Source organism: Haliotis asinina, chromosome 3 (assembly GCF_037392515.1).
Source record: "Haliotis asinina isolate JCU_RB_2024 chromosome 3, JCU_Hal_asi_v2, whole genome shotgun sequence".
Classification (NCBI taxonomy): domain Eukaryota; kingdom Metazoa; phylum Mollusca; class Gastropoda; order Lepetellida; family Haliotidae; genus Haliotis; species Haliotis asinina.
In genome coordinates this window covers 16,519,748-16,591,836 of record NC_090282.1, presented here as the reverse complement: position 1 = coordinate 16,591,836, position 72,089 = coordinate 16,519,748, and the positions used below count along the sequence as shown (strand labels likewise).

General features: G+C 40.3%; 3 protein-coding genes across 3 annotated transcripts; all 3 read right to left on the bottom strand.

Moving 5' to 3' along the window:
• Positions 1-27,460: 27,460 nt before the first annotated feature.
• LOC137277149 (protocadherin-like protein) lies at positions 27,461-37,378 on the bottom strand. The gene is made up of 13 exons (XM_067808819.1): positions 37,322-37,378; positions 35,952-36,141; positions 34,937-35,101; positions 34,322-34,468; positions 33,861-33,986; positions 33,422-33,592; positions 32,095-32,288; positions 30,736-31,414; positions 30,233-30,407; positions 29,442-29,465; positions 28,902-28,964; positions 28,590-28,636; positions 27,461-27,525 (listed from the first exon to the last, which is right to left on the bottom strand). Exons 1-13 carry the CDS (start codon positions 37,376-37,378, stop codon positions 27,461-27,463), a joined length of 2,103 nt encoding a protein of 700 aa, XP_067664920.1.
• Positions 37,379-42,320: 4,942 nt separating this feature from the next.
• Positions 42,321-50,848, bottom strand: LOC137276806 (cadherin-7-like). The gene is made up of 12 exons (XM_067808451.1): positions 50,777-50,848; positions 47,982-48,168; positions 47,260-47,427; positions 46,885-47,034; positions 46,241-46,369; positions 45,806-45,979; positions 45,315-45,511; positions 44,783-45,066; positions 43,468-43,965; positions 43,026-43,049; positions 42,754-42,806; positions 42,321-42,634 (listed from the first exon to the last, which is right to left on the bottom strand). Exons 1-12 carry the CDS (start codon positions 50,846-50,848, stop codon positions 42,321-42,323), a joined length of 2,250 nt encoding a protein of 749 aa, XP_067664552.1.
• Positions 50,849-54,581: 3,733 nt separating this feature from the next.
• On the bottom strand, positions 54,582-70,155 carry LOC137278734 (protocadherin-like protein). The gene is made up of 14 exons (XM_067811249.1): positions 70,090-70,155; positions 68,857-69,049; positions 67,855-68,031; positions 67,108-67,254; positions 66,385-66,513; positions 65,427-65,603; positions 64,783-64,985; positions 63,273-63,556; positions 60,653-61,231; positions 60,281-60,319; positions 60,085-60,131; positions 59,594-59,879; positions 57,823-57,880; positions 54,582-54,665 (listed from the first exon to the last, which is right to left on the bottom strand). The coding sequence occupies exons 1-14, from the start codon at positions 70,153-70,155 to the stop codon at positions 54,582-54,584; spliced, it is 2,469 nt and encodes an 822-aa protein (XP_067667350.1).
• Positions 70,156-72,089: the final 1,934 nt, after the last annotated feature.

Genomic DNA, 72,089 nt, shown 5'->3' with positions numbered 1-72,089 from the left:
TCAAACACATTTTTACTCAATCAACATCTACACACTCTAGAATATCAAAATATTTCAGGTTTTCTGATCATGTGTGTAAAGCCCCGGACATTCTCAAATATAAAAGTGAAGGTTCCCTGGTATCTCTCATATTACAATTTCTAATTCCTGTTTCGACGTATTGTTCAATGGGACGCTGAGAGGTTTGGATCCGGATTACACGCCTCACGTAAATTAAAAGTCATTACTCAATGATGACATTATGTTTTCCCTTAACGTCACTGGCGGGGCTGTTTTCTGTCACTCTACTTTAATTGTGCGATAAGTACCTGTGTAATCTAATGAACCAAATAATATAGTGCACAGCGTGTGGAATGCATGGCTTATGGCTCTTTCTCAAGGGCTGCTAGGATGTTGGGAAGTTCAATGTATTGTCTGCATTGACGGGCATACTCTGGCAGATCCAGTTCTTTCTAGGGTTTACTTAGTCCTCTATCAGTTCCGGTGATCCATAAGACGTTAACATTGAAATACAACCTCAAGGATCCTTTGGGCATCTTGGTAGATGCGCCTTGACAAACAGGATATAACGTCACTCAAGACATATTATAGTTCCTGGAAGAGACTTATCTTTTCAAAACCATACAGCAGGGTCAGTGGTTTAACATTTCTGAATGCTGTTGTAATGGCATTATATGTTTAAAGATGTGCAAAGTGTTAGTTTTGTATGGCAAAGGTACAGTTCGTAGGCTATAGTAGGCTGAATATATTAAGATTATACCACATCCTTCATGCATAGAAATAAGGTGTTTTCTTATACGTGATGTCGTCCGAAACATAATATTGTCTTGACGAAAATGTATTACGATTATGGTTTACATAATTATTTAGAATACATGTAACATTCAGCAGAGAGGTCCTGGCAGAGACATTAGTTGGCCACCACGAATAAGGGCCATTTTTTGTACAACATTGCACTCAATGGAGCTTGGTTCAAGGTTGTTTGAGGGTAGTTAATATTTGCTGGCTACGCACATACGCCACAAACCAAATGCATTTACGGTTGAAAGCATTTGATTTGGAGAAACGTATCAAAAATCTAGGTATCCAAAAGGTCCAATATGGATATTGTGATAGCCTCGCTATTATAGCAATTGTGATTATCTCACTGCAATACCTCAAAACAATTTCTTAATTCACCGGAAAGATCTTCCCAAAGCGGGGTCAATCCTGGTTATGAGCAACACTCGAGAAATATATACGCGCAGATTATTCAGCCATAATTGTGTAACTTTGATGCACAAATTGTGCTTCTTTTCTTTTAAACTGACACTGCTACGTGGTGAGTCCCACGCTAGAAGTGAAGTGTTAACAGGGAAGGGAGACCATAAAACAACAAAGACTGTTTGCTCTAATTTACAGTTCTATTCCAAAATTAACTGAGTTCACAAACCAGTACAGTGTCACAATGACATCACAAAGTCGGAGGCAGTGTTACACAATAGCAGTGATAACGGCAATAAAACCGCTGATGTGAATATTCATCTTTCAGAAACTCTGTGTAGTATCTTCCGGAACTCGGCATAAATATAGCCCACCACCGCCCCTCTGTTGAACATCACATGTAGAATGCATACCGCGCAGGAAAATGTCATACAATAAACATAAATGTCGCACACAAAACAATCACAATTTGTGTATCACGTATGACAGTATTTTGAGAAGACATATCATCCTGCTCCTGACTGTGACCGGAGTAACATGGACATGATACGTGTCGCCAGGTGTATCTAGCCAAAGTTGCTGCGAGTGAGTAAACCGTATGCATGATTCACACAGAGCCAGTTCATTGTGTTTTCAGGCCCAATGACTGTTTTCAGTAACTGACACGTGCCAAGTACTGAAAAAAGAAAGCTCTCCTAGTGCCACTCATGCCCTAAATATTCGACGGGGAATCTCCAAACGAGACTGTAATAATCCTGCACTTGGAGATATTGACATGTCTCACGAATGCCCTTTCTCATAGCCGTCTTTAACCTAATATATTTACAATACATTTTAGCACTCTGTGACAGGCCTCACTCACGTATGTATAGTGACGAAATGCTGCTAATACCTAATTGTGATGATATCTTGTTTTCCTCAAAGGTGTGAGGGGCGAAGGGGAATCCTTTTGTTTAAAGCGTTCGCTTCTCAAGGCCCTGGTGCGATTCTCCTAATGGATACGAGATGTGAAGCACATTTCTGGTGTCCCCAACCACGGCATTGCTGGAATATTGCTGAAGGGATATTGCGTCCACTCACTAAAAGGTATACGTATACTTCCCCACCGGTGAAACACGTCACACATCCACGAAAAAGCGCGTAATTCTTCCACGAACCTATAGTACAAGTTGTACCAAGGAATTTAATTGTATCGGAAATAGTTTGTGCTGCAGATGCGTCAGTTTTGGAAATGCAATCCACATCTACTTGCCTGCCATATACCTTTGTGGAGTTTCTACTGAGGTTATTCTTTTGAGTGCCATTTTTATGGGTAATGTTTCTGTGTTATTTGACGTTTTCAGACTTTTGATTACTTCTGGCTGGGGCAGAATATTTTTTTCAATTCTGTTTCCTCTTTCGTCTCCATCCACGCCAATATCACGCACTACGCCCACTCTGAAAATCCTCCAGCAGGTTTCCCACCTTGTGGGTCCGTGGTAGGCGCATGCTTCAACAAGCTCCAAAATGAATTTGGTGGGACGCTGCTGACGATGCTTTGGTCATTTGACCTGCAATTATGTGATTGTCATACAGTTAACGAGCAGTCTTATCAGCCACAAGCGGTAAAAATCCTGTCTTCAGCACCATCGCCTCAAGGGAAAAACCTGGACGGCGAAATAATAAAATTGTTGCTGGTTTGTGACTTTAGAAATATTCTGGTGTATTCTGGTACAACTGCTGTCTGAGAACTTCACTTTTACTGAGGCATCACTTCCTTTTCATTTGTTTGTCAATTCCAAATTCACGAACGGTCGGTCTTGATTTAATATGTGAGTGGTGAATGTTTCTGGTTTGGCTAAGCATTTAACATATTTATGAACCTCCACTCACCAGTCGATGTCTAGTCACTCAGAGAAAACTCTTGATTGTGTGCAGTCCCAAAGGAAAGTAATGTCTCCAACGAATGGCAGGATTCCTTGGCATTTGTAGTCTATTATGAACATGACTGGAATAGGCAGTTGGTTCCTTGGGGATACTTCGAGTCCTATCGTGTCACTACATATCATCACATGTTGCCAAAACAGTCAATGCCAATGTAGACCGGGAGCAGTCAGGTGCACCTGCAAATGATTAACAATCACTCATCATGCATGCCCATTTCATAATGATATAAATTATTAGTCGTTTGGATCCAGAGACACGCTTGTAATGAGACAGTTCAGCAAGGTACATCGACAGACCTGCCTTTTATTTTCCTCGGCGATGCTCGAGTCGCACAATCTGAAGGAAAAGAATGTTATGTGCTTGATGTAAAAACACGAGTTAACATGGACATACTTATCGCAGGGTACACTAGTAGTCACTCACTATTTATTAATGGTTGTATGAGGTTTGCTTCATTTAAACCCATTGGGTTTGGAACACTAGAATGCTCATAACATAATGATTTAGTTACAGTGAAAAACATAGAAGGGAACGTTAAGGCTTTTTTGCTGTTGTTTTCTATTTAGTCTTTGGTGATCAGTGGATGTAAGTGGGATGGGGGTAGAGTGGAGTGCAGAGTAGAGTAGAATGGAAAGGAATGGAACGGAGAGGAGGTGTTAACAGTGCCCCAAGTATACTACAGCGTACCAACTTCCAGAAAACCCAACTTGAGACGCGTCTCAAACGTTTCCCTTTGCCTTGAAGCCACTTGCACGAGCAGAGTGCTTTAAGCAACTAGGACCACGATTAGAACAGACGGGATTCAAACTGATTCGTTGTTAAAGAAATATATATTTTTTGTCTCTTGTGTTATCTATAATCTATATCAATATAGCATGTATTATCAACCGTTACTAATGACGACAATTATAGCATCGGTATAAAATGTAAAAGAAAAATGGTTTTAGTTTAATTGAACTGGTTGTGTTATAACCGATACCCAAAGTGTTAATTACTACACACAATAGATATCTGATTATTTCTTACTTTTCCCCGAGTTCTTGTATTAAGACAACAGGAATATTATCCCGCCAAATATGTAGATAACGCAGGGTGTAGTAAACCTCTATCACCCGAACCTAAGGTTAAGGGGCGTTTCCCTGTACAGCCACTAGTAAACATAACCGATTGTGACACATTAATCTGACAGAAAATGGACACATATCTATGTTAAGTTTGAGTGACTAAGGAAAATCGACTTTATTGACTAGATCGGTGTGGGGCTGTGTTGATTGAACTTGTTCATATCTCCTAAATGACCTTTTTGTGCAACCTAAACTTATTAAACACTGTTCTAAGTTTTTTGTAATCTTCAAACGCAGACTATATGCAATTACATACGTAAACAAATAAAAAAAACGTATATTCCAAGGCGAAACGTAAGAGACCTAATGACAGGCGTTATGTATATATCACATTCCTTACGGTAAAGAACACGTTAATAAGGGCAGAATAGCAAGTCAGCTAAATACTTTGACAACTTACAAGGCCTTCTGACAATAATTTATGTTTGTTAGACCTGTTACTTAACGCCGGTGTCCTTTAACTCCAACGCAACTTACTGAGAAAGAAAGAGAATGGAACAGCTTCACAACTTCAGACAGTGATATATGTTTCCTGGACATACTGCCTACTGTGGAAGCCTTTCCCACCAATGAATCTTTTGTCTCAGTGACGACGACATTAAATGGTTTCCCTGGATTTAGTAGCGCTTTTAACTGCTGCCTATTGACGAACCTAATTGTATGGAGTAGGGTCGAAACGGAGATAAAATACGTTAAGGTCGAACTATATAACCGACATGGATATCACGTGCTTGTGTTGGTGCTGGTGTGCTTTAGTTGTCTGCATAGTTCGCATCTGCATGTTGATTGATTCATTGATTTTACTGAATGCGTGCGTGCGTGAGGGGGTGGGGGGGGGGGGGGGGGGGAGTGGGTGAGATTGAATATGGATTTACGTCAATTTCAGCAATATCCATGCCAAGGGTCAGACAGAAAAGGGTCTCACACGTTCCCCGTGTCGGGGATGGAACCTTGATCTTTCGTGTGATGAACAAACGCTTTATCCATATGCCACCACACGCTCCAACAGAAACAATGCAACCTAGTCAGCTGACAAGGAACAGCCTGATTCTACACCGTACATCACAGGTTGTAGAGTCTGTTACGATCCATTACTGGACTCTACATCCGTTACCAGGTTACGGACATTCGCCCAGGGACACTACCGTCAAAGTGACGTCATCAAAGACAAATCTACCTTGAATGATAGCTTTACGAACATCCAAACGACCAACTCAAACAGATCAGGAAATAGGTATGGTGATAAATGTAAGTTAAAATGGCAGGTGTCAAGATTAGTTCGCGATTAGATGGAACGTCGTGTATACTGATGCAGGAGTCGGTATTGCACTCGTCAGTCAGAAAAACAACACGTATTTCCTGGGAAAAACAATTTTTCATTGGCTAAGTGAACGGGATGTGTAGGGTGGTTTGAAATGGTGTTTATAAAGCCCTGTGTGTCAGTGCGTGTATGCGTACTAGTCCTCAGAAAAGTGCAAGGAAAGGAAAGGTCACAAATCCTGTCATGTAAATCGTTTGGGTAATTTTAACAGCTGTCCATCCCTCACATTATTCGTGCATGTAACGTTAAACAGTTTTGATAGTGAAGACGGTATTCAGTGTACGGCAGAACAGCATATCCTATGACAAAGCACTAAATGGTACCAATAAAACCAAGTGTGCATACAAGCACAGGCAAACTATGTTTATGTTGCATTTGACCACTTTCTAGATGGCACCGTGTAATCACAGGCAAACTGTAGCGCAAAATGGGTTGCGCAGCATAGAGAAAATGACCTGTATTCCTGCTTGCGAGCAAACCGAGCAAAGGTTGGCAACGTACTTTCCTTGCTGGGTTCGAAAAGTTTTTTTTACGTGAACGACCTGAATACCACGAGTGGCGCTTAAATGTTGAATAAAAACATATTTCACGTGAGTAATTGTTAAACATCGGGTAGGAAATCTGGGAGCACAACCAGGTGAGGAAATGGGAGTGTACCTTTGATGGTGGCGATATTTTATTTTGACATGAAATATATTTTTCGAACCGAAGCGATGGATGTACGTTGCCAACTTTGCACGCTTCGCTCACATACATGAAGACTAGTCATATTCTCTATGCTGCGCGGCCTCATTTGCGCTGCAGTTTGCCTGCGATACAAGCGTCGAAAGACTGATTACACAACAGTCTCGTTTCCTGTTGGCTTGGTTCTGTCCCTCTGGCTGAAAAGTAGGCCATTCCCTGGACAGGTTAATGAAACTTGTGTTTTGGTGTGAAGAATTTTTTAATGAAAATAGGTTTTGCTGATTACCGTAATCGATCATCAGCTGTTACAATATACGACAGAATCAGGATGAAGATATTAATGCCCAGTCAGAGTGATGTAAAGGAAAACAAGTGTTACGAGTGTGTATTTTGTTATTAATTCAGTAATAATTATTATAAGATCACAGCATTTCGTGTTTTGAATTATAGTTGTGATGGGTCACATTTCGTATAACCGATGATCCGCAATTTTAGGATTTTGGCAGCAGGATTGTCCAGGAATTATCTGCCACTGACTTCCTATTCTTCTGGGAGTTTATTCTGGGGCATTCTACGGTGTTGGTGATGGCAGTAAGTGCTCGTACTTTCGGGAACCGACTGAAAATGTATATAAATGCTAGCTGCCGTGTTGTGAGCGACACACGTTTACATTTATTCACTGGAGTTTACATCGGCAACAAATCCGTCAACGCCCGAAACTGCTGTCAGGGACGCATCTTTACGTTATTAGATACGAATGGAGCACGGTTGTCACAAGACTCTGTAGGCGAGATTGTGTCCAAGGAGTTGTGTGTGTGTGTGTGTGTGTGTTTGTTGTTTTGGTTTTTTTTGTTTGGTGTTTTTTTTTATTGTTATGACTTTTTTGGGGGGAGGGGTGGGGGGTGGTTGAAGAGTTGGGGGTGGGAAGCAATCTAGCTCCAAATTAATAAACATAAAATACTCAATTAAAGCAAAAATGCTGTTTTGAATTCTCTTAGATAATTTGTAGATTCGTTGATGATGTCCAGAACTTTTCAGACATTCGGTTTATCTATCTATGAGAAAATACATGTTAAAAACGTTTCACTTTTTGAGAGCACCCGTTATATCTGTTTTTCATATGTTGGTCTGAGACAGAGATTCGCAAGCGTACGTCCAGCTTTGTTGGCTCTTGATGATAAAAACGTTCAGATTCCTGAAAATACCAATTTAGTTATACATTGCAAATATACTCTTGAAACAGTTGGGGAACTTGAACTTGGATAGAGAGTATAAGCGTTAACAAACTCTTCAGAGACAGATATCTTACGGACGCACCACCATTTCTCTCTATCACTACCCCTAAATACAACGCATGGGATGCACGGGCACAAAGCTGTAGACCCATACACGTGCATGGGGTGTCATTTTGACGACTTTCAAGAAGGTAGATTAAACAAGGTGGACCATTAGGTTGGACAACCATCTTACATCACACAATTGTTAGTGTTGTTTCTAGTCGTATTTTGTTTGAAAATTAAAACCGTACACATGCAAATTTCACATCACACACCAATCATTATGCAAGAGCGGTTACAGAACCAGCACTACGACCGTATGCAAGTGCGAGTGGTGATGCCCTGACGTTTCACAAAACATTAATTATTTTCATACGAACTGTATTTGACTCCGACGTATCTCCCGACGTTTTCAGTCGTATGTTAGAAATGAAGTTCCCCTCCTTTTTTGAAGACCACACGATGATTAGTTGAAGGTGGCATCTGTGTGCGGATCCGCAATATGTGACACTCGTGTAGGTGTGTGTGTGCCAAATGGTTTGAATTAAAGCATCGTCGACCCACACATGCTAAACACGTATTAAGAAGCAAAGGAACATGGAAACACAAAATCCCTATACCTGTTTTGTCGATGTTTGACATTCCTCGTATTCCTTGGCGAGTAAAGAAGAATTGAAAATCATTTGCCAATTGGCAAGTATTTAGTTTTCGAGTGATGATTAAACATGCCAAAGATAATTCATGTGACGATAGGACTGAAAGTGCAGTAATATAAGGAGGTCGTATCTGTTCAGCGAATCCCAGTTGATTAAATTTAGTATGCTGAAGCCACTGAAATTGGTCAGGTCAGTTCAGCTTCCGCGTCTAACTGAGTGGGCCGTAGTGTGGTTCCCCTACATCTGATAAGTTTTTTGTAGAGACACATACTACATGTGACCCTAATCTTTCACCTGCAATTTCCGTCGTTTGTTCTTGTACTTGTGCACACGCACAGACAGTTCCCTTTGTGCAAGAGGCCACTGTTCGTTTCGTTTAGAATCATATACAAGGTGAAACATATACATCACTGAAACATCCAAAGGTGAATCGTCAAGGTAGTTATCTACTTTCTTCTCCAGAGTTTGATCTAATGATGGATGTGAATACACACATAAAATGATAAAACATACATAATAATTTAATATAGGGTTTGTCACACCTTTGTGTGACGCGCCGAGTTTCAACGTGGTGTTCGTGGGAGTGGAAGCTTTGGCTGAAGAAACTGTGTTTCAAATATAAATGCAGTGACTCCATTACCTTTTCTGTGTCTACAATTAAACCAACAGTGCCACTGATGTCCATTGTCTTATATATGTTTTATACTTACACAGAAGGAGTGTTACCTTTCTTCAGAAGGTTAATTTCTAGCTGATTTCTTGAAAAATGCTTGTGGCTCTGGGGAATTTCAGAGAACTCAAAGAATGTAATCAAACCTGAGATTTCGTGACTGTGACTGTGTCTAAGCGAAACAAATTCTCATTTGGATAAATGAACTGAGATATGCCATATTAAAAGCAAATATTTTCTCTCCTGGGTCAGATGGCTTGTGCTCTCAGATGTGCCCAATAGTGCTCCGAGATTCTCTAGATACTAGTATTTGTTGAAGATCTATAAATGTTCCTGAATGTTGCAGACAACATGCCAACATTGCTCCAGTGCTAAAGCTAGGGAATGCCTTCTAAATTCTAATCTATATAAAACCATGGAATAGTCTCAAATCGACTAAATACAGTGCATTTCCATATAATGATAAATGATCTTTGTATAGAAATACTATTAAATGATGACACACAGACGATGGTTAATTTGAAGTTAATTATTTGAATTGATTCAGTGTACTTAGACATCATTACCGTGGTCCCAAGTGGGTTATAAAGTTTCCAAGTTCAAACCTTTGCGAGAATGATAACTATATGTAACATTCCATCTAGGATTGAGCTTGCACTTGTTGAACCGAAAATATAGCTTGAACACAATTTAAATTACTTGGTAAACTGTTTTAGAGGCATTTTAGAAGTTGCTGAGCTATGGATTCTTATGCTTGAAAACGGTATAAGAATCCATTCCGAAACGTCGCCATTGTGAAAATGAAGAAGTTGATAATCCCAAACACTTGTTCCTTCACCTTTAAATTATTTGGGTTTTTCATCCATCTGTGAGCAAATATAGTAACGTTATAAATTTGCTGAAAATGCAATTTACTCCAAACAATTTGGAAGCTGATATTTCATTTATATTATTGCTACGTGTGACACTATGGATATTAATTCCACTGTAAAGCACATATTCTCGCACATGTTGTCGGAAGTCGTGTGATACACCTGCCTGCCTGCCTGCCTCAAACTGTCAACCGGAGTCGTATGATACACCTGCCTGACTGCTTCAAACTGTCAACCGGAGTCGTATGATACACCTGTCTGACTGCCTCAAACTGTCAACCGGTGTCGTATGATACACCTGCCTGACTGCCTCAAACTGATAGGAGATTGATAATCCGACGTGCCATTGAGATCCACAGATAGAGTGAAAAAGAAATCCCCTTTTAGCAGCTGAGTTTGATCTCGGCACTATACAGATGTTTTAGCACACACACACACACACACACACACACACACACACACACACACACACACACACACACACACACACACACACACACACACATACACTCAAGCACGCTCACACACACAGTCAAATGTGCAGTTAGTACAGTTTCAACTCTCCTTGTTCAATGCTCAGAAATGATTCGCTTGAACCCATGTCTCAAGTAATTTCTCAAACTGAACCTAAGCACAGCTATTATTTACCAAATGTTTGTTAATGATTGTCTCGAGCATGTCAGATGGAAGGACTCTTTCGATCTGAATATTCAGAGACAAAACAACAACACAGCACAGCTGACTGGTGTTGAAGGTGTATATATGGTGATGATGTGAAACAGATATTTCCTGCAGTTCTGTGAATTATGTTGTTCTCGTGTTACAGATCTCCTTTCAGTCCACAACTAGCTAGGATGTGTAAGAGGAGTTAAAACGAGAGTGCCTCTTGCCAGAGTACAGATTACTGTATATTAAAACTTCTAACTTGCTGGCTTGAATAGCAGAGTAGAGGAAATTTACACACAGCCGCGACAGGAATCGTTATGTTATGTTAATCAATATTTATTTTTAAGCAGCTAATCAAATGTTATGTTTTAGCAATTTTAAAACTATCTCGTTTATTGGCATTTTAGGGGGTTAAAAATACAATATCGACATATTTATGAATATTAAAAAACGAAAAAGAAGATATCTTCCACCATGTTTGCACATATTGCACAAAATGTTTGATAAACAGAAATGAGCAAGATTGTTTAAAGTATTTCGCTTAGGACTTTCGTTTATACCATGTACAATGAACTTGTGAGATGTTTGAAATAGTTATTACATATATACATACATACATACATACACATACATACATACATACACATACATACATACACATACATACACATATACATACATACATACATACACATACATACATACATACATACATACACATACATACATACATACATACATACATACATACATACATACATACACACACACACACACATACATACATACATACATACATACATACATACATACATACATACACACACACACACACACATACATACATACATACATACATACATACATACATACATACATACATACATACATACATACATACACACACACACATACATACATACATACATACACACACATACATACATACATACATACATACACACACACACACACACATACATACATACATACATACATACATACATACACATACATACATGCATACATACATACATACATACATACATACATACATACATACATACATACACACACACACACATACATACATACATACATACATACATACATACACACACATACATACATACATACATACATACATACATACATACACATACATACATACATACACACATACACATACATACATACATACACATACATACACATACATACATACATACATACATACACATACATACATACACATACATACATACATACATACATACATACATACATACATACACATACATACATACATACATACATACATACACACACATACATACATACATACATACATACATACACATACATACATACATACATACATACATACATACATACATACATACATACATACATACATACATACATACATACATACATACACACACATACATACATACACATACATACACATACATACATACATACATGCATACATACATACACATACATACATACATACATACATACATACACATACATACATACACATACATACATACATACATACATACACACACACATACATACATACATACATACATACATACATACATACATACATACATACATACATACATACATACATACATACATACATACATACATACATACATACATATATATATATATATATATATATCACTGTAAACTATTGTCAGGGTTAGGGTTAGGGTGTAGAATTTCGGGATAAGTGCCCGCGATCCTGCACATGAGTGATCGACTGGGTGTCTGATTCGGCACGCTTTTGCCTATTCGCATGACGGCTGATTAGAAGAGCATTGAACTGGGCGCTGTGTTACATGATAATCTTGGCGTTAAGAGAATAGTAAGTCGTAGTTAAAGTGTAGGCGCTACGATTGCTCTCTGGTAAGAGGTGAAGAACCTCTGATGGCCGGAACATGTTGTCTTTTGTGGAACCACAGAAGGGACAGGGTCACGTTGTCGTCTTCCTAGAAGCAAGGTAAACGTTCAAAATTAGCAAATATTGACAATGCCACCATGCCGCGACGCGACATTTCGGCCATTTGTCTTTCTCTGAATTAAAGCTCATATTTTCATCAAAGTTGGGCAATGCAACAACGCGACCGTTTTCGAGGTCGCATTGCCACCCAGTACTAAAGTGAGCGACACCGAGCCCCCTGATTTGATTCCAAAGGAGTTCGTTGAAACGCAGTAAGTTTAAGATCCACATGACAACATGGATATGACACATAAGGCTGAAACATGATAGGTACGTAAATGTCGAACAACAAGTAATTCTAGTGTTGTATTAATAATATGAACTCTACATCAAATGCCAAACTTGTATGTGGAGAAACAGATCTTGGGGATTTTGTTGCAGCTTTGTCAGGGTCCTTGCCGAAAGTAGTGAACTTGAACATTCATTGCACTTAATTCAAAGTATGTTATATTATGATGAAGTAACTGTTAAAGAAGAATATTATATACTAGTATATAGACAAAGTATAGTGTGCATACCATACTCCATCAACGGTACTAAACACAAGCACATGCACGGGCAGGTCACTTGTCACTTGTAAGAAAACTGCACAAGCCCAAATAGGTAACCGCATCATGTATAGTCAGCGATGCTTCAAAGCGGGAAATCGCCTTCGCGTATCATCCATAAAACATTTTGAAAGTATTACGGAGGAATGTAATATAATTCGAAGAGCACATTTTCGTGAGAACCTCTTTCAAATTAGTCTAGACAGAGATGTCTCACTCTCATCTAAGTCATTTGATAGATCAAGTGTGTTAAAAAATAATGGATAAGAGGGGCTATTGATATACTTACTCTATGTCCTCCATCGTCCAGTGTCTGATTTTTAGTCTTAAGTACTAAAGGCCGCATCGTCCTTTTGTTCATAAAAGTAATCGGAACACATGCTCACATGACTGCTTTAAAACATACATCCATCAATACAATCGGTTAATTATACACATCCGATCGAAAGTTTAGAATCGCTGTGTAAATACAGCCACTACTTCAGGCAACTGTTCTAAACTGAAAATCACACCTAAAGACAGAGGAATTACTAACTCGTCTCTGTTCATTCCATCATGGTTCATAAATCTTAGTTTTAGTGGATCGTGAATCTTGTTGTAATATTGTCTTAAACGGTGAATGAATAAATCACAAGCAGTGGCACCAGAAAGTCATTCTTCAAATTAGCCATTCAAATTTATGGAAGTGTTCTGACCTTATTTCAAAGCCATTTCTCAACGTACATCGATCGTATCATGAACGTAAAACGGTTTGATCAGTAAGTCATCAGAACCGAGTTCTGTTGGTGGGTCTTACTCTTGATAAATATCAATGCACCAATGCAATTAATCTAAGTCTAAGGCTTAATAACAACCCCCACATCCGCAATATCCATCATTCACGGACTGTTAATGAGTGAGAAAGTCATTTGGGTTTTACGCAGCTTTTACCAATATTCCAGCAACATAACGGCGGTGGACACCTGGAATGGGTTTCATACATTGTGCCAATGTGTGGAATCGAACTCGGGATTTCGACGTGATGCTTTAACCACTAGGCTACATCACCGCACCTAAGGACTGGTCATTGCATGCCAACCTGACTGACGTTCTTGTATGATCCACGGCAACGCTATGATGTTTAAAGTGACAAAATAATGTTTCAAGCGGCTGTTTCAAAAGAGCCTCTATCGAAGATTGTATAACAACCTCTACCCTTGCCACTGTCAACGCTTGCTGACTGATCAATTAATGCTCATTTATGTCGCACTCTTACAAAGCAACAACATGTTTTGAAAAAAAAATCTTTGACTTCACCATTTCAACAAAAAACACCTTCCAACATCCCACAACCTTCCATTTGTGATGTCCAATATTCTCTGATCAGTGAAAGGTAATCTATTTCGTACGTTTGTTTACGGTAACACAATTACATTGTCGGGTGTTTTGTAAGACAGATTTCCCACAAACGTTAGGTTGTATACGTGTTTGTCTCGTGGCAGTAACCCAAATTTAATGCCATTTCGTGAATCGCGTACAGTAACAAAGACGATAAGACGCTAGTTTAGCCATTAGACAAGTTGAGCTTCTGTTATTGCTCGTGGTAATTGTAACTTCCGTAAACTAACGAGTCCGATCCATTTTTAGCAGTTGCAAATTTGCGTCCATCAGTGAACATATATGCTGCACCAATAGTTTAATAAGCAAAAACAATAGTTATTAGTTTCATTTTCTGACAGTGAATATTCCCATCGGTATATTTTGATGCTTATGTGCGCTGAATGTAAGAAGCTTCTGGCGTTTGTCCTGAAGACTATTTGGGATGAGTCAGAGGTAGTAGATATAACATCCCGGACCACAGAGAACGCAGTAAGGTGTATATACATAGTGCAGTGCAGAGTGATGCTTGAATGGAAAGTCCCTGACTGACAGCTACAAACATCGTCTGACAGCTACAAACACCTCGACCTGATCGTCAATTAGTTCAGGTGCTAACCCAATTATCTCTACAGTATGGTTGCGAGCGCTGTGGATGATAAGGCGAAATGCAATGTAGACTGGCAGACTGACATTAAAGATTTCACCTCACTTAACAGAAAAGTTATGTTCCTCTTCAGGGGTATGAGTACCGAGGGAACAAAACCAGCGGAAAATCCTGACTGCTCGTTATCTCTTTCGATCTTTGTGAATACAGTTACAAGTTTCTTGTGTAAAGTGAACTAAGACGGGTTTTGTTTGTTGTTTAAAGCCACAAACAGTCCAATATATACTTGAGACAAATAGTTAGAGATATCTGTAAATTTTGAAATTCTGAATAATGATCTATTTATTCATTGACACACTGATAAAATATCAATCCTAAAAATACACCAGTGATGATAACCTCCATATAACCATATATATTCTTATCACAGTTAGTTAGTTTACATTAGTTTGTATCATTGCTTTTAGTCACGCCCATGCTTCGATCAAAGGTGAACATGTGAAGTGCGGGCCCGTAAATGCAGCAACACCGCATGTGCGCAATCTGAATGAAGAACAGTAGGTCACTGACATCCCAGACACGCTTCTAAGAGGTTGTAGCAACTCTATTTTGGACCGCCATGTGTCTCACTCCATAGAACTGTCTCAGTCCATAGAACTTGTTTGGTACATTATGGAGAGATCCTCCGGTGCAAATTATCGATACACACCGTCAATGGAGAATGAACATAATACCTGAACGTCAGATTTAACGTCTGATACACTCAGTGTAGAGAAGAGCCACGGATGTTACGGCAGTCGCCAAATGTTACACCAAGTAATTATTGTTATTGTGCTCAATTATTGTGATCAGTTATTGTGCTTATGCCGTTTCATAAGGATTGTATGCCAGTAATACTGTCTTGAACTTAAATGCAGCTGTTAACGTCATGCGACCATAGCAATGGACAATACAACGTGAGACGTTTATGTACGTATGTTTACGTACGTTATGTTGAGGTTTGGATACGTTCCTCTGCTGTGGTTAATGGCAACATATGAATAGTATGAAAAATATGTGACGCGATACATGTTCCGATGAGCATATAAATTCCAGTGATTGATATCGCACTCATCGGTGCATACCGTTGGGAAACCATTTATATGTAATCAACCCAGTGACTGAATCCGTGACATATAGTAGTCGTCCAATGACAAGCCTAGGCTGCTGAGAACGTTTATCCTCAGTCAAGAATGCACAAGCTTATTACAGTACGTTTAGAGGTTTTACTGGATATACTCAAAATATATTGTGATACTGACTGTGTGAAATGTAGCTCGTGCTGATCTACATGGAAAATGAGATATCAGACCAACTTGCGATGTCTGGATTCCAATATCCCAAGGCATCGATATTGGGATTCAGATCAAGCGATTCCGTTAAAAGTTTACCAAAATCTTTCACCTCAAGCTGGCGGCAGTTCTTACATGCTGGGACTGCTGGCCGACAAATGAACACAGTTAGTTGTTCTAGAAACTCGAGTTCTTGAACACTGTGGATGAACTGACTAATGTCATTACTAAAGAGCCCCCCCTTGTGTATACGCACTGAGATGAAAATACTCCCGAGACAGCGAAACAGTAATTAAACTGTGCAGTAATTAAGAAAGAAAGCTCATTTTAAATGCTAACATTATTGGGCCTAAACATATTACCTCGTGGTTCAAATCAGCAGAAAATATTACATTCGTAACCCCATCGAGATGATTATATAAATATCTGTCACCCACACAGAAGGTACTGAATTTTAAACCATTTGTATTTCATCCTATCATTTTTGCTGGAATGAATTCGAACTTATCTGATATGAAGTAGTGACTAGTGACGTTTTCTTTTAAAGAATAAAGGGTATCACGAAGTAGATTGGTTATTGTTTATAGTCATGTGATATGTATGCGCAATTGAATATTTAATGGTCCTATTCACATACAGTCCAGAAAGCTACAGGTTGTTGTGGTCGCTTTTCAGACTTCAAATACATTCAAATAAAAGACATTAGTTTCGGGGGAAGTAATTGTGCTTCAGTACGCCTGACATCCCCCTCTCCACGAGCAAGTGTTTTTACCCTGAAAAAGATTTTGTCGGTGAGCTATAAACATGTCTGTGCTAAAAGTAGTTGTTTTCCCACCACGCCTAATGATGTTCTCTGTTTCGGTGACGATAACACAGCTTGACTGGTTGATTTTGACAGTATATGATGATGGCTTGGAGTAGATATTTGCTGCAGAACTGTGAATGTTGCCATTCTCGTGTTACAGAGCTGTTTATCCACCGAAGGCTTGATGTGTTGGAGGAAACATCGTGCGAACTGCCCCTCATTTGAGTACAGAATAAATAAAACCGCACGCCTTGATGGTTTGCACCACAGAGAAGAGGAAACTTGCATACAGCCGGAACATAAAGAGTAATGTCATGGTTCTTTTGGTTTTATGCAACCAATTACACTGACATATATTGAATCTAAAGAGGGAGATTGTCCGTTGTCGAGTTTACAAAACAAGAAACATCGTCAAAGAATGAAAGGACCACGATGTTTTCACGCGACCATTTCTAGCAATTGTCGGGCTCTGCATCATAATTCATATGTCAGTAAAATTCGGAAATGCGACAATACGACATTGTTCAAGGAAGCATTGACGTCCAGTCGTAAGCGAGCAATGTGAGCTGGAATGCGACAATGTCCGGCTCGCCTGCATGATTCCAAAGGAATTCGCCCATATGCCTACCTGGATATAAGATCTTCTACTTTTACAAATGTTGAACAGGTTCTGTTGGCATATGAAGTTTATTTAATACCAAGCTTGTATGCAGAGACAAAAAGATACTTATCAGAAATTGCAAGGGATATTATTGAAGCTCTGTCACGTTCTATGCCCAATGCAGTTCAGCTCTTATTATGGACCTCCACCAACGGAAGTGTGGAATATTATCTTGAAGAAGCTGTTACCAACGTAAAATTAATGAACATGACACTAGGCATCGAATCAAATTAAATCGAATCTTGAAGGCAAAGGTGCGTATACTACTCCATCGGCGGTACAAAACACATGCCCAGGCAGGTCACCTTTCACATACAAGAAAATTGCTCAAGCCAAAATGTGTACATGCATCATGCATAATGTTAGTCAGTGATTCTTCAAGATTATGGCCTTCACATACCATTCATGAAACATTTGGAAAGCTTCACGGAAGCCTGTATGTTGTAATTCTACTAATTCGTGTAATTCGTGCCGACCTCTTTCTCATCATAGTAGAAAGAGCTGTCTCATGAACTAGATCAGGTGTTATTACAGGGGCTATTTATCAATGTCTTCTCCATCGTTCTGTTTCGTTTCATCATATTTAAATTCGTAAAACCATCTCCTCCGTGCGTTCATGAAAGTAATCGTTTACAAAAACAAGAAACATTGTCAAAGAATAAATGGGATGAGATAGGTCAGGTGCTATTTATGAATGTACTCCTGTCCTCCATCCTTCGTTTCATTCAATTTAAAACACAAAGGCCACCTCCTTTTGCTCATGAAAACAATCGGAACAGTGGGGAACGCCCAAGTGTGACCTTTATATTTATCAATACTTTTGGTTAGAAAAAGAATTTAATTAAACTTGAAATATCTACAATCAGTTACGATATCTGATTATATAGTCAATATACTGACACAGGCAATATACATGTATAGTTGTAGTTTGTGCTGGTGGTGTGTGTGTAAAAATAGGCAGTATTGGAACTAATGGGAATATATATTAGTAACAGTGATTTAATGTATTACATTTATTTCTCACAAACCAATCCAAGTTACGTTTGTGGTATATCAAACAAAGGAAAGGGGTTTGTCTCCTGCGTAGGTACAGGGGCTATGGTTAATATCAAACACCAATGTCCATGTGTCCTAATGTGTGCAAAGTGCGTTTGAGTACAAACTGTGCAAATGTGAATGATTAACGGAATTTCCTGAATGCATATGTGTGAACTAACGTAGAGGCAAAGGAACTATTTTATGATCAACTTCAGTTATTTGGGAATCGCTACATGGACTCCGTTCGTTCCATTTTCGCTTTGTATCGGTGAATAGCGTGTCCTATTTTGGTATTGTCTGTAAAGATGAAAGGACAATAGCGGCACGAGAGGGTCAAAATTTGCATATACACATGAATGAAATTACTGAGACACATTAATGCCAATTGTTTCTGAACATGCGTGTGTGCATGGTATCACGAAGGCGTGATGTTTAGATGAGTAACTTAAAAACAGCGTTCTGTTAGTAGAAGATGGCGTCTTTACCTTGGTAAATATTCCTGTTCCAATGCACTAATTCTGGGACATCTGATTTATTGAGAACAAGCTTACGCTTTAATTACAACCCCCTTGTCGTCTGTATCCCACAACCACTGACTGATCAATGAACCTCTAAGCTACTACTTAAATATAACACCTATTTCTAACAATTTCCTGATTCGCCGTTACCAAGAGGCATTTACTGATCAATGAACGCTCATCTATTTCGCGCTCTTGTTTAGCCTACAAGATCAACTTCAGTAATACAGTCTTCCACATTCGCCTTATCCAACGCTGATTGATCAATGCCACTTTATCTATTTCGCATACTGGTGTAACCTACAACATCAATGATGGTAACAGTGGAAGAGATCCTTCAAGTTACTACTTAAAAACCTTTTAAGCCTTCAAAACAATCTTTCGCATCCAGTTATCCAACATTAATTGATCAATGAAAGTTCATCTATTTCGCACGCTTGTTAACATTAACAAACTTAGGATGTTTTGTGAGACACGTTGCCCATAACCTGCTGGTTGTTTTCATGTTTGTCTCATGGTATTATAGACGATAAGACGCTAGATATGCCGTAAATAAACGAAGCTTCTGTTATTGCCGGAGCTAATTGGAAATGCCGCCTTGTAACAAGGCTGAATCTAATCTTAGAGGCTATATCTTAGCATCAGCCAGAGAACATATATCTTGGGCCAATGATTTAGTAAGCGAGACAACTGTAAATGTTAGTAGTTAGCGTTTTGTAAATTCCTTACAATTGTGTTAATTTGTACAATGTATATTCCCATTTGCGTGTTTATAAGCTTACGTACTCTATGACTGTAAGAAGCCGCGGTGTTCGTCCGGAAGATTATCTGGGATCAGTTATTGTTAGTGGATAGAACATCACGGATCACAGAGAACTCGGTGAGGTGTATGTACATAGTACAGTGCAAAGTGATGCTTGAATGGAAATTCTCTACTGACAGCTACAAACATCGACTGACAACTACAAGATCTCGACCTGATCGTCAGTTAGTTCAGGTGTTAACCCAATTATCTCTACGGTATGGTTGCGAGCGCTGTGGATGATAAGGCGAAATGCAATGTAGACTGACAGACTGAGTAAAGATTTCACTTCACTTAACAGAATCGTTATATTCCTCTTCAGGGGTATGAGTACCGAGGGAACAAAACCCAAGCTCGTAATCAGCAAAAACTGCTGTTTTCCGTTTCTAAGACTGCTCGTTATCTCTTTCGATCTTTGTGAATACAGTTACACGATTATTATACGATTATTAATAGTGAATTTCTAACAAGAGATCTGAAAGAGACCAAACAGTCTTCTGTGAGAAGCTGTATCTTACAAGTAAATGGTTGCAACTTTTTTGTTTCTTGCGTGATTTTTTTTATTTTGTGTCATGCCTTTGTGTCATCGATTATGAGCAGCACGTGCAGCACGTGCAGCACGTGCACTCTTTGTTGTGCGAATATTAAGAATGCACCAGTAAACTAATAGCGTTTAGGATCGTTGGGGTTTTCGTCGACCACGCATGATAAATTCTAGGGAAGATACACCTATTCTCAGAATCACAAGATTTCATATGTTCAGACTGGCATCATCATTTATGAGCCAGAACGGCCCGACATCGTCTGGTAAAGAGGCAACTAGCTGGGTGACAAGGTCTTTGTCACTGGATGTTTGACGCCAGGAGGAACAGTGAGATGGTCGGAGGAAAGTCGATTGCATTTGTTCTCTATTGATGGTCGAGCTCGTCGATGTAATGCCACTGCACGTGCACGTGTAATCTGAATGGACACCTATACATCACGTACATCCTTGACAGGGTAGCTGTACCACATTTCTAAAACCCACCTCTGAACGCAAGTCAGCATGGATGACAATGCAGTCCTTTATCCTGGAAGTGCCTTTGGTGATTCTGTGCTCAGGATACATGAGCATCTATAATTCAACAGCTGATACAATCAGTGTGGCGGACGGTCAGTTGTGTTATAACTGCATGTTTCTTTCTCAACGTATGAAGATTGATACTTAAATTCAGTTCCTTCGTTGTTGTCAATGATTGTACCATGTTGATGCTAAAGATCATACAGGAGTTGCGATGCATTGCCCGTAGTGTATACATTCGGGTCTGGATCAATGATTGACACCACAGGCATCGAGGCATGTCATCGAGTATGTGTAATCAAGCCAGTCATCGAATCTGACTACGCAACATATGTAGTCGCTGCAATACATCTACGGTGTCTCGCTGAATCTCACCTGTGAAGATCCGGGTGAAAATTGGGATCGGGTGGTAGACTCGCTTGACATTTTGACAGGATGGCGTAGCTCGATGCCTATGCTGTTCATTGTCTGGGTATGGTCCAGTATCGGTTATGTACAGATCGCCAACATATACCTGGAATATTGCGGAGTGTCCCGTAAAACTAGACTCACTCACTCACTCGCTGGTCAGCTTACATACATTCCGAGTGAAACGACTAGTACCGTCAGTGCAAGCTGAATCCGATGGAGCAACGGCAAATGGTAAACAGGGATGCAGCCATACTCGAATATTCCGACCTTTGCCATCTAAAACGTAGAGTGGAGGCAAATAACGTCCGCTTTTAATTCGTATTTTGTGTTATTCATTGCTGAAATACAGCTGACAGGACTTTCAGTAAGACGCTCACCAAATGGTTCTTTCAAATAATACACGGAATCTGCTTTATTGCAGGATTTATCACTTAATACAATCATGCTATCATCATCCCTCGATCCATCCCTTTAACTTCCCATGGACATTCCTTGTTTCATCCCTTGACAGAAGTGAGATCATATCATGCAGCCTTTATGAATATGCCCGCGTTTCTCCCTTCTATATTATTCATCAACGTGTGGCTGATCTATACTTCAATTTCATCACTAATTATTTATTCTTTCCGTACAAGCTATACCTTTCTTATGAACGCTGTGTTATTTATGGCTCCTTAACACGATATTAACCACGTCGTCAAGCGATAAAGCCAAAAAATTGGTTATCCAAATATATTCGAAGAAGTTTGTGTAGTCATAAATTACAATGGGTATAAAGTGTGAAGACCAATTTTAGTCCCCGCCAGGTTAATGTCTGAATATTGCTAAAAGAGACGAAAAGGAAATCTCCCCAACAGTCACCTCCAAAGTAAAATTAAGAAAGAACAAGTTTTGATGCTTATACATAGTTTAACCATAGAAAGGTTGACTAATGACATACTGATATAACATGAAATCAAGCTGTACTATTCCACAAACATCGGTATGTTGGATTATGTCTGTTTGTGGAAGATTACAACGGATTAGCATATTCGTTTCCACAGTTTTGCTTACACAGTTTAAAGAACCTACTGAAAGGTATCTGTATCGCGCACATATTGGCCTGACGGAAACCTGCTGGTATCACAACCCTGCCAATACCTTGACGGTATCTAGCCAATAACTTGACGGTATCTAGCCAATACCGTGGCCATAACCTGTTTATACCTGGCCAAAGCCTGAGTGAGTGACTGAGGTTATACGCCTTCTATTACAACAGCAACATCACAATGTTGTACTTGTACTCTGAAAATAAAACCACGCAAACTGCATGGGCATGCCCTGAGGTCCTTATGAAATCTGTGGGTGTATGCAGCATCTTACCATATGAAACATACACTAACCGTTGCATGTAGATAGTCTCCTTTCAGCTTGAAAACGATGTAAGAAATTACATGGAAGCCCGTGGACTATAGCTGATATCCATAAAGTTTGATATTCCAAAAAGGTTTCGAAAAATGTTAAAAGTATCTGCCCTGTTAATCCTTCATTCCAGGCACACCTGAACGTACCAGGGGCCGCCGTGTCAATCACATTAGGTAGGTTGTTGTCAAGCTTGATATACAATCACCACACAATTAACGGGCTTTAAAATCGCGGTCACAACAATGGATGGTCCACAGTAGGTCAGTTTTGAAGATGGTTACTGGCAACGCGAAATTGCAGTAGAAATTGACAGACTAGTGATTGACTTAGGACTTGCAAGTGATTCAGACACAGAGACTGATTCAGAGAGTGATAATTAAAGCATAAATCAGTAAGTCCGCCTAATTTTCCAGCATTGTTGTGTCTTGTATAATAATTGACACATACTATATCAGGTTTTTACTGTTCCCATACTTTGTCATAAAAAAGAGTAATCTTTGGTGAGTTGTCTGTATTTTATATTTTTTAGTCACTGAGTAATCCCCAAACCGACAAATTTGTGTACAAAGATATTTCTCACTGACTTATCAATGTCAAAAGGTATTTTCAGTTTTCTGTACACAATTTTGGTGACCTTAATAAAAATATGACAGAAATTTGGAAATATTGTTTGAATACTAACCAGTTCTCTGGAACCGGTTATATACATTTCCAAGACATGTATTCCCGGTCGATCACCAGCGGAATTATGGACGGAGATCAGCCCGTACAGAGAAATAGGAACAAAATTATGGGATAATATTTCCCCCTTGCTACTCTGCTTTAGCCACCACCATTCAGTAACAGATAACTTTTAACATATTAAAAAGTTAAATGAAACACAAATAACTATATGTAATTATTACCTATTTAATATTAGCAGTCGAAAAGTGAACTGTACCCATTAAAACAACACCGCATATTCCTTCGAATGATAAGACTGCAATTTCAGGCATAAGATACTGATATTCCACGCTAACCTTTAGTTAAGACGAAGACAAATAGATGATTGGGGCATTGACAAGCATTTTAGATATTCAAAAATTTTGTTAAAAAAACCCAGGAAAATGTCATTTGCTTCGTGAAATGGATCGGTGGTCCTAAACATATTTGCTCAGTATATTGTGTTGATTCAAATCGTTGGGATTGTACCTGTTCCCAAATCGAGTGTGCTATAACAATTCATGCGTGAAAAGCACGGGGAAAATGAACTTCTCGATATTTCCTTCGATGTATAAAATACAGAAAATGTACACGCCATATGTCAGTTATCACGCTTTTGACCATGTGTAAATAGGCTGTGTATCAGTCATGTACTACTTTAAAATCCCCCGAGCAAAGAGTAGATAATGGTCGCTTCAGAAATTTGATCTCACTCATTATAGCTCAAGGCTCAGTGAGCTTCGTCAGATATACGAACTTCACATGGAAGCGTATCATACTAGACTTGCAGAGATCTTACAGCACTAATTATCATTTTAAAATTTTCTGGACTATGTGGATTATGCACATAATGAGAAAAGACGTCCAACAAGACTGGTGTATTTTGTATAATCCTATCATCTGGATTGGACTATATGAAGTATGCTATAATGTCCATGGACTTTCAGTGAAAACGTAGAGTAAGACTAGTGTCAAACATGCATGGCCCCATACAAGTTTGGTAGAGTTTACTCAGCTGCACCAATTGACATTTATCAGAAGGATACATAAAATCATTTTGTCGAAGTCGGGTTAAACGGCTGACTTTGTGAACATGGAGCCTAGGTGCCTGACTCTGATCGAGGGTATGGGTTCGAAACGCGGACAGGACTCAACCCCAAGAAGTACAAGAATATGACTGGCATCAATGATTGGATACACTTCTTAAGAATAAATGCAAAACCATGCCTTGAATTTAGTGAATGAAGTCAGAAGATTTAAATGACGTCTTTCCTGTCGTATCCGTGTGGTTATTGATCAATATATCAGTCAATTCCCAGGCTATAGCCTGTCTGTATTCACTGTTCATAAGGCTGGGAAAGCCCATTAACACCTTGATAAGACACGTAGTATCCTTACTTCCGGTTGACTGAGCAATACGTGTGCACGACTTAGTCCGATAATATTACGAAAGCTCGTTGTGAGTTTCAGTGAAAATTTAGGAGTAACAAGTGTACATGTAAACAATATAAAGCATCTAGTTTCAAACATGGGAATATATACGAAGCCTTTGTTGTTTTCTTTTAGATTCAGAAAATATGTCTCTAAAAGGGAAATGTTTGGAAAGATGGATTCGAAACAAATAGTTTCAATTTAAACAGAACGCCTTGAACTAACAAGGACCGTCATGATAGGAGTTTTCGTTTGGAAAACGATAAATAATTTCATCTTCATGCAAGAAATTACTTGCCCGTTGAAGATACTGCAGTGTAATATTTTCACGGCAATATTACACTTTTGTAATACCGCTTGACCTATGATGTCAAAATGTTTCAAAGTTGTGACATCACAATGATAATGCCGATGTAGCAATGGCACTAGACCTTGCTTGACTGGTGGAAAGCTGAGAGTCATCACACTGTAGGCGATTTATGTTGGCGAGTAATAAACAGAATACTAAACCCGCTTCCGTGAAATACCATTTTTATTAAACTCGTTAAAGATTTTGTATCAAAGTTGTTTTTGCTCCTCTTATAACAAATCATTAACTCATTTAATAAGAATGGTATTACACGGAAGGTCGTTTAGTATCCCCTATGTATGAAATAGCACAAAGACCTCATTAAGAACAGCTAGCTGTGACCATTGAGCTTATTCTCATATTATTATAATGTATCATCTGTTTATAATAATGAGTGAGAATGGTTTTACGTCGCTTTTAGCACTAATCAATATCATTGGCGATGAACACCAGTAATGGGATTTACACATGGTGCCCTTGTAGGGAATCGAACCCGGGTCTTCAGCGCGCAAAGCGGGCGATTTAACCACTAAACTACCAAACTATCCAATCCTGATAAAATCTGACTAGAAAACTTATTCATTTTACAACTTGACCAGCATCTCTTTTCTTCATCATGTCACGTTACGACTGCAACGCGGCGTAAAACAATGTCTTACACTGAGCTCCCCAACCACGCGGCTCACATAGTTCGATTCAAACCACCAAAGAACTATCAGATAGGGCGAAGCACACCTTGGCGATTACAATCATCTTTAACTTGCTGCTGGAACATTACCACATAAACTGATGGAAACAGACTTTCACGTGTTGAGCATGGATATACATCTCCCTCAAATGAAAATAAACTTTCAAAGGACCAAATGCAAGTATTTTACGTATGCTTCTTACACTACGTCACTGTCTGCAGATTTTCATACACCTGAAGCAACGAGATCGTTACTGCTGAACATGTAGGCGCAATATTGACAGAATTTATACAAAGTGTTTATATATACCGAGACTAGGTAACATTATACCAGCTACTGTATTTTAATCTTCACAGGAGAACGCCACGTCAGCAAGTGAACAAATACTTTACAAATAAATGAAACAGAAGATTATGAATTTATTGCATAATGCTAAGCATTATTGTCTTAGATCAATTATTTACATGAAAAACAAATAATTAACCCAGAAAAATAGGCCTACCAGGCACCCATCTTTCAAAGCGCCTGGTAATCGTGGACAGTTTATTTGACAATGAAGGCAAAACATGGTCATTATCACAGTAATGGTAGGGATGAGTGCTGACTTTACCCCGATTTCAGCAATGCGCCAGCAATATCACAAGAAGGGGCAGCAGCAAGGGGCGTCACACATAGTACCCATGTGGGCATTCTAACTCGGGTATTCGCGTGGCGAGCGAACCACTTGACTACCCCACCGCCCATGCTAATGACGGCTTTAGTGCAGGTCTCTACAGACTGGCCACGGCACCATATTATGGTAATTATGTTGTCACTGGTATACAGTCCACAGGTCACTGATAATACAATGAAGCTATAATTCCACCATAAGGTATAACAACTGTAGTAGAATGTATAGACCCGGATAATCTCCAGTATTAGTATATAATTTGTTGAAGCATACCTGCGTAGCATTTTGAGATGATAACATTTCCCGGGTGATAATCCGGAAAAATCCTAAATTATCATAAAATTTGACAAAACAATATATGCAAAAATGTGTCCCCGAAATATGGCACACATCTAATCCCAAACACTTCCTTCACACCCATATGAAATATTTGGAAACTGAATAATCATTTCTTCTTTGTTCGAGTTAGTCATAATCAGACGTGACTGTATTTTCTTACCTAGCATTTCAGTCAATTTGTCAAACATATGAGACAATGACAGTATGACGATTACATTCATTTTTCAAAGCACAAAAAGTGCATGCTACTTCAGAGGCCGAAGCTTGAAGTACGTGACTTCTGGTGCAGCTGCACCTGAGGAGTCCATGATGGTCGGTCATCACATGTACGTGGACTGGCCGCCGATGTCTACAGCAGGCTTTGGTGCCGAACCTGTGGTGTTCCCTAGAAGAAATATAAGGTTTCCTTGGAATACTGATAACAGGAATAATATATTAACACTTTGTCCTGGGTGAGAAAACACTACAAATGGTCAGGTTGAATCACGGGATAGATGTCATTACAATGCCTTGACGACTAAAGGGAAGTAACTCTACAGTTTTGAGGTTATTCCGTTATGCAAAGTGGACGAATCCGTTACTGATCCATCTTTACTACAAATACTATATGAGTTGTCCCTAGTCCACCTGCAGAGAGATGATGAGAAAGGACGCATAACCTGGCGTTCAAGATTATTACATTAATTGTACATACAGCTTCTAATTACCCTTAGGATAAATTTGACGAATTCTGATTGGTCACTAGCCAAAGCATACAAAATCATGAAGGTGGATTTCCCAGGATGTACGTAAAGTACCAATCTGTCATGTGGCACGATGCGCTTTCTGTACAAATGACCTTGACCTCGGAGGGAATGTGGCTGCCAAACGTCTGATTTTTGAGTTGGCGTAAAAACTTATGTGCATAAAAAGTGCAACAAAATTGTTGCCTTAATTTGGTATTTGTGTGTTTCAACAACAACAACAACAGTAAAAAATTCAAAACAAAATATAATGTTTCTACATTTCACAAGCCATAACGAGTCATCTCCCATTATGACCATTCATGGCGAAACGTTTTATGTCTCATCTTCCAAGACTGAATGCTGCATTTTAAAGATAAGCTACATAAAGAGATCTTATAGTTACGAATTTCGTCAAGGGGTGTTTTGAAATGGTGTATGTATTTCAGATTCCTTCGGCTGTGTACACCTTTTCAAAACACCGTGTCACCTATAGTATACAAGTGAATGTACCTGCTTGTACTAGCCTTGACACATGCCGGTGTTTGGAAAATGAGGAAACAAGGATACCCCATTGAGACACAGAAAACTAACTCCAAGACATCAGTCCTTGGCTTATCCACTTCCAACAAGGACCGTTTTAAAATACCATTTGATAATACGTGGCTAAGGGATCGATCACCGACCTTCCATTCTGATAGCAAGAGGATTAGGACAGGATACTTACCGCCACCCCAGTAGTCAAACTTCTGATTCTGCAGAGGTTGCTCGGGGCTGGAACGGATTATCACATTGACGATCAAACAACACTAACACATGCAATCTGTTTCTACGAGTAGATAATAGACACGCTGGAACGGATCATCACACTATCAAACAACACTAACACATGCAATCTGTTTCTACGAGTAGATAATAGACACGCTGGAACGGATCATCACACTATCAAACAACACTTAGATATGCTACATGTTTCTATGAGTAGATAATAGATACGATACTTTAACACTATTCCAATAGAAGCCTGTCTCAAACTCACGTTTTGGGGTTTTCCGGAGTTATCTGCCGTGTTTTACGATTTGGTGATGGTGGACTCCAGTAGCTGAAATTAGGTTTAACTGGTTATATTAGTGACTACTGAGGGCACTGCGCCACAGCCGTAAAATTGCCAGGGGCAGGAGTCAAGGACTTACTGCATTTTAGTTGAGTTTAGTTCTGCACGGGGTGCTCATGAGTAAGTGATTATAGTTTTGCACCCAGAAATGTCCCAGCTATATTGTCGGGTCTGCTATTCTAGCAGTGTAAATAATCGAGTATGGACCAGACAATCCAGTGATCATGGGCCTCGATCGACGTACCCGGATTACGATGACGTGTGGACCAAGACTGGGAGCCTTATCAACCGACCTCGTCAGTCGCTATTGACGACCAACATGGGTTACTGACGATCAGGTATAACCCGCGTCGTCACAGGTCCTGGTGGTTGTGAACCTAGACATGCTTCAAAAATACAAATCTGTATCACCCAATTGATTGATACACTGTATGGGAATTACCAACAGTACTAATCGATACTCACTTTTTCTCGGGTGGTTTAGTCGTTCTGGAAAAAGAGTAATCGTAAAGTAACAGATAACACGTTTATCAAGTTTATCATTTAGACGCATGCTATATATACTCGAAATTCATCATGGTACTTAATCAAATATAATGTTGGACATAACAAGTAAGAATTGCATGCGCCAATATCTGCCCGTTATATGAATGGACCACGAATAATGATTGTTATCTGATTACATGTATATGAAGTAATACATGTAATATGTATATTTTGTTACATAGTTTGATACATGAAGTATCACCAACGAACAACAATCTCAGTCAGATAGTGTCACTCCCAGGGCCAGATTTCAGTCATTTCATGAACTGACTGACCAAAACAGTCATTTCACAAACTGACTGAAAACACAGTCTGACTATAACATAGACAAGTGTGTTTGTGAAGTACACATTTTGAAGCTTCAGTCTTGTCTTCAGGTGTATGCATACTGGGTAAGAAGGGAGTACAAATTCATTTCGGCTCTGTCTGTTAAACACTAGTACTGATTTTCTAAAGAGTATTGTTTGTAATTCATGGCACGTCGGCTTTTCTGCTACTTCACATCGTGTCAGTCTCATGTGGTCAGAATGAGTTGGCGCCTTGCCAACAATGAGACACCGAAGAACATGTCGGGTATTCGCACCAAAGAACATAATCAGAATGCAAACTCACCAGAGTGGAATGCCCGAGGGAACGAAATGGGGTACATGATATGGATGGGGCAACCTACAGTTACAACAATACAATAACAAGTAAATACAATAACTTACACTGGGGGTTTGGTAGCTGCGCTTGTGCTAGGCCCACAGCATGAGGCGAAGGCTGTCGGACAGCAAGACTTAAACAGGAAGTAGCCAGCAATGAACAGAAGGGGAAGGAGAAGACAGCCTATGACAATGGCGGCAATCACCCCAGCGTCAAGAGTTCCGCTTGACGAGGATGTTACTGAAAGAAGAGTGTAAGGTCAGTTATAGTGATGGTTACAATTTCTGTTCCATACGACACACATATGTATCCATGTAGATGAAACTCTTCCTAAATTGTCATATTTTCTCTTCATCATTCGTTTCCTCCTTGACTTCGTTATTTGCATTTTATCAATCTTGTATATCCAGTATGTTGTATATCCCCTACATTTGTGAATGGTATAGTTGCATGGTCATATTTCAACGCACGTTGCATGTGTAGTTAGGGCTCAGTTATCTGACATCCCTCTATACAGTTTCGTTCCCTTCTCGGGGTCAACACTACAGTAGTGACATACCTGAGGTACCAGAGGATGACGAAGAAGAGGATGAGCTTGAGGAGCTGGAGCTGGAACTGGAGCTGGAGCTGGAGCTGGAGCTGGAAGAGTTGGAAGTACTACTACTGTTAGTAACGACTGTAGTGGGACACACCGACGAGGATAAAGTGACCGTGGCAGGTACTGCACTTCGTAGCGGCCCTGGGATTGTGCCACGGTCCGTGGCAAATACCGTCAGGCTGTAGCTCTGATTGCCTGCAATCAAACCATTGGCGTGGATGGATCCATCAGTACTCACACACAGAGGACCATTACACGACCCGATGAATTCAACGATGTTGTTGCCATTTCTAGCAGAGTCTAGGTCTGTGGCGGTGATGGTGCCAAGGACTGAGTTGAGTATGGTGCATCCAGTGACGGAGAAAGTGTTACTTGTCTGGGTGATGACAGGGGCGTTGTCGTTGATGTCGTCGATGATCATCCTAACTGTTGCGGTAGCATTGGCACCTGCACGATCCGTCACTCTGATGACCAGTGTGACGTTCTGAGGGTCCCTGCCCTGGTCGACATCATATGTCCCAACTGATACGATTCTGCGTGTTGCTTGGTCTATGCTAAATAGATTGTTGTCGTTACCCGCGATTATCTCGTAGGTGTGGGTGTCGCCAAAGTCGTCATCGATCAGGATGGTAGAAAACGTCGTGCTTATCTGAAAATGTTCAATAGAGTACAGATTGATTAGAACTGGATTATACTAACTATAGCGTAGATTATGGTCGGAAAATGTTCTTGTGAAATCAAGTCGATTTTCGCCAATGGTAACGACAAACACCTACGTTTGATAAGCATTCAACAGCTTTATATATATTTATTTATAGAACAATGCTCTGATACGATACTAGCATAGAGTATTCAGGCAGTAGGTTCAGTTCAGTATCTATGACTTGGATTATGGTCAGAGCAAGTGCATGGGAGTGTGTGAGTGAGTTGGGGTTTTCGCAGCTTTTAGCAATTTTCAAGCACTGTCACGGCGGGAAAGACCAGAACAGACCAAACATTGTACTCATGTTCAGAATGGAACCCAGGCATCCGTATGACGAGTAAACGCTTTCACCGCGAGGTTACCCGACCGCTCAAACACAAATCGAAGGTTAAGAGTTTGGTAAGTTTATCAGACTTTACGTAGAAAGTAGGTACGTCATGTGTCAACAGTATGTGAATTATTACTCAAATGGAATAAATAGTACGAACTGATAAATTAACATGAGAGTAGGCTTTCGCTTTGTGCATTCAAACTGGCTATAAATACAAACGAGTTCAATGTTAAAATGTCTTTAGTTTTATCTTGACTTTGATTCTGTTATCCAGTATGAATAAATAAGAACATACGTCGCCCTCGTTAACTGCCGTGTACACAAGTTCAGGTCGAAGTTTAGGAATGTCGTTGACGTCAGTGACCCTGATGAAGAAGAAGTGCCCAACCGCTGATCTACAGTACTCGTTGTAGGGAAAGATTGAGATGTTGATGTTCTGGAAGTTGGCATTCTCGAAGCTCGGCTCATTTACAAGATTCAGATCATTGTCTGGAAGGATCACAATGCAGTTAGTGAGATAGGTTCAAAAATACATGGTGCAACTTGTGTAGGTGAAGGGCTATCAGAAAAGCGGTATAACCTTATTACTGGATATCTATCTATCTATCTATCTATCTATCTATCTATCTATCTATCTATCTATCTATCTATCTATCTATCTAGTAACACGAAGAAGAAGGACAATCGGGTGATTTCCACAAAATAGAAACCTAAGGTAAACCTATCATGTAGCGACAGATACATAAAAAAACATGGTGACCATTACGTGGTTTATGAAATGTGGGCACTAGATCAAGTTACTGTACATTCTTTTACAAGAAATGGTATTTGTACCAAATATATGAAGAACGGTCATCACTTTCTGATGATTGGTGATGACTATGAACATACATGAAGTATAAAATAATTTTAGCTATTTACATAGTATTACACGCAACATATTCAGCATCAGCATCATCAACTAGCTATACGCACTGATGCAAACTTGAATACATGTAGCTGCCTGCTGTGTTCTAATCGTTATGCATAACTATTATACTGATGCTCAGAGCCGGCATGACGTATAAACATTGTCTCTTAGTTTGCCACATCGTTATTTTCCATTCTGTCAAATGTTATCTGTAATACTAAAGCCCTAAATGAAACAAGGCTAGATTTCCTCATTTCCTCCTTTTCACTGTGACTTCTTTTCGATTTAAAAGGAATGGTTTATTTCTGCCATGACGTAGAAACCAAGCGATAGTTTTGCTACCACTGTGAAACACAGCTAATTTGTCCAATTAAATCACGACCTGTCCATTTATATTTACTGGAACGGCAGTCGTCCGGAAGATGAACTTTTGTATTTAACGGAGTGTCACAGTGCTAAGATCGATACATTGTTTGGCATATCGGCTACGTCTCACCTTGCACAATATGTGCACGTATTCATCAGTAGGTCCAGAGTATCCCGACATGACAATAATTCTCGACTCAGATGTGTACCGCTTTGATCAAACCCTCGAGAAGCGGCGTATACTTGTGGTGAGGACACTCTCATCAACATCATCAGGGAGGACTGGGGTTTGACATTACACTCTGAGGTAAACAACTTGCTGAGGCTTCTAGACTACATCACTTACTGTCAATGCTGAAGAGCGAGCGTGCGGCCGATGGCACGGTGGAATAGTCGTATCTGACGATCGGGATGGTCGGTGTTGCAAACATTGTAAGGAGCGTTGATGGCAGGGCTGTATCTTCGGGGAGGCTAATAGAGCGGTCCAGATTCGAGACTGTAGGTGCTAGGTAGGGACCTGCATAAGAAGTAAGTAAAATGTGAAGATACGTAATGCGGGTTTTACGTTACAAACATACAGTAAGTTAATATGATAAAGAACTGAAAAGGACCATTCAGTATAAAAGGTTTCTTTATCTCAAGAATAGTTTACTAGTTATTAGTTAGTCATCCAGAATTAATTTATTTATCTAATACATGTTTATACGGTTTCTTACAGTTTCAGTTTACTTTAACTGAACGTTCCGAGACAGACATGTTAATGAGATATACTGACTGCCACTTACTTGTGATTAGACAGTTTACAACTGCCGGTCCCACTGGGTTCGACTTGAAATCAGTCACAATCACCTGGAAGGAAATCGTTGAGAGACACAGCATATCCGTCGGAAACCTATTCCGGATGTTGCCAGCTGCAAGATTAAACATAAAGACAAACTGAGACAAAACATCTCCAAGGAACATCAAGAGAGTCTGTGATGAGACATACAACACGCATACTAACACAGAACAGCAATTTCCATAGCATAAAACATGTGATGGTGCATGAAATACCTGTGATCAAACACAAACACCTTTACTGGGACATAAAATACCTGCATGGGGATGAAGCACCTGTGCTGATACCTACAACGCCTGTGATAGGGCAAAAAACTAACACTTTCACTACGGCAAAACGCCTGTACCGTTGTGCATAGTGTTTTGTCCATCACAATGTGTTTCTTTTGCAACGTAGGATTGTGGTTACCATTATCGATGTAGAAGTCTCCGGTGGATGTTGCAGGCGTGACCGTCATGGTGAAGTTGAGGTCGTCAAAGTCATTATCCGTGACAGCCACAGTACGAAGGATTTCACCTGGTTGGGTGAAGATTCCTGAGATAACGCAGCCATTGTCTGAAACAATACCATCACTGATATCAGGAATCGCCAAGGCAGTAGCACAATTCTGACATTCTTGAAACCCCGTGAATGACGAACATATCGTACCGAACTACGTTATCTCCCTTGTTGAATTCAAATGTTTCGTTTAAGGTCGCTTTGAGCAGTTTTTCAGTTTCATCAGGGGGTCAGCTGACAAATGGACACCACCCTGTGGGAAGTGTCACACACAGTAGGCGTTGATACTTTTGGCACCTATGGGTATGATGTTTGTAGGTTCAGAAACTTACTGACCGCAAACCTGGATAAGAACCCACGGTAAGTGGCCTCTGGATCGCAAAAGAGATGTATCTATAGACAGACGAATGGGTCATTGGACCAGGGCTACAAACGTACGAAAATGTAATACCAGAACAATACTAACAGTTCTGTGCAGTGCTGCCCCTCAGTATTTGTATAGCGAAAAGTTGTAAGCAGTATCACCTATAGGAGTGGTGAAGACCGGTGGATGGTTGGTAACCACTCTTATTTCTACTTCTGCCGTGTCATTCGCCATCGATTCATCTCTGCAGACAGCTGTCAGCGTGTACATGCCGGCACCATCAAAATCCACCGGACCTTGACTTGGCAGGTAAAACAGAGTGAACGCTGCAAAGATAAGAAAGATAATCAGTAAGAACTCCCCCAGAAATGCTATGCGTTGACACATGCTGAACGCGGGGTGGGGGGTGGGGGGTGTAGGCAGGCGGTTCAGGTCGTTCCACTTTCCACTGAAGACCCGGGTTCGATTCCTGACATGGGTATAATTCGTGAAGCCCATTTCTTGTGTCCCCTGCTGTGGTATTGTTGGAATATTGCTGAAAGCGGCAATACGATAACTGAATTCCATGGCCAACGAAAAAGGGTGCACTCAGTTATATTTCTGATCCTCTTTGTGTGTAACCATACAACCTGACTGCCTGTGAGACGCCACGAAGCTAAGAGTCACATCAGCATCTCATCCTACCGGGTACTTTGTTATCATTTGATGAGCAGAGGCATTTCAGCAATGAACGCCACATGTCTGAGAGTCGTTGCTGTTAGGCAGGAACTAAACAACAGAAGTGGAGGTGTCGAACACAATAGCCCATCTAACGGCTCTAAACGGCCTAGTTTGTTAACTTCACCTGGATTTTTTACCTACGTCACGGTCCTCTAGAAGTTTTGCGTCGAAGTCGCCTATGTTCTACTGACCGTACAGCCCGTTAAATCTGTCACATGTCTAGCAAGGGGCAACATAGACGACCCCGTGACTGGCTAACGCCGACAGCCTAGCACGTCAATCGTCCTGAGAAGAACTGGAATTCGTACGTTAACCAATGCATATACATGTCGTTAGACGAGACTAGCGGGCTCACTGACTTGGTTAAAGAATGTCATCGTTTCCCTTATGTATGGATCGGTGTTCATGTTGTCAATCACTAGATTGTCTGGGTGGTACCAATGGCAACATACTTACGTGAACTCTTTGTCTCCCTGATGATGTCGAAGCATGATCCACAGGGTGTGGTGGGGTTGATGGACAACCTGCCCACAGACACAGCAGACCCTGGTATGTCACTGATGCAGGAAAATTCATGAAGAGTCTTTCTCAGTGTGAATCCTTCTTCGACATTCACGACAATTGGCTTGCCGCCAATCGTAACAGCCTTCAAACACAAAACACACATGTAATGCCTTCATATTATAGCGCATCTTTCAACATTATTATTACTGCATTGTTTCATTGATTAACACGCCTTTCTGTAAAGTCAGATTTCATTAACGGCAGCAATCGACAATCCGGTGATTGACAGTGTGATCCAAGTAACCGGTCACTCCTAAGCTGACTTCTCGATATTCGTTATACCAACATATAAAGGTCAGCGCAAACCCATTCTTTCCTGGAATTAATTGAATATCAGGGGCTCCTTTCAGGAAACAACCTTTACTAACCTTAACCTTATATCCCATTCTTTAATACTGCACTAAGGTTACCTTAGTGACTTACGATCACCTTAGTGCTTAGTGAAAGGAGGCCCTGGTAGGCACTTTCTTTGAAATGCAAACATTCGTATTTACCACTATATTTGTTATTTTCGTTTGACAAAAACGTTGGCCATGTTGATTTTTCTCTTAAAGGCTTACACGATTGACAGCATAACATAGAAATGTATGACGTCATATATTGATGGAATACATCGTTACTTTCAAATACATGGTATTTCGGGTTGAAAATGTCGATAACCATGTTCCAATTTACCCTGGCCCATGTACATTGGGACTTTCTGTCTCTGTCTGTGGGATTATGAAAGATACTGGTCAAAAGTAGTTAGGGATATATGTAGACTTTGAAATATGAATAATGATATTTACATTGATGAAATATCAAATATATGGCGGTTTGGAACCACTCGTCGGCTGCAAATAAAATAATTGGCATAGAATACAACATGTTTATAAAACGTTTATACCTGTGAGGGGGAGTTGTGTGTGAGTGTTTGTAAGCGAATGTGTGAATATCTGAGTGAGTGATTCTGTGAGTATGTGAGAGTGTCAGCGAGTATGTGTGTGTAACTGTTTGTGCGGGTGTTTTCTGTGTACGTGTGATGTGATGAGTGTGTATGTGTATGTGAGTCTCTCTCTCTCTCTCTCTCTCTCTCTCTCTCTCTCTCTCTGAATTTATATAAGAAAGTTGATGAAGCGCATCTAACCCACGCACTCCATCAAGTCCAGATAAGACATTCTCAAAATAATAAAATTATATCATGTTCTCTTCGGATGGTCGGCCATTGCTGCTGTCTGTATAGTGTAATATCAGTACAGAGAAGAAGCGTTCTGTGTACATACCGCGGAAATATCTGAAACCAAATCCAGGAACACCATCAACGCCAACAGCGTCTTCATCGTTGCTACTTAATCCTCACCACTCCAGCTGACGACTTTAACAACATAAACAGCCTCTTCTACGAGAGTAGTTGTAGTCACATCATTTCCGATATGAGAGTTATGTCCCTTGGACTGTCCAACTCACGACCGTGAAAGTAGCCACATGTCTTAAATTACAAATGACGAGGCTACGTTGCGTATGACGTTGGTCACATTTGTATTGACAGCAGTGCTTGTATACCGGCTTGTGTTCAAAACATAAAAGTTGTATTCAATCTTACTGTCAGCAGTGCATGGATGTCTAGTCGCCCGTGACCATCAACAACTCACTGAATGGTTCCAACGGTGTTGAACCCTTCTCATTGTTCGTTGTCTATTCACTTTTCTATTGCTAATCCCCAACAACCAATAACACATTATTTATGATACCTGTTCTTTAATAAGACCTCAGTAACACATTTATCGGTTGTGTTGAAGGTATAAATCTCTGCACTGGAATATGTTGACTTATTGAGATGTAGTCTAGGTAATGCTAACTGCTCATTCAGGATACTAGCAGACGCGCAGACCGTCATAAAAATTAGATTAATTTCTGTAGTGTACTGTCGGTAGTAAATACGCACTTATTGGTGGATAATACAGGTCATGACGTTCTTATACTATTCAGCGATAACTTGCTGTTAAGAGGTGTCGTTAGAATAAGCCTAGATCGGTGTTTTCATTCCTGGTACGATTAGAATCCATTAAGTAAATCCTAGTTCAAACTCATTTACCAAATGAAAGACTTTCTCTCCCTTTAGAAATCTGTATTCCTAAGAATTCATTTCACCTTCTATACCGCCAATTTGAATGTTTTCTTATCAGGATCATGAATGCATTTGGGTAGTCTAATGGTTAAACCGTAGCCACTTCACGCTCAATACTGGTTTGAATCCCCACATGGCTGATGGCTAGTTCTGGTGTTCACCGCTGTGATATAGCTGGAATATTGCTGAAAGCGGCGTAAAACCTTACTCGTTCATCTAAAATACCGCGAACTGCAGTCTGTCTTCTTGTGTCCGGTGTCAGTTTCTCCAGTTACAGATTTATTCCGACTGAATAATGCTACATTATCACATACATACAGTGCCATACTTAAATATGGAGTACTGACATTTTGAATCTAAAGAAAACTCAAGGTAGGCTGAGCGCGGCATAAGGCACTTTTCTTTTTATGCCTCATCACTTTGTTACGGTGAAAGTATGCTCCATGACGTAGCTAAACTCAGGCAACTCCCTTCCGTTGAGTCTGGCGTTAAACCCACGCTAGCTCACTCATGATCTAGTTTTTAGTTTCCCAGAAACTCTTGTTTCCTTAGCACAACGTCAGTGACGTTGACATTTTATACCGTGCATCATATGAAATCATTTCACCTCAAAACGTCTTTGTGTGCTTGTCAGCCTTCACACCGTGAGGTCAGGACACCGCTCTAATGCTTACGTACATTGGAATAAAGATGTTTATGTAGTCGAGGTCTCCCTATTTGAGTGCATATAGGGGTTACAGATTCAGCATTACAGCTCGATATTGTGGCTCGTATACATTATGTCTTGTATTAAAAATATATTAACACATTGCTGTGTCATGGATGTAATCAAATAAACTGACACATTAGATGAGAAGTGCAAACATGTTGGCAACTGTTACATTCTGCATTCTGACTTATGACTCTCTTAAGTGACTTTTAGAAGGGCACGGACAATGTCAAAGTTCAAGTTCAAAACATCTTTGAAAATTTGAAGACGTCAGTAATTTCGAAATACATGAAAAACTTGCCACCGCCGATTGTCAAACCTGTTGAATAGATACATTATCAAGAACACATTGTAGGCTATCGTAGCATTGCATAAAGTACAGACCCGTGCCAGTTTCGGACACTTTTCGTAGATGTACATGTGAATTCAGTGTAGCACAAATCATTTTCATTAATTAAAATTTTAGAAAGAATCCAAGTCAAATTTTGCACATTTGTGAGGAATCATCTTACATACGATCATATAGTTTCTGTACGCTGAAATAACATGTACGACTATGGACATTACGTCAAGCGTCCGAATATAACTGGCACGAGTCTATAAGTTGTTATAAGCTAATCAACAAAGCAAGATATGAGGACCATTAACGGGGACAACCTGCTTCATCACTCATCAGTGATTTCAGTGAACTATTCATGTAATTTCCATTGCCATTTCGCCTTTTTAGCTGAATGGGATCAGTGACGGGTAACAACCGGGACTATTTAATACAAAGAATGGTGGCAGGATGTGTTTGAAGCACTCGTGTGTATGTGTATAATGTGAGTGAGTGAGTACTGTTATACTCCACTTCTAGCAATATTTCAGCAACATCACCGGCAGGGTTCCCACATAGTAAACATGCAGGGACTCGAACGCGGATCTTCGCGTCACGAGCGAACGCTTTAACCACTAGGTTACCCAGTCGCTCCTTATGTTATGTTATAGTGTGTGTGTGTGAGTTAGTGAGTGAGTTTATTTTTACGCCGTTTTTAGCAATATTCCAGCAAACCCATGGCGGGGGACAGCAGAAAATGTTCTTCACACATTGTACCCATGTGGGGAATCGAGCCCGGGTCTTCGGCGTGACGAGCGAACGCCTTAACCACTAGGCTACCCCACCGCCCCCATATTCAGTAGGAAGACCACAGGCCCATGTCCAATGTACGATACAATATAAGACGACTGATGTGCACAATAACTAAAACAATTTTGCATTCATTTACAATAATAGTGTGTTGCGTGGCATCAAAGCTTCCTTGATATATTTTGCATACATACATAAATAGTTGCAGTTTCACATTGCAGAAGGCAAATTAGAGAGTTGGAATCTTTACAGACAATATTTAATATATATCTTGTTCGTAAATCATTATATTGTGGGCACATAAACATGAAAGGACCTGAGAAGCGGATGCATGGACCGGTCGCGCTTAGCGCTTAGCGCTTAGTAGCAGCTTTGAAAGTACAATTCCGTCACGTCAGGGTTTTAATGCAGAAAACAGCATCGAATTGGATTCTAGGTTCAAAAATGAGCAATCCCCGTTATTATAACTGTCAGAGTTATCATTATCAGTAATGATACCAGAGAATGACACCTTATTATTCAAAAGTGTTTCTATTGAATGTTCCCTACCAATCCTCGATGACACGTCTTCACTGTTGAGCACATTCGTGCTTCTGCTGAAACATGTAGGACTCGTGTTTTCAATATGAATACTTTATTTACATAAGACTTCAAATATTTACCAATGTAGAAAATATACAACATACAGAGAGTGAAAGGTTATTACACAAGCAAATGAATTAATTATATAATAGACTCAACTTCAGTAGAATATATGTATAATATACCTCAATGTATAAAATCGACAACATATATAATAAATCACAACATGTGATCTATTCGACATGTGTAATACATCACCAGGTTTGGTCTTTCCGACATGTACCCATGTACAATGCATAAATGTGTCATTTATTCGACATAGACAATCCACGTGATGGATATACAACCAAGACCCCTTCGTGCACGGTATACAAGACATGTTCATTGATTGGAGACAGAACACATACTCATGTATTGTATACAGGACACATTCGTGTATTGTATACGTGACACCTTCATGCATTGTATACAGGACACATTCGTGTATTGTATACATGACACATTCGTGTACTGTGTACATGACACCTTCATGTATTGTATACAGGACACATTCGTGTACTGTGTACATGACACCTTCATGTACGGTGCACAGGACACTTTCATGTATTGTATACAGGACACATTCGTGTATTGTATACAGGACACCTTCATGTATTGTATACAGGACACATTCGTGTACTGTGTACATGATACCTTCATGTACTGTGCACAGGGTACTTTCATGTTTTGTATACAGGACACCTTCATGTATGGTATACATGACATCGTCATGTTCTGTATACAATGCACCTTCATGTACTGTATACACGGCACCATCATGTATTGTATTGGGGACACCTTCATGTACTGTATGCAGGACATCGTAATGTATTGTATACAAGATACCGTCATGCATTGTACCCAGGACACTTTCATGTATTGTAAGCAGGACACTTTCGTGAACTGTGCACAAGACCGTCTTGTCTTGCATGAAGGACACCTTCATGAACTGTGTACACGACACCGTCATGTATTGTATATATGCATACAAAATATTGTTTGTACACCAGTGATTCACCCAAAGTGGAAGGTGAGCACATGCCATAATTCATCACGTCAAACCGAACCTTAATCACTTTTGGGTTCCTTTGCACAGTCAGATCTTAGCACTATGACTACCGTAAGCCTCTATTAAATCAGTTACGATCAACTCAGCGGTCAGACTACCATAAGCCTGTATTTAAGTATGGTAGTTACGATCAGTTCAGAGCTAGGACTACCATAAGCCTGTATTTAAGTATGGTAGTTACGATCAGCTCAGAGCTAGGACTACCATAAGCCTGTATTTAAGTATGGTAGTCACGATCAGCTCAGCGCTCAGACTACCATAAGCCTGTATTTAAGTATGGTAGTCACGATCAGCTCAGAGCTGGGACTACCATAAGGCTGTATTTAAGTATGGTATTTACTTAGTTAGCGCTAAATCGTCTTGTAGCAATGGAACCCTCATCACACGGTAACTGTCCACATAAGGCACACATATTCACTAGATCCATATTTTCGCAATACTTCACATTCAAGAATAAATTAATGTCAGTGTAGTCGGGGATTCCTAATGGAAAACCCTTCGTTGTAGTTGACTTATAATCCTTCAGACTGTAATATTTCGATATAATCTGAACATCATCGGTTTCCTTGGTCTCCAACCATGTGCATTTCAATAGAATACAGTCTTCGGTAAACACGCACGTGAGACAACTAATTGTATCTAATAGGTGCTGTAGTCACAGACCGGTATGGAGGAGGTGCTGGAAGCACTTGCCTCACTGAAGGGGGTGCTGTTCTCACAGTGTACGGGGGTGGTGCCCCTGGGTACTGTGTACGGATCACCTGTCCGTTAGGCACGGGTACAAGCTGACGTACTGTCCTGATTGGGACCCGCACTCTCTTCTTAAAACGGAACATAGGAATCTTTCTTCTGATCCTTAAGAATCGTTGCACCATGGTTGGTGCCGCTGCCGTTCCTGCTGCCGCCGCCGCCGCACCTCCTGCTGCCGCAGCTTTTGCCTTAACTGAGAAAAGTGAAAAAATTTCAGTTATTATCATATAATGCTACTTCCACATTTTAGTTAGGATTATACTTAAAGTTAAATCTAATTTTGATCATCTTGTTTGTTTTGTTTTGATATACCTTTTTTCTTCTTGATGGCATCGAACTTCCTTTTCGTATTATCCGCTGATTGGCTGAAAATGTAATCATTTACATTTTAAAATTATGTTTTCTTCAAAATGTAGAAGGTATGCCAATATCTTCAATATGTAGAAGACACACACATATATATATGTGTGTGTGGCTAGCGAGCTAGCTAGCTAGCTAGATAGATAGATATTGTTTCGAATAATACAGTATAATTACAATACTATAATACTATTCATGCCATAACAGATAACACTGTTACTCACTCAGATGAGAACGGAGCAGTTTTTCTGAAATAAACAAAAATGAAAACGTGAAGTTTCAAAGCCTGAGAGAAACTATTGTTAAATATGTGTGCAAAACACATTTCTAAGTGAAATATATAAATGGATCACTGAAAATCGAACCATTCGATACGATTTCGATTCGAGATGATTTCGATTTTCTCATTTTGCAAATGCAAGGAATAGATTAGTATTCAAACGATTATATGTGATGATAAATAGACATCAGTGCCCATCAACATCAACCGAGTTTCGTGACTGTCACGACAAGGTTTCACTAACACAATGACAATATGGGATAATAAGTAGGTCATCAGTAATTTCTAGAAATACTGTCGTTTGGTTTTGTCCCTTTAACATACACTGGTGTACATGAGTTGTACGCATACACACAAACACACACGCGAATGACAGTCAGTATTACTTTTTTCCACAGCAACGTCGACAGCAGCAAGCCAGCAGAGTGCCCAGCAAGATGGCGCCTAATATTCCTCCCAGAATGCCGAAGATGGTGTCGAAGTTCGTTGTGGCTGCATTTCCTGACAAACCTACTCCGGTGGTCGTAGCTGCAGCAGTTGTAACCCCTGAACCAGCATCAGCAGTAGGGTCTACTACAACAACTGGAGCCACCGTTGGTGTTGGGGGGCAATCTGATGACGTCACAGTGACAGTGGCAGCAACTGAAGACGTCAACGGCCCTGGAAATTCTCCTTGGTCCACGGCACGAGTGGTCAAGACGCAACTTTCTGGCTGCAGCAACGTTTTCAGAAGATGCACTGTGCCATCAGCGTGTATTTGTAAACAGTCGCTCCTTGCCGGGGTGAACGTTATGATGTTGTTGCCTTTATAGTCTGAGTCATCATCGAAAGCCTCGAAGTTCAATGGAAGCACTCCTGTGCCAGTACATTCAGTCACTTGGTACCTGTGAGAATATACGCCCTCTTTGTGAATGCAGTCTGTAAAACTTTGAATGACTGGTTAAAGGTTATTCTTATGCATGACTATGGTACCCATTTGAAAGTGTATAAAATGCAAATGTATTATAATAACTGTAGATTCAAGACAAATCTTTCATATATTAAAGAAATTGTTTTCGAACATGGATTTGGCTCTGACTGCATGCCTAAAACAGTTGTGATGCAGCTTTATTTGTCAGTATACTGTAAACCGAAAACATTCTGCGCCTTGAAACTATTGTGTCATCGTATCATCAGCCTCTTCTATGATGCATTATTTTTGCGAGAGTGGTAGTCATTGCGAAAATACATCAGAGTTAACTAAAACAACATAAAATGATCGCTTCTTACATCATAATGTAACGTCGATATAATAATTAGAAAAACTGAATAACCTAAAGAATAAAATGAATTACAGTACTCATAAAAGGTTGTCAAGCGCACATTATTACAACTTACTATTTCCATCTTTTTACGTGATTGTTTAATGTAATTCAAATGACATGTCGGCTTTCCTGGCCTCGAACTTCACGCTAGGACACGATGTTTAATGCTATAATATCTGCAAGAAGCATCTTTGTCACAGGTCATAACCTAGCACGATATGTCCACTTACTTCATAATACACTACAGGTGGTGATTAACCTCTTTGAGTGGCATGTTTAGAAGTTGGTGAATTAGATAAGGACAAGACTTTATGGATGAGCAACTTTCGACGTTTCGATACAGCTTCTTGTATCGTTGTCAAGCAGGTAAGAGGCAGATACATAGATAGATACATACGCCAGACCAGCCCCATCTTGTCTGAAGTAGGGCCTGTTGTCGTTGATGTCCCTAATGTTCAGGTTGACCGTGACATTGTCCGTCAAACCCCCAAGGTCAACTGCTTCTATAATTAGAGTCCGATTTATCTCCCGCACGTTGTTGTCGATGTTGAAAGCAGAAGTTATTACTCCAGTGTTGCGGTCGATCTGGAACACGCCCTCGTCATTCCCGCCAACAATCCTGAACTGGCACCTATCTCCACGGTCCTCGTCCTCGCATAAGTAATTGGGGTTCACGGAGATCTGGAGGACAGGGGGACGTAGTTTTATATGTATCCAGCTTAACTATACTGACCAGCAAAAGAAACGCAACCCTGTCTTTTTTGGTCCAGTTTTTAAATAGAAGACGAAAACATTACTTTTGTGAGATTTTGCTGTGAAGAATATTCGTACCAGTTTGGATGCAAGGCCGACAAGATAAGGGAACATCAGAAGGTCGACAACAAATTTTAGCAGCTTATGACAATTTTTTAACGGTGGTAATGTCTTACCGATTCTTCGTTGACCTCTTGGTAGAAAACCTTTGGATTGAGAACAGGCGGTTCGTTGACCTCAATGGGACGCACGTTTAGATACTGGTACACTAGGTCACAGTTCCCGTTGTCGGCGGATATGTTGATGAAAATGTTTTGAAAGAATGGGTTTTCGTAATCCAGTTCTTCATTCAAGGTTATAGTGGATCGACCATCTGAAATATGAATATTTATGTTTGAGTACACCAGTTCATTCACCAGTTATACTGAGGCGACAAAACTGTTGTGGTTAAAAGGCGTGGCGTGGCGTGGCGTGGCGTGGCGTGGCGTGGCGTGGCGTGGCGTGGCGTGGCGGTGCGGTGCGGTGCGGTGCGGTGCGGTGCGGTGCGGTGCGGTGCGGTGCGGTGCGGTGCGGTGCGGTGCGGTGCGGTGCGGTGCGGTGCGGTGATTGTTTTACACATTTTGATTTTGCAAACTGAATGATATGATTCAAGATACTGCATACTTACTTTCAATTGTGAAAAGTTTGGCGGCTTGCGCAGGAGTGACGTCGACGATCTGGTATGTTATAGCCGGAGAGACTGTAGGAGGGTCGAAGGAATACATCGCTGTTCCGTTCGGATGGTCCTCTCTCACGGAAATTGTACGGTTTAGTTTTGGATCTATTGGTTTTTGCAAGGCACCTGTGAAGCACCAGGAACCTTGGTTAATGACAACCACGAAACATGACACAAATAAACTGTTATGACTTTACAGAGAGAAAAACAGGTAATATACTGAACAGCAAAACAAACGCAACTCTGGCGTGTAGTCAAGTATCTAAATAGAATACATAAACATGAACAGTTACTTTTATGAGACTTCTTTATTTCGAAACTTGCGTTTCTTTGCTGTTCAGGATATCAGGTTAGGTTAAGTGCAAGAATATATTTTAGGAGGAATACCTGTTATTTCACAGGTAATAGCTATAGGCCCCACATTTGGATTGGTACCATCGTTGACTGACACCAGGAAGGTTATAGACGGGTTGCATTCCATTTCCAGGTTATTCTTCGCTCGAATATCGCAGGTAACTAAAACAAAAAATGACATATACGTAACTGTAACAACCAAGACTGCCTCGAGCGATGGTTTAGTTGGCATGATACATATGTTGATAACACAATGTTACATAACTGAGAGATGTTGATGAACCACATAAAACACATCTGATTAGAATGCATAACGCATACGATGCATATTGCTGGTACATATGGTGCATTAGCCTGCAGGCTTGGTGCATCTGCCAACAACACTCAATGTAAAAACCTTCAACTCATGGTACATCAGCATATTAGGAATGTTGCATGTTCCTTCAACACACTGTGCATCAGCATATGACTAGAAAACATGGTATAATTCCACACTCGATGCATGTGCCTGAATCACATGGTGCATCTGACTAGAAAACATGGCGCATCAGATTCTAACATATGATTCATCTGAGTAAGAAACGCCAGTGTTTACAACATATAATTCAGGTGACTTCAACGTATGGTGTGAACATTTGATGTAAATGTGTCATTCAAACAATGATCTAGACACTTACTGGGATCAATCTCAAAGTTAGTTGACGCTGGTATGGTTGTCATAGAGCAGAATAACGTGTCTCCGTCTGGGTCTGAGATAGTGGTCTTCAGAGTGTTGTATACTGTGTCCCCAGCATTCGTTAAGCCAGCTGGGATCGCCGTCGGGCACGCTGCCAAATACATAAAGTGATATGAACGCCAAAGGAAAGAAATAGAGCATTTTCCTGAATGTTCCAATATTTGTGGAATATTGTCACGGCATAATTTAGTGTAAAATACAATGTGTATACTTTTCCTACATGTTGCTAACTGTGTATAATATAGTCACAGGTTAGCGTGTTGTGAACTACATAGTTTTCCTCAATTACATTGTGTAGAACATTGTCGCAGCTTACTCTGTTGTGCATTGTCGATTCTTGGGGGTTCATTTGTGGCTACCTGGATGAGGACATTGGCTTGCAGAGACGGATCAACGTTATTCTCACAACTGATGGACATCGTGTATTCTTGCGCCAGACTGTAGTTCAGTCTACCTTGGCTTGGTAGGTAGAAGACACACCAGTCTGGAGAACAGAAAACGTAATCTGAACCATTGTCAGAAAAGGAATAGAAAAGAAAACCTAAATCTGAACTTTTCCCAGAAAAAGGATAGAAAACAAAACCTAAATCCGAACTTTTCTCAGAAAAAGAACAGAAAACAAAAACTAAATCTGAACTCTTCTCAGAGAAAGAATAGGAGACAAAGCGTAAATCTGAGCGTTGTTAGAAAAGAAACAGAATGCAAACCGTAAAGTATCCGTGTGAAAAACACCCAACAAATACACCGGAACAACTGAAGGACAGTTCATTCCTTACGCACAAGATGTGAGGAGTCGATTTACTTCCATTCCAAATAACAAACAAAATTTAAACCTTTGGTTGTTCTGGATTTACATGACTTGCAGGAACCTGCAGGAACTTGGAGAGAACGTAAACATAAGTATATGTGGTAACCGTATTTGGAGTTTGGTCTTTGCAATTTTGAAAGGTTTTGAAAATAGCTAGATTTACGTGTTATTACTTATGAAGAAAATATGTATGGTTTAAGAACATACAATCAACAGACTAACTTACTTACTGCTGGCAGATAACGCATCGATTCCTGTATAAATGTCGAAACAGTTTCCACATAGGAATTGGTTGGTTATTGAGGTTTTCCTGACAAGCACAGGTCTGCTATTGCTGTCAACACAGTCCACACATACAATATTGGTTCGGGTCGTAGAGGACTCAAACACGGTTCCCTGGAGAGGGAACCCGATAGTCTGAAAGTAATTATATTCATGCGATACATACCATTCACAAACAAGTAGGGGACACTAGATTTACAAGATTGATGTAATACAAATGCTAAAGGCAAAGGAGGATGCAGGTGAGGAAGAGAAATTAAGGGAAAATGTCACAATGTATTCCTTTCCTTTGGAAATGTTTCATCTGTATGGATGTATATTATGTTTTGTATGTATTGGCATTGGCTAGTGGTAAGCTTGCAAAATGGAATATCCCCTACTTTTTAAACCATAGATATGACAACATGATTTGTAAAGTCCTAAAAAATATATTATTTCACTTACTTAACGACTTTTCTCAAGGAAATACGTATCGCTTCGTAAAAAGAAATCAGTGTAGGTTTTGTTATTATTCATTCATCAACTACAATCCAAATAAATTTGTATATGGAAGCGACAAGCCTAAATACAGACACGAACATATCACAGTTAGGACTACAAATCATAAAGGAAACGCCATACGCTAACATCCATCTCCTCAGTGGAAAACGTGAACCAATAGTGAACTTGTTTCAGTAAATACATACTTTGCAGGATACAACATGGACTGCTCTACAAGAGGCATCCCCTACAGATGAAAAGTCCTTACGTGATATTGAAGGCAGTTCTGATCTTTTGCATACCACCTACAAGTCGACTGGATGCCATTACTGAACAAAGCTAGTATCCAGTAAACTCCTCTTCGATGTCTTTGTGTGACGTCTGAGTGATGTCAATACAACGTAAGTCTCAGATATCAAGAAGAACCTATCAAAGATTACACCTAAATCTTCTTTGGTAGTTTTTTTAACAGTTTATTAAGCAAAATAAGCGTTAAATCTCTCTTTTATTGTGAGTTTGGAAAATGTTGCAAATGTCTACCTTAAGTTTCCATCGCATAAGTTGATCCAACAGTGATGTTTTTCACGATACGACCTATTTGTCAATCAGCTAATTTTAGCTGGATTTTTAGTTCATTTCTAAAGCTTTTAAGTAAGTAAATATGCTACATGAAGCATTGTGGCGTGTGTAGGAAAGCACCTGCTGATACTGTCATGCAAACAGGTGGCATGGCGATCATTACGCATCATCTGCTGTATATCGAAACAGTCGGTGTTCCAGTAACAGAAACATGCTCGGTATATGTCTCTATGTATGTGTTACCGTCAGATTCTGAAATCAGTCATTTCGTGAAATGTCAGTCATTTTGATAAATGACTAAGAGGGTCTGTCATTTTGCGTCATTTTGTGTTGCAACAATCAATATACTTCAGTCATGTCATGGCGTTCCAGTTCATCTAAGTGTCTTTGTGGTGGACAGAGGTTTGTGAGGTGTTGTTGCCCTGAACATAGCAGGAATCAAACGAACAAGTGTTAATGCTTGAAAGCCAAGCTGAAGTGCAACAGTCGCTGCCACAATAGTTCTAACTGTTATGGACAACAAATGAGGTTGAAATTGTGATCCACTATTGTAGATCAAGGTATTAAGTGAAATTTCATGAAATGATTAAAGTATGTTGGTTACAAAAAATAACGTGACATGGTTGGCCCTCTTAGGCTGCATAAAAAATATTAAATGTTTCTCGGGCACATTTTGTTTTCAAAAATGACGAGGGCGGTAGGACGTTTCTTTTAATTTTTGATAGAATATAGAGTGACGGGGGAGGAACACATTTTTATTTCTTTCTCTCAGAAACACAACTTGGAACGTTTAGCACGTGTTAATGGGTTGTAGATTTAGTCACACGCATTCTTACAGGCGCTCATTCTTATAGTGAACAGATGGATGATCGGGACACGGCAAAGTCAAATCATTTTTTTAAATGTCAATGAAACGTTGTCACACGCACAAATAAAAGTGACGCACCGATGCCCGAAAAACATTTCACTTTTTTATTCAGATTTAGTCATTTCACTAAATGACTGAAATTTTCAGTCATTTCACGAAATGACTGATTTCACAATCTGACTGTAACAGTTACCTATTACGAAATTCGTGAAAATAAACTCAAGAAGTTGCTATCCATAAAAGTTGTCCTGTAGAGCATAACACGTTCACCACATCTTTCCAAGTCACTTTTCAAAGTGTTGTTTAACAACAACTTGCGGTATTCAGGAAGGTATCTGCTATTCGTATTTGCAATAAATATCCGTAGTAATTATTAAAATGCTTCTTATGTATTTGCTCTAGGCAAAGTGAGGTTAGACTCTACTAGGCAGTAGAAAATGCAGAAGGTTAAGCTATAGATAATAGCTAACCTCTTAACGCAGGCATTACTAATTATCATTTATATCCTTTCATTGTTTTGTCTATAACATGTAGAGGAAGCATACATGGAAAATATTAGTCTGTATATATTAGTGGACAGCACTGAACGAAATATACAGTAAAACATTTACTAAACAAACCAACATCATTGCCCTTGCTATCGTTATCGTAATATTGGATAACCTGATAATAGTGAATGTGTGGCTTCTCAACCAGGAACTGTCTCAATGCATTATCAAAACCTCAAACTTTCATGGAATGTTTTCGGATGGTAATGTCGATCGACACCATCTGTAGTGTGAATCATTATATTATTCTCAAACACCAAATACTCACCAGTACAGGGTTAGACGGGGTGGACAGGTTCAGAAAAATGCAAACCGCCAAAATTACTCCAACTCTCCCCATTGTTGATGATTTCAGTACAGTCTCATGCTTATCATGAAGTATAGTCAGGTCATATTTGATACTATTGTAGTGTAGCCTGTTTCACCATTACGAGTAAACAAATCTCGCAATATCTCGTCCTCTCGGTATTTTGTCTACGTCATATACCAACAACCGGGTCAGTAAGGTACAAGTGTTTCGTAGGGGATCTGACTTGTTGGATCCATTCCCGCTTTCACAATCAATCCAACTATACGTGAAAGGTGAATGTTTGCATTTGTATTGTCAATGAGGATTAATCTCTTTGAGACGACTGAATGTAAAAGATATGTCATATATCAGTAAATTACAAATACGACATTCAAGAGATCGATAATATTTACAGCTTAGTATTTTTATTGATATCCCTTTCAAAAGCTTTTGTTGATACCAATTGTGGTGTATTGAAAACGTTCTGTGAATACGGGTTAACTCAGTGATCCGTCAAGCGTAATGCGCTGTGTGAACATGCGCTGAAATACATTTGAATACAACATTCTGAATTTTAATTGGATGTGTCTCTATAGAAAAGTGTCGAACATTAACCCTTTAAACGGGACGGAACTATTCTCTCGTACCTTACACACTGTCCGAAACTGTATGACTGCAATGTTACAAATATGTATTTAATATAGAAGAGATACGGAAGCGCTTCCAAACAGAACTTGGTACTTATCCCATGGACTGGGATGCCATCCCTGTTGCCATGGTGATTGTGCTCAGCGGCATCGTTCATGTTATCACCCACTGGATTGTCCGGCCTAGACTCGACTATTTACTGGATGAAAGTGGAAACTGATAATAGTGCGACTTTTACCTAGCCATCAAAGAAGAACATTTTCTGTCGTGGTTGGTTCTAAATCAGATACATCGAATACCATCTATTTCTACAATACTGATATGTCGATCAACGTTTGGCATAGATCTGCAACCTTATGTCGCCGCATGCACCTCACAAGATCACTTGTGTCAAATGAACATACACTGTGTAAATATTAGAATCATATCGATGAAAATAGCATATCTAACTTTGTAAGTATGATTATGTGTTATTGTTTAATATTGCTGCCCTATTCCGGGGTTTGTAATGGCTCTCGGTTATGATAGGGATGGGTTTCATTTGGAAAATGGGATTAGCGTAGAGATGTAGCCGCCAGATTACCCCACAGTCCCGGTAAGACTAAACTGCTACTTGTAGGAAGTGACTTTAGCACATGTAGCATGTGTGACACCTGTGCCATTTCTTTGACGTAAAGGATCCTATCCTGCACACACAGAAAGAGGTCACAAGGCTGCCGGAAGACTAAAATGGCGTCTTTGTTGCGCGACGATTCGTTTTCGACACCGATGAAGTGTTTATCATTAAATATATTCTAATTAACCTTTAGCGTCTTTCAAACGCCAAGAATATTTGCGGAACACGTGTACTTTTGTTAGATCAGTGTTAGTTCCCGGCTGTATTCCATCCCCACGTTGAAATTCTAGTTTGCGTCTACAGCATTTAGTAGTTTCCCCAACAGCTCCACTTCAATAGTAAACAGATCTGTCTACTTCGTCTGCTTTGGAATACCCCTTAGTCAGGTTTTAATCAACAAATTCTGATCTACAACTTTGTAACGCCAACAGTACCATGATAGTGCTGACTACAAGAATGATGGTAGTTGAAATTCTTTAATCACTTATTCACAGTACAAAAACCTACACAAACGTAATTATGTTGTTTGGGTATATATGTTGAGCACAGCTATCATATCGAGTGTCTTGGTGTTCTTGTAGCAACCAAGAGAAGACAATTAAGATATTGCCGAGACAATATACTCAGTGATGGTGACAGAGTTCAGTTTAGCATGACTGTGAAGGTGAAGATACAAGAAGACGTGGTGAACATTGAGGTATATTTTAATATAGTTCTAGTTTCACGACCTCTGACTCTGGACACTATAGTCCCGTAACCCATAGTTGCTGAAAGAGGCATCTAAAGGGATCGGATGGCGAGACTCTCTGGCTTGGCTGACACATGTCATCGTATCCCATTAGCTTAAACGCACTCACTCACTCACTCACTCACTGTATACCATAGATGTGAACAACACATATTCCTCAGAATTAATAAGGTACTGGAGTTCTAGTTCAGGTATTTAAGGGTTCTCGTACAAACATAGATTAAAAATGCTTTTTTACAAATCATTGTCACAAATAACAACTAAAGAAGTAATGCAACACAGACGGAGAGGGCCCTGTCTAAAACAGTCCATGGATTGAACGTATTTGCCCACTGTCGCGTACAGGTATATATATCAGGTTTTTCTCACGAGCATAACTTGACATCCAAGGTACGTTTGTTGACTGTATTAAGCATTTCATGGGTAGGTAAAAATGATGACACAAGGAACACGCGAGATTTCCTATAAATCCATCCCTGGTAACAGGGAATTCCTGAATGTTTCAGGTACATACTCCGTGGTCGGGGTTGCTGGTGTTGTGGGGAAGTATGATGACGTTACAGTAACGGTGGCAGCGATTTTTGATGTCAGCTGCCCAGGATATTATCCATGGTCCACAGCACGAGTGGTCAAGACGCAACTTTCTGGTTGCAGCAACTTTATTTTTATGCCAAGCTGATTATCACGTGGTTGAATTATTGAATTATACCTTTAATAGGATATTAAAAATGAGGAAAACTTCATGTCCACGAAAAACTAGACATGATTAAACTAAGAGGACAAAATGCAATGCAAGAACGAGAATTATGTATGTTCCTGTCATTGTTTGGGGTTAGTTTCACGAGACATTGAACTGTCGCCATTCCTGGTGCTTGGAAACTACTTACGTGCGATTGTAAACAGACTATGGACCTCAGAAGGGGTCACGTCAAAAATGGCTTATACGACTGCAGGACATATTGTTGGGGGATGAAAGGTATACATTGCAGCGTGCGTTGATCAAATGGACATAATTTGGATGAGCGTCTTACACTCTGTGTCTCGAGTTGTGCAAGTTCCAGTTTCTGGATTCATTTGCCAAACATTTTGTCTACTCTTCGAGGTTTGCTTCTTGTTTCACGCCGCACTCAGATATATTCCAGCTTTATAGTGGCGGTCTGTAAATATTCCAGACTGGGACGGACAATCCAAAGATCAACAGCATGAGCACCCGACCAGCCTCTTACGACATAACCTGACACTCACATAATAGACTTTATTACCCACGTGGTACTTCGTAAAGGTGTTTCATAACAAAGCGTTATGTCACATATGTGTCATAACACCTTCGAGTGATTTGATTGGCTAATACGTGAACTTTGACATTACTGGTACTACTTTCATCACTCATTTGATTCATGATTTTCATTCACGTTTTCACACCTGAGAGCATGTAAAACGAAAACACTTCCATGGAATTAGATAAAATTTATTTCATCTATTGTGGTTACAAGCATTATTTTCAAATCTATTATAACTCAAGTTTCTGTAATAAAAACGAACATAAAAGAATCTATAACAATACGTATACAAAGTAGTAGGCCTTTCATGAGTGTAAAGAAATATGGCGTCGCCCGTAAAACTGATTGATTTCGTCAAAACTGACGGACATTTGGTTGGAAGAGTTGTGATTGTTATGAAGAGACTGAATACCTTCTGCGTTGTCAGGACTGCACTGTAACACACAACATCAAAAGACGGTCGGCGCTCTTGCATCTCTATTACTGCCACTGTCAGCCGCATCCATTCGCGTCCTCCCGCACAATCATATTGTCACTGCCATGGTTTCTGTAGGGGTCAAAAGCACTTCCCAGAATCTGAACACAATAGGAAGAAAAACTGTATACTAGCAGCAATAAGAGTGCATTCTAAAGTGAAAAGATATTTGAGTTTTATGTGTTTACATGGTGAAATAAACAACGTACTGGATACTGCCCTCTTATATACTAAACATTCTACAGGTAAATGTACTTGTCACTCGCAACCGGGCGGAATGATTCAACAGTAGATAGAAGGAACAAAACTCATTCCAAATCCATAAGAACTCTCTGTCACGATTCTGGCAATATCATGAGTATGTATTTATTTCAGCAGAGTTACAGCTATAGGAAACTGTTTGTAAACATCGTTTGTGTGACATAGCATCTATTATTATGTGATCGTAGTGGCTGACATGAATGTCTCTGGAAACAAGTGTGTGACATCTTAAGTTCCGGCTACCTGACTATACAGCATTTGATGACCACCAATCATCCCCGGTTATCTAAAGACGTGCCGAGTAGCGTCTCTGTGTCAGACAACGTAGTTGCCAGTGCTTTTAGTTTGACCTGCCTTCGTGTCTATCTCGGAATTTAATTTCTGACATTCAGGGTTCCATTTCCTGTTTCCTTAAGTGTTTCATTTCAACTAAATATGAACATTATATGTTGGTAATTATTATGAAATTGTAATTGTAGACAATACACTAACATAATAATTACATGAAATAATGTATTAACGTGCTAAAATGATCTTTTAAATGCAATATCGTTGAACATAAGAACAGCTAAACCGTTATTTGTTCAAGTCAGTGCGCCTGAAAACCGTTCATTTCACGACTGACGTGTGTCTAGTGACGGGTGACGGTGTCGTGTTAAAACACACCTTGGCACAAACAAACTGTCCATTCGGGGAAGGTCAACGGTTAAAAATCGGGAAATCCAAAAGGCAACCCTCCCATGAATGATCTAGAAAACGTTTTCTGTCAAGAACCCTATCAAGTTTGAAGATTAAACAATATTTTGTTTTGTCCAAGGCATTGTTATGACAATGATAATCACCTGTGTATGTCGTATGGGAAATATTATGATATGAGCAGACAGTCATCGAGTAGAACGCATACCAACATATAGAAAACAGCATTGAAAGCCATTTTAGAAGCTTTTAAAGATGAAGGAAAACCAAGGTCTATGGAAGGTCAGCTTCTCTACAGCAATGAGTGCGACGATTCGATGTGGGTACTAACACCGTTGTCAAGCAAGTACTCGAAAAGGGCGTTAGCACGTACACTGGAACGTCGCTCTCATTCCAATAAAGACATTGTCTTCCCATAGAACTAACCCTTCCTATAGGAAGCAGCAGCCAGAGTAAGCGATGGACGCTTACCAGTGTAGAGTCTGATGAGGTGATCAAAAGAAGAAGAAAGACTGTGTACATATGTCCCACATCCTCCATGTATCTGTCTGTGACATTGTCAAACATCAGAGAAATCACAAATCGATGGTTATTAAGAAACTACCAATAATTCTATCCGGATGTGAAGTTGTACTTAAAAGTCTATCTCTAGTGTTTCTCAACCCAGGATTATTGCCCAAGTACACAAAGGTGCCAGGGCAATTCTCATATATTTGTAATACTATACAAACATGTCATTCTCACCGACTACGATAAATCACAGAGACGTGTATACATATCGTAGTCCTTTCGTGTGCACCATCTTACCTAGCGTGTAGTTGTGTTCAATGCATTAATGGTTAAATGGGATATATATCGATTTACGGTGTATTGAAAGCATTTTTGTCGAGGCAAAATATAAAAAATATAAAGCTGTGACACATGTGATTGTGAGTAAGTGAATTAATGAATTTGTGAAAAAACCCACACTTACACTCTGTAATAAAAGAGACAAGCCATTTTAGAAGAATTTATTTCCTCAGTTAAAGAGCAGTTATTTCATGTAATTTCAATAATATCATGTAAATAAGTGTAAATTCATGTCTGTAGACAAAGGGTTCCCCAACACAAAAGCAGCTTTTATTTTTGTGTTTCTGTTTACTTTGTCCGGTGGACACTAGTCAGTAATTTGCATGGCAACCATTGGCTGCAATTACTGCTCGGCGTCGTCATGACGCAGACAGAGAAAACCATGGAATTCTTCCCCACTCTTGCTAGCACTCTACGATGGCCAGTTGTGGAAATGTTTTGTGCGTGGTTTGACGTTGACGTACACGTAGATCAAGTTCGTCCCAAAGGTGTTCTGTGGAGTTTAGATCTGGTGATCGGAAAGGCCATGACAGGACATTGACGTCATGCTAGAACAACTTCTTAGTTCCATAATGAGGCGTGTTAATGACTTCGTTTTATGTACCGATTTTCAGTGGCAGGATAAACTGTCCCCAGTATCATGGTTTGTAGACACCAATCCTTTGGTTTACACATTCTAGCAAAATGTCCAGTCTTACCACAGATTCTACATGTCGCTCCATTGGCGGGACAGGAAGTGGAGCTAGATGGGTTTGTGGCAGGTTGTGTGTGAGTGTGTGTGTATGTGTGTGTGTGTGTGTGTGTGTGTATGTGTGTGTGTGTGTGTGTGCGCTCGAGCGCATCCCCCTCCACCCACCCAACTACCGCCCAATATCCCCCTCTTACAGAATCCCATGGTTTGGCCCCGTGGCGGAGGTTTCAATGTAATGCAGGTTTTCATTGACGTATGCATGCTTGCATCCTTCCATCCATCCATACATACCGGCCATAAATTTTCCGAATCCCGTGCTGGGATTCGAACGACGGACCGTCCGTTCCGAAGTCGGACGCCTTGTCCACATGATCAAAGCACACACACACACACACACACACACACACACACACACACACACACACACACACACACACACACACACACACACACACACACACACACACACACACACACACACACACACACAGCTGATATCTTTTCGTTAAAATGATCATCTGGTGCGTGTTTTGTAATCTCATGAAGAATCATTAGAAAAAAAACCCCAAAACATATCGCCGTAATTCAAACGTTTTTTTTATTATGTACACACGGGCAACAGCATGATTTTATGTATCTCAGACATTCTTATGACAGTACGTTATACTCAGCTGAAAAACGATGCCTTAGCATATTTGCAACACTGCTCTTACGACGTACTCCAGCCATGGCGAGTAATGGACAAAGGAAGAGAAACTTACGATGAACACAGACTTCGATACAATGTCCGAGTCCCTATATGTATCGGATACGTAGAACCTGTAGACCACAGTTCTAAACATCACAGGATTTGTTGATCACAGCATGAAACACCACAGGATTTGTTGATCACAGTACTAAACAAAATCGTACTTGTTGATCATAGGACACACTTTTTATGTAATGCCTTATGTAACTGTACACTGACTGTACAGTGCAAAAGGTCAGTACCTGCGCACAGTTAGTCATGTTCATAGTACAGGTTAAGTGTATATGGAGGACTTCTATGTGACCACGCGATGCAAATGGTTACGACCTGTGGGGGCAGTAGACATACATAATTAATCCAAATGGCAGGTCCATGCAAGCAAACTGCTTCGGACTCAATATGACGTAGCGTACACTAATGCTTCAGGATCTCCGACCCCATCGTCCTGATCAGCTGCACCGTCTTCACTGGTAGGTACTGAAACAAGGGTGAATATCAAGCATCAACCTGTGGACAAAATTATTTTCCTTTTTTCTAGTTGATTCAGAGACGGCAACACTTGTGAAAGAAGGACAGCCACCATACACGTGATAAGGAATGAGATTGTCTCTCTGTCCACTTAAAGCAGTATCTGAGTAGTGAAAGGTCATAGTGTAACAGTGAAACGCCTGGTCACGTTAAGGCAGAATCACTTTCTGTACAGACGCCTACATGTGCACAATGAAGGATTGGCCAATTCTTCCAAAAATAAATTGGATCCGTGACGATCCGGGTTAGACTTGATTTTCAGCAACCCATGCTTGTCGTGAGAGACGACAAGCGGGATCGGTTGGTCAGACTCGCTGACTGGGTTGACACATGTCATCGGTTCCCAATTGCACAGATCTATGATCATGCTGCTGATTCCTGGATTGCCTGGGCCAGATTAAGTACAGACCGCCGCCATATAGCTGGAATATACTGCTGACTGGGTTGACACATGTCATCGGTTCCCAATTGCACAGATCTATGATCATGCTGCTGATTCCTGGATTGCCTGGGCCAGATTAAGTACAGACCGCCGCCATATAGCTGGAATATACTGCTGACTGGGTTGACACATGTCATCGGTTCCCAATTGCACAGATCTATGATCATGCTGCTGATTCCTGGATTGCCTGGGCCAGATTAAGTACAGACCGCCGCCATATAGCTGGAATATACTGCTGACTGGGGCGTAAACCTAAACTCACTCAAATATAAACTGCCATGAAAAAGAAACCGAACAAATAATTATTCAGGGGGATATTATTGGAAGAAACCAGAAAACTTTGTTCTATGCTTTTGGCACATACATCATTGTTGCTTTATGGACCGGACGTTTACAGGGTGACTGTTTTGAACTTAAAACCATTTCACGTTTTGGTCAAATCCAAATTCATTTTTGAGACAGGTTGTGATATTTCGTTAATCCTGATTTTTATGCTGCCTGTTAGCCTCAGTGAACTGAACATTCATACTGCCAGCACATCCTCATGGGTTCCCATGTTGCAGGTGGGTGAACTCAGACAATGTGGATCTAAGTATTTTGTCAAACGATACAACGTAAATATGCCCATCTCGGGCCCCAAACCTGAGTGCCTACACTGGGGATCGAACCCGGTCCTTCAGAGCGAAAGGCAGACGCCTTACCACTGCATCATGCACGATTTTATTCGACGCTTCTACTCTGAATAGATTTGACCACGTTACCATTAATATGTGAATAACATTCAAAGATACCATTTTACAGTAGAGACACTCACGAGTTGACACCGCCCTGTACCGGCTTAGTGTTGGTTCCCGTTGGGACGGTCGCGCCGGTTGGGGCGGCCTGGTATGTCGACAGCACGTTCTGCTTCACGGGAACAGCTTGGTTTGGTGGGATCGGAATTATCCGTTTTATCTTGACATTCTGTTTCAAAGGAATCAGTCTTCGTACTCGCAGATAGCGATTGACTTGGGCTTGTGGTACGATCGAGTTTCCATAGGCCACTGGCGCTGGAGCTGCTGTTTGAACAACCTCTTCCTCCTCCTCCTCTTCTTCAACTTCTGCACGGGGAGATAATTTGTTCCATTTTATGCACCAAGCTTATTTTATCGTCAGCCTCAACATCATAATTCGTCGGAACACGACTCAAAAGGTTTACATACCAGAAGTTGAGAATGTCTGATATGAACTACGTTTATACGGTAAACAAGGGAAAATGTTACCAACATGTATAGGATTACCTGTATACAATTCAAGAAGCCTTACCCTTTGTTGCAGGTTTAAATTCCTCCTTCTGTCTCGAATACGCTCTCCTATGTAATGAAAAAGAAACTAAAAATGTAATATATACATCACAACATGATGGCTAAAACTAATGACAATTATACAGCAAACCTTCCACTGAGAAATACGCTGCTTTCAAACAAGAAGCAAGTTATTGTCAGCTACAAGCCATACGTACTCTTGTGAGAAGGGTCGGATGTGCTTCGGAGTTGCCGCTCTGTTAAGAAGAAACAGAAATCAGTTACTGTGTGAATTTAACGCGTCCCTCAACAAGCTTTAGATGTTAATAAAAATTCCACTTTTTCCCATTGCATATGTAGTCACATTCTGTTTGGTTTTGTTTTATTGATAACAGTGATCTAAAATCGCAAAAACTCACATATCACAAAGCATATAATTTAGAAATCGAATCATTACAAAGCATTAAATTTGGAAATGAGATCATCACGAGGGATTAAATTTGGAAATCAGATCAAGGAAATGTACTTAATATCGCCATTATCACATACTTGTTTACATTAATTTCAGCGATTCAAATTTTAATAAGCACCTGTTACATCCACAGCCCTCTGACCAAGAAGAGGATCCCGTGCAAGGTTTTGCGCAGAATCTGTAGATCATGTAAGCCAGCGCAGCCAGCAGCAGTAACCCTAGGAGACCAGCCAATGCCCACAGGAATATATCCCCGAAACCGGTACCCGCAGCGTTTGCCCCGGACACTGCTACAGTGATAAGGGTGTTGAGGCCAGCGATGACGTTTGTACTGGCACTTGCACTTGCACTAGCACTTGAATTCGAGTTTGTATTAACGGTAGCAGCAACGGTAACAACGGCTGGAGCCACCGTTGTTGTACACGCTACTGTGGTCACAACCACACTGCCCGTGCCGGCAGAGGTCAGTGGCCCAGGTACCTGACCCTGGTCAGTCACTCGAGTACTCAGGCTGCTTGTGGTGCCTAATGGAGGCACAGCTTTAATGAAAACGGTTCCATCGTTGAAAATTTGGATGAAATCATTTGAAACCTCCCCGAAAGTGAAGACATTATTGTTCCGGTAGTCCGAGTCCAAATCTTCCGCCATCAGAACAGGTCCAAGGTTCCTGGATGTGTCACAATCCAGCAAGGTTACACTATAAGACAAATAGGTATGCGTTAATACATAAAATAACAAGACAATATATATTCGATTATGAATTGTAAATTCTCGAAATTCTAAAGTTTATTGTGACATTTCAAGTCAAATAATATTATTCCCCAGGTTTCTTCACAAGGTTTGTATCGCACAACCTGTGAATAAACCTGGAAAGAAAATAAAGGAACATTTGTGCTTTCATGCGATCCCCTATTTGTCCCTCAGTATATGGTCGAAAGGAGTCATAAGTCGACAGTGTCGTGCAAAATAATGTGCACCACGAGTTAAGTGGTGGCTAAAACTGTGTCTTTTCCAGGGTGATGTGTTTTCATTACGATAACCGTTTTTCACCTTAGTTATTCACTGTTTCAGGGACTGTTTTCTATCTCTTAACCTTTTGACAACGCTTGTAATTTGCGTATGTAACCTCTTGATGTTTTAAACCAAACATTTATCAATCATCCTGATATCGACGTTATATGTTCTGTTGGAGTCATTGGTATGTTTGTCATAACACTGTTTTGAAATCAGCTAATTCAGCTAAATCTACAAGGAGTAAGAGAGTTAGTTTTTACGTCACCTTTAGCAATATTCCAGCAATATAAAACAATGCTAGAACACAAGAAATTGGCTTCACAACCGAACCCGGACCTTGGCCTGACGAGCGAACGCTTTAACCACTTGGCTACCCCACCACCCATAATGTTATAGGACAGCCACTTTGATAAACCGAGGAGCAGGGGTTATGATGATGTTTTCTACTACCCTAGAATCATAATCTGTTTGTGAACCCTTGGACACTGGTTTTTATAGTGAGACATCTCTACACTGTGGACAGTACCTCCACGGATGTATGGCCACCCATTGACAAATAGACGGAAAGGTCGTCAAATACATTATAAATTTGAGATAGTTCTGAGATTTTAGATTTTAAGTTCACTGAGGGAAACTTTGAAAGTAGAGGTTTCACTCTTGGTTGTATTGACCAGCGATTATGGGTGTGACTGCTACCCATGATGACTAATGTTACACCAGCGTAACCCTGATTTGTGATATAATGGAAGTGCGGTGGAAAGCAAAATTCAAATGCACTATTTCAATTTGTCTTCTCACTGATTATGTTATCCATTGATTCAGCAAATTAATAACCCTTAATGTTCCACCCTTGAAATGAAACGGCTGTTTACTGAAGTCATTTGCAGTCATCGACAATTCGCGTGCCCACAAAAAGTGAAGTCACCTAGTGTCGGTTATTTAATATCACCAAGTACGGCAACAGTAAGTATTCACACCTAGGAACGCAGACGACGAGATTTGATAAGGTTGGTGGTAATAATAACTTATTTACTAAACAAAAGTATAATTTCGTATTAGTGGCATTCGTGATCTTGAGGTATTAGCTCAGTGCTGGATAAGAAGATTGAGTGTATTTGCGTGTAATGCAGAGATCATATTTGTCAACAGGCGTGGCATTGTATGTACATCAAAAATACCGCAGTCAGTCGAGACTTGACAGTCACCGCGGTCACCGATCATGGGTAACCACAAATTTCAGATTCTGTCCATGTATTTCCACATAAACTGTGGAACAGTGTTGCTATCGCTCTTTACACGTACATATCAAAGATCAACAAAGTGTTAAATGTATTTCTCGTTTACAAAGTTCTTTGTCGTGCTTACTAGCACTGGCAAACGTATTGTGCAAGACAAGAAACATCCTTTGATGATACAAGACTTACGTCATCATTGGTAAAGAAACTGGAACACGCACCAGACAATTGCTTCTGGCGTCATTATTTGGGGCCTACTCCAAATACACTTTTAAAATATCTAATTTCAAACAACTCTACACCGGTGGGCTTACGGAAGTACGTTTTTGAGCCCATTAGTAGTGAGCAGGATCATGAGCTTTCTTTCCTTTGTTCACATTATTGGAAAAGCTGCGGTAAAGAAAGCTGTACTGAACAACGTGCATGGTGCTTGAAGTCAGGCAGCTATGAAGGTGCTTGAAGTCAAATAGCTATGGACACCCCACTTACGAAAACACAGCACTTGTAAACGTTGGTGCGTTGTCGTTGATGTCCTCCACAAGGATGCTGACGGTGGCGTTGTCTTTGCTCCCAGCTCGGTCTTCAACCTGCACCAGTAACGTCCAGTTCCTCTCCCTAGTTCTAGGGTCAAGGTCAATGACTCCAGCTGATGAGATGAACCCTGTGGATGGGTCAATTGACCAGAGCCCCTCCTCGTTGCCACCAATGATGGAGTAGATGTTGGTGTCGCCAAAGTCCTCTTCTGTCAGCAACCAGCCAGGATCAATAAGCACCTAGCAGGTAAAGGAAATTAGTGCTACAGTTAATTCATAATTTGTTTTGCACATGTAACAACTAGACAATGATAATTATCCAGTGAGCAAGCAATATTACAATTTAATATAGATTACAATTCATCCACCTCCTCCACCCGTGAATCATCGGGTTAGAATTAGTCTTAGTAACCCATGCTTGCCTTAAGAGGCGACTAACGTCATCGGGTGGTCAATATTGTTGACTTGGTTTACTGGATCCTTAGCCAAGCTCTAATGACGTATTGCTTTCGGTTTTTCAGAGGTGTCGGATCCATTCAACATCAGCAACGGCGTCAAGCAGAGGTGCGTCGTGACTTTGATCCTTTTCAACCCTTTTTGTACCTTTATCCATATATGTGACACAGACTTGACGGGTCTCTGTTTGACCTCCTCCGACTAAATGCCAAGGCCAAGGTCGTGGTGAAGATTATCCATAGCCCACACGGAGTTTGACCTCTAGCTCATCTTGAATAAGTTCATAGGAGCATCCAGCCTTTTTGGTCTCACCTTCAGCGTCAGCAAGACGGAAGTGCTGTTCCAATCAATCCCCGCCTCCATCACCGCTCCCCAATTCATCTCCATCGAGAGTACCCAACTGAAGATGGTGGACGAATTCAAGTACCTTGACGGCACCATCAGCTACGACGACAGCCTAAATAAGGAGATCAACGCCAGGACCTGCAAGGCCAGTCAATCCCATAGTCGACTCCGAGCTCGCGTCCTCAACCAGTACAACCAACATCCAGCTGTCCACGGAGCTCAAGGCAACCGTCGTTCTAGCCAGCCTCCCTAATGGGTGTGAGACGTGGACTGTGTACCAACGACACTTGAAGCAGTTGGAGAAGTTCTACATGAGAAGCCTACGGTCAATGCTGACTATTCACCGTCAAGACCGGGTCTCCAACCTTGAATGAGGCGAGTTGAAGTAGCTGAAGCACGTGCACGGGGAAAGGCGTCAATCGCTGACCCTGACCTCCTGACCCTGTTTCCTGTCCCCACTTGTCCCGTGTCTGCCGATCAGGGATCGGCCTGAACAGCCATCTCCGCGTCCACACCAGAAACGGACTTAACACATACGGGCAGTCATCATCGAATTGATGGAAGACTAAGCGAAGATAGATATTTTTACATACAACAGATACACACAAATACTAAGAGCAGAAAGACTGCTGGGAAGGGGAGCGACCCCAAATATGGTGGCTTACCCCGCCTTCATTGACCGTTCTGCTGACATTTTTCGGAAGCAGGATCGGATCATCGTTGGCGTCAGTGGTTCGGATGAAAAGGAAGTGTTCAATGGAATCACAAAAGCCATTTTGAGGACGGATCGAGATGTTGAAGTTCTGAGTAACTGGTGATTCAAAGTCCAACTTCCTTTGTAAAACCAGACTATCCAGACCACGTGTATCTGTAATAGATGAAGTTATTCGGCTTGATGACTAGGATCAACACCTTTCGTATCTAATTTTATTAAACCATAATTTGTGTAGGTTGGTCTAGCCCTAATGGCACTGTACAGCGGCGCTTTTATGTAGATATACTTCCATCCAACTGGAAAATTCCTCAACTAAATTCCCACCGTGTATTGCATTGTGGTGTAGGACTATTGGTCTGCATGATGTTATTGTGCATTCAAATAAACGAAGCATTCAAGGCATGCGCAGGTCCTGGTGCAGAGAAGGGATGGTGCTTAGCATTTTCCCAAGTATATACCCCTTGGGTCTACGGGGAGCATAACTAACAGAAATTACACGTTACATCTTGCTCTATCATTCGTCTTTCAGAATCTTATTAAAGGAAACATAAAATGATGTGACTTCTCGTTGCATTAGGTAAAGGGTAGTCTTACTTGTTATGTTGATAAAACTGCGGGCACTTGTAGGGAACGTGTCGAAGTCATAGGTAACCTGTGGCGTCAGAGGTGTGGTTCGTAGAAAAGGAAGAACTATACTTGACCCCACCGCCGTATCCTCGCTCAGGCTTATCTCCTTGTTGACGTTAGATATGGTCGGAGGGTCGAATGGATCTGGAGAGGTAGGACGCAAGTATTGCTTAACATGATAACTGGGCATAGAAGTTTATCTTACCTCACACATGAATGTCGCTTTCTGATTGGCTAAGTGCTATTCTATTATTTTCAATGTACCCCGCTTACAGGCAATGTGTGATTTTCAATGTACACCGCTGGGAAATCCGAACTCTTCTGGTGCTTCATGGTAGTACTTTTGTCTCTCGAATAACATTGAATCACGCATCAAGCACAAAAAGTACCGATGTTATGCGATTGAAAAGGGAGATAACTCTAAATCTGTTTACCTTGTGTCGTCTGCAAAATGGCGATTCGCCTCGCATTCAACAGAAATGCTTCAAACAGTTCAACATTAAAATTCAGGTGGTCGGTAAGATAAATACGTTGTTCACTGGTCACTCGGGCTCAGGGAATATAAACAACCCTCGAGGATACATGAGCCCATGCCCCCCTCGCGACCAGTGAACAATTTATACTGTATACCGTGTGCTATTACGGCGATATACCTTTTGTCTCAGTTGTTGATTGGGTAAGTATATATGTATTGCAACATATGAATTTACTTTCGTATCAACACCGTTATGTGTCCTTATTACTTTCAGTTAATAACACAAAGTGTTCTCTTCGTGTTGTGTCAATATTGTCAGTGCTAATATCAGTGAAAACATCATATGGAAATAATGTATCGGGTAAATTTATAAACAATTTCAAAATCATGTTAAAAGGTCTCACTGGAAACAGTGCAGATTTGGAATAATCAAATGACAATAACACTCACTGATAACGTTACAGGTAGCAACGAATGGCCCAATGGAATGTCCGTCACTATCTCTTGCATTAATGCTGAAGGATATTGATGGGTTACAGAATGTCCTTAGATCTCGTGTTGCCCGAATAGTGCCTGTGGCTGAAAACCAAGCAAAACCCGTGCTGTATGGAGCACAATCAGACAATATTTGACGTCTTTTAACAGACAAACGTCCCAGAGTAACGAGGATCCTTTGAAAATTCTGTTTCACGTTATTTGTTTCAAATTGACAAAACATCCAAACGCGTTGGACACACTCAGTATGGCCTATGTAAGTATTCATCATTACACAAGCAAATAAGGCTAGTCCTTTACATACTCATCTGTCTATGGTGAAATTAGTCTATTCCTCAATACACGGTCGGTGAGGAAAACAGCTGCAATGAGACGCTTATGCTGATAAGTGGCAGCTCCGTTCTAAACGGTACCTTGGACACAGACTGCCATACAATGCTTTTAAAGAAATCAATCCGGAGACGAAGGTGTGGATGGCACACATTTCCACGAAAATGGCCAAATATATTCAAATGATTTGTACCACATGTTTTGTTGTTGTACGTTTACGAGTTAGTAACATGTACCGTCTGTGGAGCAGTAACACTGACATCTCCGCGAACATCTTAGCTGGTGTCAGCACTAAACGAGGCTTTTACTGACATTTCTTGAATGTTTAAACAGAAACAATGCTTTTACTTGATTCGATCTCAAACAGGTCGGACGGTGGGTTGCTGGTCATGGTGTAGGTCACGGGGTCATTATCCGGGTCACCAGGACTCCAGTTAGTCGGAGGACCAATCACTTGTCCAGATGTGGTGGTCTGGGCGGCGATGTTGCAGGTTCCTGGAATGAAGACCAATCGTCATCGTAAATCATAACCACCCTGACCTTAGTTTGAGTTTATTCGAACACATTCAGGCGTTGAGGATGAATGGATATCTGCATTCAGGGGAGATAAACAAAGGGTACTGAGAAAAGATACCTCCAACATATCTACTCCAACAGTCTAAAATGTTGAAATGAACATTTCCTTTATTTGCCTAAGCCTGTGATATAGTATTGTAAATGTCAAGTTTTTATTTGGTCGGAACTGTCAGGAATGTTCAACACGAAATAGTGTTTCAGCGAGAGACTCAAAATATACCATTTCTTCTCTAAAGCGTGCAGCCGTTGTTTTTTTCTTACCATCAGCACACATGTTTATGATTTCATTAATCGTTAGTTGTTTAATGAATTATCCCGTCTACATGACGGTGATCTGTAAATAGTTGAGTTTTGACCAGACTAATCCAGAGATTGACATCTGTATAGGCAATTAGGGTACGACGGCACGCATGATCAAAACCAAAGCTGAACACATCCGCTCACCTCTCACATGTATTTGGTTGTCAGTTGGTTGAGAAGATTAGTTCTAACACAAAGACTGTTTAGAACTACGCTTACCTGCGAACATTCCATTTGCGTTGAAGAAGGGGGGCTCATTTGTCCTGAGCCTAACGTCGATATCAGCCTCGACTCGATCACCAGCGGAGTCTAGACACTGGACGTTGACAGTGTAATTACGTTGTCTTTGAAAGCTTAGTGTTCCCTGACTCGGGAGGAAGTACAGGCAGAAGGCATCTGACGACATCAAATGTTTGGTTATAGTTTAATGCTTGTGGATCTAATTACAGGAAACGTGTTTAATTCACTCTGTACCTGTAGCAGTGGCTTTTTGTTTAACAAAGCAGACAATTAATGTCTCGGACCAAACGTTTCCTTGTTGATGACACAGCATACATATACATGCTACTGAGTTTATGATTAATCTTGGTGATGAAATGATAAAAGACACGAATAGTAGGCTTGAACTGATAGTGGTTTTACTGAATTTGAGCAGGACGATTTCAGTTGAGTGAAAAGTAGTTTAGAGGAGGGGGATAAGAGTGAAATCATACGTCAATGAGAGGACGTGTTGGATAGACGGAGAATATAGAAAATACACGAAAGTAGCAAAATGGTAATATGGGAGGATTTTAGTGGAGAATACAGGCCTGGAAGGAAATCAGTAGAACTTGAGGGAACAATGGAAAAGATTTGTGTAAAGAGGAACGGAGAAAAGTGGAGTGCTCTCACCTTAAGAGGAAGGGTGGAATGGAACGCCGCAAGGTAGTGGGACCGGGGTAGACTTGAGTGAATGAAGAGGACCGGTACGGATAGAATATGCAGCAGAGCGGAGTGGGGTGGAGTAGTGTGGAATGGAGCGGAGTGGAGCGGAACGGTGAGAAGCGGAGAGGTGAGGAGAGGAGAGGAGTAGAGCAGAACGGAGCGGAGCGGAGCGGAGTGGAGTGCAGTGGAGAGGAGCGCAGAGGAGAGGCGAGGAGCGGAGCGGAGTGCAGTGGAGTGGAGTGCAGTGGAGCGGAGAGGAGAGAAGAGGAGTAGAGCGGAGTGGAGTGGACATTTTACCAAGTGGCCTTCCGTTGATGTTGTCGTACACTTGGAAACACCTGCTGCATGCGTCGTTGGCTGGTGTGACTGACGCGAGAGAGATGGAATACGGCCCACCCGCACCCCCGGTACAGGTAATGCACTCCAGCTCAAACTCTGTCCCCTCCTTTTCATACAGGTTGTTGCTCACAATGGGCTGATTTTGGATTTTCTAGGTGCAAAAATATAGGGTGAGATGCTGATCAAAACATTGAACGAACGATTAAATTGTAGTTTTAAATGTTATTACTATTGCCATACTCATTTTTGTATTGGTGGAAGAGTAAAAGACCAAATCTACTTCTATTACGTCAGATTTGCAGTTTCCTGACATAATTTAACATTTTTTGTTATTCTAGAACGGCTGTGTTGACTCAGGTACTGTTTTACATTTATTTCGCCTGCTGAGACATAGTCTCGCGTAAAGATTGTGATAATAATAGATGTGTAACCAATGTTGAGTTGGGTGTACAGGGATTGACACAGTTCGAAACTTTAAGAAATTATACAATCTGAAGGTATGTGTAAATAATCTAACAAAATCGGACATGTGTACCATTCATCCTTATGTCCCCAAAGATATTCGAAAGTAATTCATACCAAATGAATATCGACCCATCGACCTTCCGTAGAACTGGTTTGCTTCATGACACAGTATACACAAAGTTTGAAGATTTATTATCTTTTTCTCTTGTGTTTCAGGTATGCCTTTTAAAGGAGAAATAGGATTATCGTTGTACATCTGATATATGAAGGTGTAAGTATGTATATGTTATCATGAGGAATAGTCCTACTCTCTGTCCTGTATTATTCTTTAAAATTAAAAAATGCAATTAATTCGATTTATGGTACATTTATCAAATCTATTAAACATGCCAGTATATATTCTTGACCCGCCACTAGCCTCTCTCGGCATTTGAACGCCAAAACAGTCACAAAGCAAAGGCGTTACATTCACACTAGAAATCAAATAGTATCTATTAATCTATAATCTATTATTTCGAACACCTTGCATTAACAGACAAGGCCGCCACAGAGACAACATTGTACTTATCCCATGATTCTAAAATCATAATATGGGATAAATGTTGTTTAAATGTATTATTACTAAAACATATTTTTTTATAGATTGAGAAAGATATCATATCATACAAAATAATTCCCTCGCGCTGAACCTGAAAGACAAGATCGGTAATTGTTAAACGTACTCACCAGTGTAGTCTGAGTAATTGCCGAAGGTACCACTAAAGCAAAGACGATGGGTATAAAACTTTTCATCGTCCCTTTCAGAATGCAGTCACGTAAAATGTTGTTTATAACAGAAATTCAGATAAACTTGTACATAACGAAGTATCTGTGATTACCGATATCACACATCAAAACGCCATATTTGTTTTTGACGTCATTTCCCCTCAGTCATCCTTCAATGTGTGGCTATTCAGTATGCATATATATACCCATGAATACAGGTTCGTTAACCCCTTAACGGGCGTTGGAAACTAGTATATAAGTATATATTGATAGTACTGAGAATTACCAGTTGAAAATACGTGTCTAAAGTCCACGTTCGCACATATATTAAAGAGGAGGGTAAGTAATGGATGTAAGTATCTAAGCCTAGGTTTCACCAGTGTTAAGCAAAGTAACTGACAAATAGATAGGCGTGTGACAGAACGTGATTGAAGTAGCGTGATCAGTAATGTCAACAACCATAACACCTTTATTACCAGCTCAATAGCTGCACAAAACTCAGTGGAGTGGTACCGGTACGATCATGTTAAGGGATCACAAAGTCTTTTCAGTAATATTGCCCCAGCGTTTCTTTAGTACAATGGGCACAAAGGTAAAGTCTTTAATGCATGGTTGGGTTTTATATAGGAATGTCTCACATTCACTGCGTGTTGATAGGTGTTTAACAATTTATATTTACGAATGTTGTAGGGAAGGGTGAAAGTGTTTTTGTAGGGGGATCTTAGCGTGCATCGAGGGGAACAACTCTTTGCGATTTATATGGTCAGTAAGTAAGACGGGTTATATCCCTTGGTCTGTAATAGTGGGGTATACACTGTGTAATGTTATTGATTCCACAGTCACGTATTTCTTCTAAACATGTTTATTTCCAAAAAGAAAATGTTGCGGGTCGGCAAACAAGCGAATAACCGGTACCACTTAATGCAATGCCTCTCCCTCAAACACAATCTACATACAACGTGACGTTTGACATGAGTTATGCACAACAATCAATATTTTTTCAGAGTGCACCCGGTGGCATCAACGTTTGATAATTTCATTAAAAGCGAGAATTTGTCACAAAGCAAGGAAACGTCCTCTATGTTAACAAGAAAAACCAAAACAACAACGACAAAAAACCAAAAAAAACATAACAATGGGCCGAGGCTTAGTGCTTAGTAACCGTGGAGGACAGAAAACAGATATCAAAGAGAATAAATGCTGGGAAATAGAAATGTAATATGAAATCAAGTGCGTCTTCAGTAGAATAACCGTCATTACTCCATTACGTAAAGGACTGCCTGACATAAATCTCGCAAATTTGTCAGCACTGGGACCACTACAGAAAGAGTGAGTCTCTATCAGTGGTTCAAATCATTATATATACTCACGATTTTTACCACTTCCCTTATTTTCCTTTAGAATCTATTTATCACATGCAAAGTAATCATTTCATTGTCAGAAAGCATGGTAAGTTAACACAGATCAATAGAGCGGGAGAACGATTGGCGAAACGTGTGAAGGAAAATTACAAAAGACGGAAAGGCTACTAGACTGAGTGAAAGAGTAAGTGTTAATGTAAGTCACATCAAATTAAATAATTGATTAAGAAGAAGCGAAAACAGGTAGAAAGACACTTCATATGATTATACGTAATCTGTTATGGAATGACGGAGTACAGTTACTTGAACGTTGTTATATCTGGATCGTCATGATCAATAAATGGTCCTGACCCCTTGATGCATCATATCTAGCTGAAACACAGGCGACAGAACATCAGTATTTATTTTACCTACGATTATTGCAGAGGACTCTGTTATAGATCATTGGATAAAGGAGCAGATATTTGAACTGTCGTATTTTACATGAAGCTTTCACTGCTGTGAACTTGGTGATAACTTTGTATTTTACCATCGGACTTATTGTCACGGTGTTGTGTAAAAAGTCATCGTCTCAAAGTCATTCGACCTAGTGAGACTTGC

Bases quoted from the DNA above. Each gene is read 5' to 3' on its own strand.
- LOC137277149 (XM_067808819.1), bottom strand. From the start codon at position 37,378: ATGAAGACGCTGTTGGCGTTGATGGTGTTCCTGGATTTGGTTTCAGAT. The intron at 32,289-33,421 runs GTAAGTGATGTA...TGATCCTTCCAG, and splicing joins CTCGCTCTTCAGCATTGACA to ACAATGATCTGAATCTTGTA. The intron at 30,408-30,735 runs GTACCTCAGGTA...CTCTTCTTTCAG, and splicing joins CTCTTCTTCGTCATCCTCTG to TAACATCCTCGTCAAGCGGA.
- LOC137276806 (XM_067808451.1), bottom strand. From the start codon at position 50,848: ATGGGGAGAGTTGGAGTAATTTTGGCGGTTTGCATTTTTCTGAACCTG. The intron at 45,512-45,805 runs GTAAGTATGCAG...TTCATATTTCAG, and splicing joins CAAACTTTTCACAATTGAAA to ATGGTCGATCCACTATAACC. The intron at 43,966-44,782 runs GTATGTATCTAT...ATATTCTCACAG, and splicing joins CAAGATGGGGCTGGTCTGGC to GTACCAAGTGACTGAATGTA.
- LOC137278734 (XM_067811249.1), bottom strand. From the start codon at position 70,155: ATGAAAAGTTTTATACCCATCGTCTTTGCTTTAGTGGTACCTTCGGCA. The intron at 64,986-65,426 runs GTAAGACTACCC...CATCTATTACAG, and splicing joins CAGTTTTATCAACATAACAA to ATACACGTGGTCTGGATAGT. The intron at 59,880-60,084 runs GTAAGGCTTCTT...CTCCCCGTGCAG, and splicing joins ATTTAAACCTGCAACAAAGG to AAGTTGAAGAAGAGGAGGAG.